At 43.2% G+C, this 60,948-nt stretch overlaps 1 long non-coding RNA gene across 1 annotated transcript; it reads right to left on the reverse strand.

Moving 5' to 3' along the window:
* Positions 1–29,270: 29,270 nt before the first annotated feature.
* On the reverse strand, positions 29,271–55,384 carry LOC128137796 (uncharacterized). Its single transcript, XR_008233845.1, has 3 exons — positions 55,205–55,384; positions 31,131–31,245; positions 29,271–30,014 (listed from the first exon to the last, which is right to left on the reverse strand). It is a non-coding gene; the product is annotated as an uncharacterized LOC128137796 (long non-coding RNA).
* Between the last annotated feature and the right edge of the window lie 5,564 nt (positions 55,385–60,948).

Here is a 60,948-nt window from a genome sequence, read left to right on the forward strand (position 1 = left end):
TGTGTATGATACTCGAGGAACATCAATAGAGCACCCTAGAACTGAGTTTACAGCTATCAACCTTAGCCAACGCTACATCTAACAATTCGGGGACTCTCAAACAATCGGTTATAACATATTGGTAAAATGACTATCAAAAATTGGGCTGTATTGGATTAGATGCCAAAGAAAGAGAAGGGTATATGTAAAGTTTTGAACATGTCAATGGACAACTGCTGTGTTCACTCCAAATGTGTCAATGTGGCTTCAAGACTAAATCAACGAGAGAATACGGCAAGAGACTCGGAGGCAATTGCTTCTGCACCAGGGACCAACTGGTTGGGAAAAGTTTTGATATGTTCAGATTTTCTTTCATGGGGTGGGCGACCAGCCTTCTCTAATCTTTAATAATGCTTGTAGTTATGATTACTGTAATCTATATTGCAATAAGTTCTATCAAATGCTTAGTAGTGAAGCCTGTACTAACGGTTAAGTATACTCCTTTAAACTGTCCACACACTGGATATTCCTGTGTTCGATATTCCACTTTAGTTCTAGACCAGAAGGGAACGATGACCCACAATGAGCGTCAAACTCGCCAAACTGCACCCCCTTTTAACTTTGGAGGCAAGAGGTGACTGTACCACCACTCCAAAGAAACTAGTCGAATCATGACTGTGGTCACGGGGTGGATTGTGGCAGTACATCCCGCCCCCCCCATCCTGCCAGCAGGAAACAAAACTTCTCCAGGAAGGGAGAAGGGGAAGGAAACCCTGGAGGCTGCAGGTTGAAATTTGAACTGGCCAATCGAGATGCACCGAGGTGACCCTCCTAGCCAATAGAATTAAATGACCACAGGTCAGATTCGACAGGGGTATAAACGGGGTCCCGCTGGAGGACACGTGGGCAGTCCTCCTCGGAGCAGCGGGTCTGCAGTCGGGGACTCCCCCTCGGGCCAGGGCACTGCCCGAGGTAACTCCTCGAGGGAGAGAGCCCTCAGCTTTTAGGTGAGTGATACGCGCGTTTTGAGCCATCACTTTAAATCTTGGGAATTCTTAAGTCAGCCGTGTAGTATTAATTCTCTTTACATCATTGAGCCTGTGATTTTATAGAATGCTATTGGACTTCTAACTCACTTTTGCTGAAGAATAAATCTGAGTTGTAACACCTGTTGGATTTGGTTAGTCGTGCATCCGTAACACCCGCTAAGCAACAGCAAAATCTAACAACATTCATCTCTCTCTCCTTGTGCACCCTAGGAAAAAAAAGCAACAAGCCTGGCTGCCTATAGAAGCACACCCAAATCTAAGAGAGCTGCATCACTCTCCGCATGTAGTCACTCCAATGCAACCTTCAAAACAAATAGAGGATATGTCTAAAGTGCTGCTGGACACCTACCATGCCTTCAGCTATCACATTAGATAGTTGATGGTTTTGGAACCATAATAGTGCACATACAGTGACTGTCTCAAAACAGACCAACCAGGCTCATTCAGGCCAAATAAACCAGTAATGCTACTGGCACTGCACAGGTAGGCTGCATTGCTCCACGTTCCCTCAGGACTGGAAACTTTTCCAGCTCAGAACGTTCAGTTTCTTTTCACAGTCTTTCCTCTCCAGGTGAATGAATACCAAGGAACCAGGGGACCTGTCAATCCCCTACACATAACATTCACCTCTGCGTTTTCTTCTGTGAATGAAGCCAGGAAGCTACTGAGTCCAGAAAGTTCCATTGAGTGTTATGGCCTTCAGGATTCCAAGTTATTCACATCTATTTCTCTTGAAACCCAGGTCTTCCACTGTAATGCAGTTTTCTAGAGAGCCCAGCACTGGCTCTTTGCAAGGGACAAAATGAGTCAGGGAAGCAGCAGAAGTCGGCAGAATCTTTGCAGTCAGCAGAAATATGACCCTACATGAAAATTGCTCAGAAGCAGCTCAAGCATCCAAAAAAGAAAGGGTAAAAAAGAAAGGAAAAAAAAAGATCACAATATTTCTGGAACCGAGATTTGTCAATGAGCACAGAAACTGCCAGGTGCAGGGGAAAGCTGTTACAGTTCTGCACACTGGAACTAATCTAGCTCGTTTCCCAACTAATCAACCCACAAGAGACAGGGAATAACCTGACAAGGTTAAAATGCAAAAGCTGAGTGCTAAAAAAAACAGACCAAACTGTCAGAAAATCAGGATGGTTAAGGTATCAGAAAAGAACTACCCCTAAACAGTGGTATGCAGAATCACTCATAGTTTCTGCAGAACACTAGCAGCCTCTCTGGCTTACATGTTGATTTAAGCTTACAACTCAGTGGGGGAAAAAGCAGGGGGAGTTTAGGATGATGTAACTGTGTGGTTCTGTTTTGCATTTCAATAGGCCCCCAAAGCCTCCTGCACAGGGTTTAAGGCTGCATAGGGGAGGAGGAAAAGATGCCTTTGTCCAAATGTGCTGACTGCTTAAAGGAACAAAGCAAAACAGGAGCAGGCAGGCGGAGGAGCACACAGGAAGAATATGACATTACTGCACAGAACAGCAGGCTGTGGCTATGATAAATCAAACTTTTTCTGGAGGTAGTACAGCAAAGGAGTATTTTAAAGGCAGAAATTGAGAAATCCTTCAGATCAGGATCAGGTGCTGAAAGTTTTTTCCTTTGTAACACAGTTGGTTTAAAGAAAGAAACAAAGAGGGAAAAATCTACTTCAAAATACATCTTCTTCTGAACATTGCTGCTTCTGTGCAGCATTCTCATGCCAACAAATATAGGACTGCGTGAACAGTCCCAATCAAGCTTTGCAAAGTATGTTGATAAGAGCTATTGTATTTCTAGACCAATGTTTGAACAAAACCCACATTTTGCTGTTAAGTTTAGGGGAAAAAAATCAGCCTAAAAAGTATGCATTTGTTTTGGGGGTCTTCATTGTAGTTATATCTGATATATTATGACCTTTTAATAGTCTAAATTCTGTGGTTCAGGAGATTCAGCTTCAAATCACAGATCTGCTGCAGATGTGATTGTGTGACCTTGAGAAAGTCCACTTAACCTCTTCATCTATAGAACAGAAACAGCACTTCTGCCGTCCTTCTTCAGGGCAAGATGAGCAAAAATATTCCAATTGTGTCTATAAACAACTGCAGTCATGCTGGGGAACTAAAGTAGAAAGGGAAAGAAACAGCACTTAAGATATACAGATATGTATATAAGTATACAGATTAAGTAATGTACATATTTTTAATGTGGGTCGTGGTTTGGTTTTTTTTTTTCATTCTCCAGAGATAGGATTGTGAATGACTCTCCATGGTAAAGGTACCTTCAAAGGGATATTTTTAATACAGGTTTATCAGCAACTGACGTACAATACCATAGTCCCAGTACAAGTTTCACCTTCCAGCATTCCACATGGCCATTTTATTCAACAGCCATACATTATTGCTTCATGACAGAAGTCCTGTAAAAAACACCTGAACAATTTTTTAACTCAAGATATTCGCATGATGGCTGCTAACAGTTAAAATACAAGCATATATTTATATGATCTCAGTTGCTGAATAGAGCTCAAAATCTGGTAAAAAAGAGTCACTAAGGGAAAACAAGTGGTAGTTTATCAAAAGAAAAGAAGCAGAATTATCTTCTGCAGAGGTAACAATTCATAGCTGCAGAAACAGGACACGAGTCTCAATATAGCAGAAGATATGGGAATTTTCAAGCAGGAAAGCTACCAGCTTGTGTTTTTTCCTTGTTTCTTATCGAAGCAGGAACTGTATTTAAAAAAAATGAAAGACACATGGAATAGATCCCTAGCTCTCTCTTTTTTATTATTTCTCTGCAACTTGTAAGGGTCCTGTACTGTCACAATCTACAAGCTTAGGCAAGTGCAGGAATGACACCCAAACTCATGGCACATGGAGAGCCTCTTTCTCCCACAGGCTCACCATGCATTGTAACACAACCTGCCCGTTTTCAAAGGGAGACTTCCTGGGGGTGATTTCTCACTCAGTTCTTGGCATAATCCTGCTGTTGGCAACTGAAAAGACATGTATTTTTGATTGTTTAGGCTACCCAAGGTTTGCTGTTTATGTTTGCAAAATGCTCTGCAGAATTTTGTACTTTGGAATAATACAGGGATTCTCCATGTGACTTTGTTTTTGTTTTGTATAAAAAGATGCTGAATGATGGAAAAAAATTCCACTAAGCTTTTCATTAATAAAAGATTGAATAACTCCCTATTAACTACAGGCATCCTACTCTGATTTCTCTCTCTTTGTAGACCACCAATAGGGTACTTGTAGGCCTTGGGGAGATACATAATTTCTTGTTGACTGTTACTAGTAGTTTACTTCTGAGATGTCTGCAGTCCCAGTTAATACTACCTCACAGAGCTGCAAAAGAGGCATAAGTATCTGGCCCTTCCAATCAGCTGACTATAACCTAAATTTATACTGTTTGCAGTTTGTCATCTAGTTTCCTATTCAAACTGGGATGGGAACCAGCAAGTATCAATGGCTGTACATTTGCTGTTTATCTTATTCCATCTGCTGGGACATGCAGCTCTCTACAGAAGCATAGCAGAGGGCACAAACTTCAGGTGTACTTATGACACCTGGAGTAGTGGATACTCCTCTACTTACGAAGTCAAGACCAACAAGAATTTATGTAGTTCTTATGAAACTGTGAGTCAGCAGATCAGTGCTGCAGCTGCTGCATGCCTCTGAAATCCAAATGGGAACTGTCCTGGGTTCAGCTGGGATAGAGTTAATTTTTACAGGAACCTGGGACGTGGACGGGGGGGCATAGCCGGGACAGCCGACCTGAACTAGCCAAGGAGCTATTCCATACCATGTGACATCATGCTCGGTATATAAATGGGGAGCGGGCCGGGGGGGAGGGCTCTCGACTTTCGGTGGCGGAGCGTCGGGTTCCGGGTGGTGAGCAGTTGCACTGTGCATCACTCTTTTTGTATATTCTTTCATTAGTACCGTTGTTGTTGTAACCTTTTTTTGTGTTGTCCCAGTAAACTGCCCTTGTCTCAACCCTCGAGGTTCCAGTTTTTTTTCTTTTCTCTCCTCCGTCTCCTCCCTATCCCACCGGAGGGGGGCGGGAGGAGTGAGCGAGCGGCTGCGTGGTCCTTTGTTACCGGCTGGGCTGAAACCACGACAGGAACCAAGGCAAGCACTGGGAGACTGAGCTGAAAGACAACAAGAAAATGAGGTGAATGGCTGTTATGATGAAAAACAAAGTAAATGCTAATGCTTTGTAAACTGTTAGAAACAGATGATTCACTTACAGTTCCTACTTGGAAAGTAAATCAAAGGAGGATGGCATGCGAACAGCAAAAACCCCATCCAGTAGGCACAGCAAGAGAAAATGAAATGCACTTTTCTACCATTTGTCACGTACTCAGTATTTTACAGTGGTAACCATGTTCCCAGCTCAGCTTGTGCTTCATGTTTGAATGCTGAATTGGTACAGATAGAGCTCGCCTGTGCTCCTCTTTCTGCTGTTGTCCTGCCCTTTCCAAAATAGTGGCAAAAGACAGCCACTTCAGAAACTACTGAAGAAGAATTTCAGAGGTAGCCACTTTCCACTAGCTTGTACAAGGTGCCCAGAGTGGTATATGTAATATAAAACAGATTCTGTCATGAAAGGCTTTCAGCCTAAAATGTCAAAAAGGGTGGGAGAAAGGAAGTGTCACTGTTGTCATTTAGCAGACAAAAAGCTGGTCCTGGAGTCCTATATTCTGAACCCCAGAGCCTGTAGGTTCTGCATCAATACTCCTCACCAGTGCACCTGAAAGGCTGCCAGAAAAGGAGTAAGTATTATGAGTCACATCTGTTACTAATGCTGGAAATAAGGCACATCTTTACACACATCTCACTGACTTTTTTCTGCTCACAAGCCTGCCGTGCAACAACATAGCAAACATCTAGCACCACCATTGGGGTAGTGTGCCTTCTTCTAAATTGATATCCAAAGTGCCATCCAATACTGATGGTGCCCAGGCTTGTTTTCCCTTCTGCTACAATGAATGCAGAAGCCACTCCAATATTCTTCACTGTGCTCAGACCAGGGCACAAGTATTCTCAAACCAAATACTAGCACTTCTCATAAATAGCTTTCAAATTCTACTCTCTCATCAGTGCTGCAGGAAATTCTCCACAGGGATCTGAAAAACCCTCCTATTGTATGAAAACAGAGCACATGCACAAGCGTGCACACATATGCAAACCAGAAGACCAGGTTTTAGGTAGCGTATTCAGCTGGTGAATATAATCAGAAGATCACAGACAAACAAGTACCTTCATAAATCTATTGAACTGGTATTCTCGTAAAGAGTCTATGAGTCCTCATGATCCAAAGGGGCTAAGATACTTCAGTGGTATTAAGCAGATTATGTAAACTACAGAGGTCAGTGTACCTTTATCTCAAAATGGCTAACCTACAAAATTACCCGCACCTAGGGAAATACTCTACACAATTTCACATGCAGGACTTAGACCGCATCAGCTCCTACTTTGAGTTCAGAAAGCAGCCAGGCCAGCTGGTCAAGGATTGCCTAATGAGCCCCAGGCTTTTTACACACTTTATATCTATTATTTCCCTTATCTCAAAGTTGGAGGAGATCAAGGAAGTTTCAGTTTTGTTTGTACTTCTCAGAATCACTAATTTCTCCTCAGGACATCATAGAACTAATTCATTAAAACAGGGCAGTGGCATGATCCATATTTGGGAGTCTTTCATTTCAGCATCTGATGGCAGAGATAAATAGGACTCCTCTGCTCTCATGGGGACTTGGGGCCCTTCAGGCGAGGCCTGCGATGTGGTACCAATCTGAACCATAAGGCTGCACAAGCCAGTAGCATGGAAACGGATGGGGACATAGCAGGTTGGAATGCATAACGTACCTGAAAAAGTGGCCTAAAAATTAAAGTACATTTACTTTTCACCACTGTGACAGAGATCAGGAAAAATCAGACCTGCCCTGGTTTAGTCTAGAGACAGGCCACCGTCTCTTTCATAGGCACTTCCATACTGTAGGAGTCAGAGATGAACTCAGAAATCAGGTACCCTTGAGCCATTACAATGAGCAGACTGCAAGAAGTCACAAGCCCCATAGTTACATGGAGCCTTCCACAACCAAAATACCTAACTCCCTATTACGAGGTGCTTACACTTAGCAGCAACAATGGCACTGCTGCAGCTACAGAAATTCATCATGGCATAGAGCAGGCTGCCTGATAGCTAGTGGCACGGTCTGCACAGCAGTCATATAAGCAACCTGCAAAGCCCCTCTGATGAATTATCCCCTAAGTCACAGATAAAAAGTCTGAGCAAGGCACAGCAGAACACCAGCCCTTATTGTTGAGGAAAAATGCATCTGCAGCAGTTTTGATACTCCCTTCTAGGTCTAGCTGTACTAGATACAGACAGTACACATAAGAAGAAGGTCGATTCAGAGACAAACATTTAAAAGCAACAAAGTGATATAAGAAAACATAAAGAAAAACTTATTTACTTGGAGGGTGATCAAACACTGGAACAGGTTGCGCAGAGATGTTGTGAAGTCTCCATCTCTGAAGATGCTCAAAACCAAACTGGACACAGCCATGAGCAACCTGCTCTAGTTTACCCTTATTTTAGCAGGAGGGTTGGACTAGGCAATCTCTAGATGTGCCTTCCAACCTCAACTCCTCTGTGATTCTTCGAAATGAGCATGTTTTATTGTCACAAGCCAAGGTGGAGAGGATATTAGGCACAAGTTTCAATCTGCAACATCATACAGATTTTAGGCAACCCTGAAATCATTAAGAAGCTATGCAGGTGCTAGTTTACACAAGGGGACTGTGCAGTTCTCATAGCAACTCAAGATGAAGAAGGCACAAGGGTAGCTTTAAAGCTGCTCAGAGGTTCTCCTCCACGTCCCCTAGGTGGTGATTCCCTGCCACAAGAATCTCTACTCTATGCACTTTCTTTAAATACTGAATTTAAGCCCAATTTAAAAGTGCATTGAGGTAAGATTTTGTGCTATCACGAAGACTGCTTTCAGATCATTCTGACTGCCTTGGACAAGACCCTCACCTCAGTAATATGAATAGCAGCCAAGGGTACATAATTTCCACTGAGAGGTCATATAGGACATTCTAGCTGAAATTCTTCTGCTGTCTAGCAATAAGAGCTGTGTCTCTCCTGTACTCTGTGACTGATCGATAGAGCGCTCAGCACCTGTAATCTGTGTGCTCTTACTGCAGCACTAAAAGGATTTCCCTGGCTTTATTTTCCTGTAATTCTATGCCCAGAGGCAATTCAATTCCTGCCTGGTACGGCACAAGATGACTCACCCTTCTCTTTAAAGAATCCCATTACCAACAAGCAGTGACTCATCAGGACCAGATTAGCAATGCTAAGGTTTTGTGACTCTGGTAATTTCTTAGGGTTCATCCTCTGAATACCTGAAATTCTGCATGCTTACAAAGAGTGGGTATTTGGAAAAGTGTGTTTGTGTCTGCTGAACCAGTGGTTTTCACTTTACAGTAAGCATGCGCTTGCACTCTCCTATGTGTTACCCAGTTCCTCATAAACACACTTGAACTAATGGTTCCCCAGGACAGACAAACATTTGGCAGACAGCTGTGTGGAGCTCTCTGGAGATGGCAAAATTAATTTTGGCACAATTAAAGGTCTTAAAACAGTGTGCTTCTTCACTTGGTCTGGCTGAAAAGCAGTGGGAAGGTAATTCCTTTCTGCAGTATAGCTTTCTGGTAAATTTGGTACACTGATAATCCTGGCAAAAAATATTTGTTATATTGGAAGGTGTTCCACTGGCAATTTTTAAATCTCACATTTCAAGATCAAAGTCATCAACTTCACTGCTTGCTTTCCATGCCCTCAACTTATCAGTAAGACATTTCATGCCGCATTACTGCAGCAAATGTAGCATAAGCAATTTGGACTTAATTTCAAGGGGAACAAGTAGAATAATCAGATGTCAGGCCCAAGTGGGGTAGCTCTCACTGTTTGCAGAGCTGGGACCACACGTGACAACTGACAGGGTACTGTATATCCGGCAGCAGCAGTATGGGGGATGGCATGGACCTCGCCAGATTTCCCTCCTGCCAGGCATGGCATGAGGAAGAGACCATGAAGCTCTCAGTACACATGGCTTCAGCTACTGCTCCTTCTCAGCAGCTAAAAGCCAGCAAAGCTGAGCCCTGCCCACACCATCTACATATCTGTCAAAAGAAAACTGGGCTCTTCATCTAAAACAACACTTGACTCTCTTCAGCTCCAAATCCTTACTGTGTACCACAGTAATAAATCTGCTGAGCAGACAGCTTTCAGAAGCTAAAGAGAGGTCATTTGGTGACTAGCTGCCTGTTGCACGTTCATGTTTTTTCCCCAGAGCAGGTCTGAGTGGCAGGTTTCACCAAAGCAGAGCCAGGATTTGACTGGTTGCTGACACAGAACACTGAAGTGATTAATGCGAAGTGACCTTTAGCTTTATTGTTAGCAACAGAGCACCAAGACATAGAGAGCTAGGAAAGAGATGTGGTGTTTTTATTTTCACAGGTAATATGGTTATGGACTACTGAATGGTGTTTAACATGATTTTTTGGATCATTAGCTCATATTGTGTAGAAACTATAATCAGAGACAGCCAGATAATTCTGGAATGGACTTGCGTGAGTTAAGATACAAAATGTGACTTTATTAATGCCCTCTGGATCCAAGACTTAAGTCCTAGTACCTTAATAGTTTCTCAGCACTGAGGACTCTTGGATTAATGCTGCTAGCAACACTGAATATTTAAACATGTCAGAATGACATAAAGAGTCCATCCACTCTTTTTTAAAGAGAAACAGATTAAAAAATGATGAAAATAACACAATTTCCCCAACAAGCATGTAAAATGAGAGTTTAGTTCCAGCTTGATTTCTAAGTGGAGGTCCCCAGCAAGACCAAAGAACACATTGAAGCAGACCTTTGCTGCATTCCCCTTCTTTAAATGCAAAAGGGCCCCTATGCTACAATTTCTCATCATATCCCTCTGGTTTTGATAAATTGCATTTGTACACTGTTTGACCTGCTGTCCAAAATTGCTTTGCTTATTATATTAAGATGATGAGAAAACTAAATTAAAATCTCTCTCCAATTTCATCCTTTTGCTGAACAGCTTCCTGCCATTATGCAAGCCCACAGGTTAAGCAATATTTTTAGGGCCATTTGTCTGCTTTACTGATGGTGGTTGAACAGAGCATAACTCACACATGAACTCCCAGCACTATTTTTTTTCTCCTCCAAAGGAAAGAGAGCAATGATTGGATCAAAACACTAGGAACACTTGCACATAAACTCTGGTCTAAGTGCTGTCAGTGGTAGAAGTTCAGAGAGCCAAGTATAAAATAACAAGTTCTGAAAAGCCTAAACAATAAATTTTCTATCTTCCTTCTCAGAAAAAAAAAAATAATCCCACAACAACATTTAGGGGCTATGAGTGTTCTCTTATTAATGAAAGTGACTGAATTAAATTAGGGCCATTTTGCACCACATCAGCTGCAGCAGCCTAGAAGAGACACTGAACCATTTGTGTCAGACACAAAGAGCACCCAGCAATGTTGCTTGTTTGGCTGCCGTTATCTTTCACTGCACCAGGCAGGACATCTCTCCAATACTCTGAGGCCCCATCATCACCAAGAACAATGTTTAGCCAGTACAAATAGGACACTGAAAGCCAAGTTGAAACTGGAAAAAAGACTTTTTTTTTTTTTTGCATATATTAAAGTGTAAATCATTAAGACTTAAGGTCCTCCCTGTCAGAATTAAACTTGCTTCATAACTTTAAAGTTGCAACCAAACAACTGGATCTTTGTATTTTCTCAGTCATTGCTGGTACAATTCTTACTGCTCTGGCTTGCAGAAAATTTAATTTTTGAACCAGGATCCCACAGAATGAAAGAACATATCCTGTCCCCAAAACCTTAAAATAAGATGATACAAAACAGCTATGCACAGTGGCAGTCAAGTAATGAAAAAGAAAACACAGATTTCCATGGCAGATGGCTTAAAAAACACCTGCAGCTTAATCCAGAAATCAAGTTTTATGTGCAACTTAGCAAAGGTGAACATTCAAGTAGAGCTGTTCAAAGGAAAATTGAGAAAGATTTGAAGACACTGTCAAGGTATACTTTCTCCATCCTAGTGCAAAAGGAGCCAGGAGAAAGCTGGTGGCTAGACTGAAAAATCTAGCTATGCAGGCTGGTGCTGTTGATGAAATGGAGGCCAACATTCACCTTCCAATATTTAATAAATAGGAATATGCCTTGATAGGTCTTGAGGAGTGTGTAAATACTCAATATTTATACTACAGGGAAAGGGCATTCAGCCCAGGCAGATGAATAGAGGTATGACATAATCAAAGCTTGGGACTGAGGATCTGATATTTGAAGCAGAGTCAAAAATTTGCAGCAGTATCTGGAACATTTCCTCCAAAAAATCTCCAAAATACCACTGTAATACACCAACAATTATCTGCCTTGCATTTCTCCTGCTATGCCCAATACAGAGGGGTCTTTCCCTGCTAAAGAGCTCAGGGAGCTGAATTTCACAACTTGTCAAGATGCTACTAGCTTAACGCAGGCTGTGTCAGGTGTCATGCAGTAACAGGGCCAGAGCTCATCACTACCTGAGTTTTATCCACTTGACAACTGAGATTTTTGATTGCATAAGCCTCATTTCATATTAACATGTAAACCCTGAAAGAACTGAACTCTATTAATAAATTTATAAGCTTAGCAAGAGAAGAAACTGTGTTAAAAATAGCTTGGGAAAGCTGGCTTCACCCAGGCTGCCAGAGCTTTAAGACAGCAGAGCTGAAGTCCTATCTATGAAGTCTTCAGGGGCAGCAAATGGGATTAAAATCATAGAGCTAATGCTAGTAGGGTCAAGTCACAGTGTGACATGTAATTGAAAAGATCTGTTGGTGAATCTGGCAGTGCTTTTAAGGCCCTTGAGTGCCCTTAAGCTGTTTGTATTAGTCAAACCTGGTGCACATACACCTGTCATAACACAATTGTTCCATCTTGTCTTGCTGGTTCCTAAACTCAAGTGGGTTGGAAAGACTAATGATCACACACAACATCATGCATTACAAACCACTGTTCACCTATACCTCTGAAACACTCACTCATGCCTCACTGAAGTCAGTAAAAATAAGCACTTTTATTATTTGCTTGGGATAACTCATTAATTTTCAGTGCATAACAAATGTCAACCACCAGGTGATTAAAGACCTCCTCGTAATTCATGATTGTCCACCATCCAAAAGATTACAATGGGAGTTTGAGCTTGTTTCTGCCAGGTAGGAGGATGCAATATCTTGGTGTCTAGACCATAGAAGCTTTACCATGGCCTTTCTTGGGAGAAACAGAACTTGCTCTCAGATATCACGCTTGTTCCCCAGCAGCTCTTGTTCTATTAAAACAAACTGAGCAGGGTACTACATGTATTCCTTAGTGGGTTTCTCAGCTTTTTTGAATTTAAGAGAAAATGATGACATAACTGTAGGTCTACAAATCACTTGTGCCTTTCAAATTGTCAGTCTTAGAGACTAAGACTTTTCCTTCAGTGGTAGATGCTTGCTAGTAATTGAAAAATCTGTACTAGGTTTTTTATTTTTAATTGCCAGTATTCTTTCTGACTTCACTTGCTTTTCCTCTTACAGGTCCTGGGTTTTCTTTCAAGGCTCCTATCTTGCTTCCTTTTCTAATGATGCTTTGAAAAAGAAAAGACCTGCCTATGGAATCTGGAGATTATTAATTATGATTTATTTCCTTTTGTCATAGATAACCCGGTGGTGTCATGACAGCACAGAGCTTTCTGTAATTTACAATGTTCCCTCACTTCAGGCCATTTGCACAGTAAAGGAATCACATTTCATTTAAGCCTTAGCAACTGGCATGACAATTTTCATTAAAATACATTTATGTTTCTATCTCTTATTCCAGAAACATGGTATTCTTATCGGTAACGGTTCTGCCATATTAATTAATTTCAGCAATTTTATTGGAGAACAGGAAGCTGAATAGCCAAAGGAAGGGACTAATGTAATTACTATAACTTGGATTGATGCAAGTGTGCATCTTAAGTGTTTTCAGCCAAACCAGCTCAAATTTAACAGTGAAATTCACTCTGCTGTCATTGGCTATTTCTTCAAAATGATCAGAAATGGCTGGAAATTTATTCAGGTTCACTAAAGAATGGTTACTCTCTAATAAAGGGTAGCAATTAAAAAAGGCTGAAAAGACCATAATTTTTGCAGTTTGCTGATAAAATTATAGCTTGCTACCAGGGCATGGATTTAGCTATGTTAGAGAACTATAGAACATGTTATAGAAAACTGTCAACAGGACAGTGTGGTTTTGACTCCTCTCGAAAACCATGAAAACATTATGACAGTGCAACATCAAACAAATTGCATAGCTGAATGTTAAAGCATGCAGAACTCGTTATATGAGCTGGCCAGTGCTCTTGAAAGGTTATCAGCAGTGCTTACATCTCCTCTACAGATTTTTGGGACCCCTTTTCCATTTTACACCACTATAATAGAAAATGGACTGACATGAGTCAGGCACATTTGCTGAGGGGCTCTGCACTGCAGAGAGGTTCATGACACTCATAAAACAACAACAGAGGCAGCACAGATATCCCCAAAAAAGCTACTGAGGCCCAGGAGTTGACAGGTATATATTTCTTCTCCTGGCTAGATGTGGACATTTTGCATGGAACAGGGACCTAGACTGCAGCTCTGCCCCTGGCACCCACTGAAAAGATGTTCCAGGTGAAAGAAAAAAACCCGACTGACTTCATTTCAGTACCCCTTATTCTTTCAGGCAGATTTACCCAACCATAACCGGAATATGGCAGTCTCCTTAGTACTTTGGGACACCACACTGTAAAGACAACACATTAGCCCAGTGTTAAGGAAGTCAGATTTTGTTTTACACCATTCACAAGTCTCTTATCTCCTCCAGAATATCCTCGCTCTGTGGTAAAGAAGGATTGAGCAATGTCCCTGGCACTTCTGACATTGCTACCCAACCAGGTAACTCCAGGGTGGAGAGAGTAAGATGAGCAGAAAGGCCTGGACATTGAAGAAGGAAGAATAAAGGTCTACACCCTGAAGCAGAACTGAAGATCTATCATCTTTCAGCTTGGTAGATACAATTCTTCCTGCGCTTGGAAAGAGGTAGTCATTACACAGGGGTTCCAAGTCTTCTCACCCTACCTGCAAGCTCCCTTCTCAGCAAAACAGTAGTTCTGTCTGCATCCTTACTTCCACCCAAAGTTAACAAACTGAAGGTTAAGCAGAATTCTGTACAAGAGAGGGAAAGGAATGAAAGAAAGATTCTTGATACATCATGGGTCCTGGCTCAAAACTGTTCATCACAGCATCAAACCTAGCTACAAGACAAAACCAGCTATTCCAGGGCTGCAACCAGGACAGCTGAGAATTGCAAAAATGATGTTTCTCTGCACTGAGTCTGGGCAGAACTCACCAGAAAGGGAAGCTACACTACAAGGAATTGCGACTGACCAATAAACCCGTATAATGGGAGAAGGCTCAGAGGAGATGGGTATGGGTGATGTGGCTATGAAGCTCAGAGAATAACATGGGGTGTGATTGACCATGGCTGTTGGAAAGAAAGTTGACTTTATCTCAACACAAAGGGGACTCGAGGGTGGCCTTTGTTTTAGATAAACAGCTATGTCACCAGGATAAAAACTGAACAACTAACAAAAGAATTTCAAAAAAAGCAACAGGCTTGAGCTGGCTTCAACCCATGCATGCCTTCCTGATGAGAATGGGGACACCCAGCATCATGATGGTGAGCATTTTATAGAGACTGGTAATGGGAATCACATTGGTATTGTGATAGAACTGTGTATTGCAATTACTATATTTTGCTAAGTATAACTTACATTTTTTGTGTGTTTTCAGCCTATTTTGTATCAGTCTACTAAATAAAAAATCCTGTGTAATGTAACTATCTTCAGATAAGTAAATCTGATGTTAAACATTACACCCTCCATGCAGGGACTATCTAAAAGAACCTGGTCAGATTGTACAGGACTCTGACATCAATCTGAGTCATAGCCAGTGTATCCCAAGACCTGAGATACCAGACATGAAGGACAGAATAGTGGAAAGATAAAAACTTTCCTCAAGGTGTTTAAAAAACATATAAGACACTGAAATAAAAAAATTGCCCTCTTAGTCATCTCCTTGCTGAGAAACAGGCAGAGAGCAAAGACAGATGGAATGATACTGTAGCACCAACCAAACAGACAGAAGTGGTCACTAAGGCAAAGCAGGTAGAAAATTAAAGAATGTGTGCTTGTGTCTTTCAGATTTCTGGTGTCATTTTCAGAGGCAATAACCATTCTTCCTTGCTGTGCAAGAGATGAATTAAAACCTAAGACTAGCATGAACTGTTTTCCTAGCACTAGGGAAAGAATTTACAAAGGAAAGATGGAGAAGAAAAGAGGTTTTACAGATTTCACCAGGGTTAAAGTGTTACATAAAGTCAATAAACAGCGTTCATTTGAGAGAACCACTTTCCTTGCATGGGTGGGTAGCAGACCATTAGTGTGGGCATCCCAACAAAAGATTGTACTAGGTTTGCTTAATTTAATCATTGGAAAAAAATACACTGAAAAAAAATTGCAGCATCATGAAAAGCAAAGGGAATGCATCTGCACAAATTGATAAAACAATAGCAGCATCCATAGCTGTTCTGCCAGTAAATATAAAGCATGTATCACTTTAAACAGTGAAATAGCATAATCTTGTGATCTGGAACTGAAATATGGAACAGGAAACAACCAATATTGCTGCGGGCTTTGCAGCAGGAATTGGAAGAAGGGAATGGTATCTACATAGGTAATAGAGAAGCGCAATCAAAAGAGATGTGGAAGATAGAATGAAAGCTAAGAGAAGAGCAAAGCTGCAAGAACACCATAAATATTGACCATTTTCTTGCTGCCAGATAGGGGTCCTTTAGGCCTGACTTTTCATCCATAGCCTCACAATTAGATGAAGTAGAATGAGGATCCAGGATGCTCAAGGTAGGAAATGGGCAATGTGACTTTTGCAGTTCCTCCCTGCCCTGTTTTTTCACCAGATTAATCTCGGAGGTCAGGAGGGCTCTTCCAGGGAAAAGGCTCCAAAACCACCCTTAACTGTTGCAGAAACTAGCAGCTGGGATTATGGGAGCCAGTCCATGGCTCTCTTACCCTCTCTGACCTGTGGAACAAGAGCAGTGCTTTAACACACCTAGAACCTTTTTGCTAATGAATCAGTGACACAGTAATTGTTCCTCATTCCTCCATTCTTCTTGCAGCACCATATATACACCAGATTTGGCAGGAAAGTGCTGAACATGTTGGGGGATGGACAGACAAGGAGGTTCTGCAGAGGACACAGGAATACAGCCACTGTGATAAATGATTTAGTCCCAAACAGGATTTTAATTAAAGTTTACAATTTATTAAATGAATAAAGGCAAGCAAACAGCACTGGGCACGCTGGCAGCCTCTCCACTACCAAGACGTGCATTGTGAAAAACAACACAGCTTCTTTTATAGTCTAGCATTAGTTACATATAATAGGCGTGTTCTCCCTAACAAACTTTCCACCTCCTGGCTGCGCAGGTGCAGTAGTTCTTTTTGTATCTTTTCGAACTCCCCGCAGCAACCGAGGGGTCCTCCAGGCAATGCATCTCCGACCAGGCTCCCCACTGCCCAGACACAACAGCAGACATCTTGTGTAACAGCCGACACCCTGCACAGCACCAGCTCTGGCTACCAAAACCCAAACAAGTTCAACAGCAAGACATAACAGACACTTCTCTTTTAACAAATGCATATAACAAATTGCTTATACACAGTTATCTCAATACACCCCATGCTCACACATACCACGGGTCATCCCATTCACAACATTGTTCAACACCATGACAAGTGCCTCAGTTGTCCCTTAAGATCTCTTGCTTAACACTGTGTAGTTAATCAGCTCAAAACCAGTTTTGAGCTAGCAGAAAAAGAACTATATACATGCTGTTTCCACTTGGTCTGCAGTTATACAAAGACCAACAAAGTGGTTAAAGATTATAAATTCAGCGAGGGTCACATTTTACTATGCGACTCTAGCATTGTTTTATATTAACACGAATCAGGTGAACACATTTCACAGCCACAAACAGTCACTGCTGGCAGAAGGACTAAAGGAAATATGCTTGAAGTGTGTGTGCACGGCCGGGAGCCCCTGCCCTAGGCAGGAGTGCTAGTTTGCCATTCATAGATGCCCTGGGCCCAGTGTCGTGCCCAGTACCCTGACATGACTGCAGTTAGCCATGGAAGCAGGTGGCTCTACACTTCCCTCCTGTGCAGCAGCAGAGCGTAACAGGAACATTTCTGCTCTAGTGAGGAGAAGCTCTCAGGCTGCATCAACAGATGCTGTTGGTCGTCTTCTGTTTAGTGTACAAGCAGGAGGCTTGCTATCCCCAAATCCTGCAACGTGGTTTCAGCCTGCAGGAATGTCACTCAGATTTGCTAAACAGGTAGTTGAAACAGACGAACAGCCAAAAAAAAAGCCAACTTGCAGATCCTTTGTATCAGATCCATGCTTTTGACTGGGCTTACTGCCATAATATGACCTTGATTTTGAACACAAAGGATAATTCTCCAACAGGTGCCCAGTCTTGCCAGGGTTATTGCATAATCATCTTCTGGTGCACACACACAAATGGGGACACTACAGCACTTATGAAAGCTGCAGTGACTTATCTTGTCATGATAGAGCTCTGCAGCCCAGCGAGACTTCAATATGATTACCTACAGACTTCACACTGAGAGATACCCCATGAGTCAGTGTGCTGGGAAAGTGCTTGGAAACACCTGCTACAGATTGCATTATCCCTCATTGAATGAAATGCACCAGGCAGACAAGAGTAATAATCCTGCTGGGAAGGGAGTGTTAATGACCACCAAAAAGAGAGGGAATCTCATGCAGGATCACAGATCTTGCTTAAGTGCAAGTCAACTTGGCTTTGTAAACATCAGTTTCCACTGGTGAGCTTCCCTGCTTGCAAAACCTGCAATGCTCTGGGTCTACCTTAATTTCAGAAAAGTTGCTTGGGGAGGGTTTTTTCATTGTTTTTAAGATATCCTAGGAAGAAACAGCTTTTGAATTTCTACCTTTACTGCTTGGCTTTCTTACTGATGATTTATTGTTTAATAAGCCACCTCCAGACTTGAATGGTAAAAACTTCCGAGAGTAATTTCTGGATGTGCTTGGCCTCAGGGCTGGTTTATTGCAAAGCAGGAGGTGTTTGTGCTGGAGCAGTACTGCTGTGTCTGGGAGGGAGTATGCACAGGAATCACCACAGAGTGTCACCTTGAAATCTTTCCTGTTCCTTAACAGTAGCTACGTGATTGCTGGATGTAATTGAACAAGGAAGCTAATGCAAAGTGAGAGGAGCCAGACAGAGCATGTGTGTCTGTTTGTGCTGTTAATTATGAATGTGGGTGAGTGCTGCACTTCCTTATGACACTGCAGAATTAACACTCAGCTCCTCCCTCCCACTCTGTGTGACAGCAGACAAATCTGAGTAACTGCCCTCTGAAATGGCCTGGAAATAAAGTGCCCACCAAGCACTGAGGAAACATTTAAGTCTATTCACACTGACATTAGGAACAGGCAGACATGAAAAAACATTGGGGTTTTTCTTCCCCTTCTACAGCATGGGGGCCAAGCAGTGTACTAGATGGATGGCACAATTTTAAAAATACTTCAGTTAAACAGAAGGCCCCATGAAATCCACAATATAGTATAGTCTAATTTTACAATGCTGACATTTCTTTTCCCTGCTTTCATTCCTGTTTTGAGACATAGAAACATTCTGCTTCTATTAATATGACAGGTTATTTAAGCTATGAGTTGTACTCTATCCAATAAAAATAGAATATAGCTGACACAGAGGAAGGGCTAATCAAGAAGAAAACTGTGGAGGAGAAGTTCTTCACATCAGATGTTTCGGGAAGATGAGACCATTCTCAGATCCAGAAAACTTCTGCATGCTGTCAGACTCTGCTTGGCCCTCAATGGCCTGAAAACTGCTTTCCAGCCTATCTTAGATTTCTGATGTTTGTCTCTGTACGAATGCCTGTCTGCATGCAGCATAACCCAACAAATAAATAAATAATTTTCATCAGAGTGGCCACATGGTATCATTTGGTTGTACAGAGACAGGGAAGAGAGAGCAGCAGGCAGGAGCGTCCATGGGTCTTACGCACTTCAGGAAGCTGTGCTCATTCTCTCACATCGGCCAGGAGTAGGCAGACAGTCATGTTCTTCTCCTGCAGCAGCTACAGGAAAACAGGTAAATTCAGGTCATCTGCATCTCTGAGTACACTGTTTTCTGTCCATCACAACTCTAGACTGACTGAATTTGTCCCATCCGTGGACAGAGCTGAGGTCCTGATGATAAAGGCATTGGCTAACCTCACTGAAATCCACTCTGGCCACATCAGGAAGAGGTACTGGAACCACCTGCTTTAACTAACAGAGAAATTTCATTTTAAAACGGCTTTATTTTAGGATACAGTCTTCTCTGATCATCTCTTTTTACAGCTTGGGATCTTTTGACTCTCTCAGGGAGCAGCTGATGGAAAGCCAATTGCTAAAGAGAACAGCAGCAGAGTGCAGGTACCGGAGCTGCCAGGCTGTTACTTCTCAGGCAGAAACTTGGAGATATCTTCCCTCAGTAGTTCACACCTAACTACAGCAAGACTATCTTATTTCACCCCAGACACTCCTTGGGCCAAAAAAAGAACAGACTGCATATCTCTAGAAAAAGGCACACTGCTAAGAGACGTTAGGAGCATCTGCTGGAGCCCACCCCAATGCCTTGGGGACCTGGGCTCTTGCCCAGGCTGAGGGACATGGCTGCTGCTTTCCCATTTGAAGGCTCAAGCAGTAAGCATGTATCCCAGAGACACACACAGGACATTGACACGGCCAGTCACACGCACTACCACAGACAAGGTGCTGCCTTCAACAGCACCCACATACTGGACTCACATAAACACAAGCACAGACAGTCAGGTCTTCTCCTCCTCATGGGCTGACTCGTCCCACAGGCACCTCACACTCGCAAGTCCTCCCAGATACCAGCACAGACACTCTGTCCTCCTGATACCCAGCCTGGACCTGAGGCCCCCCTGCTTGCCAGCTGGTCCAGCTTGAAGATTGCCAATGAATTACACACACACACAAACACATATACATTCATACACAGCAGTTTTGGGGAAGATACAGACACTTGCCCTCTCCAGCAGCTGGCAGCAGGCACGCAGGCTGTGACCCATGGTCCTGCTCCAGCCACTGGCACTGAGCCCCTCAGTCACACTGGTCCCGCCACTGGCTGGTTTTCAGGATACAGGAGCTGACCTGGCTGAGAGTGGAGGGCCCTGGCACAGCCTCCTCTGGGTCCTCCTGTGGCTCTTTTCATTCCCTGCAGGTGGGAACAGGGGCAGAGAGGGGGCTGCCAGGACCCCCACAAAGGTCAGCGGCTGTGCTGATGGGGAAGTCATCTCTGCTGGATCCAGCAGGACTTCTGGAGAGGGCTGGGCTGGGGGCAGGAAACCCCCTTGGGAGGCTTTGGGGCTGGGGGCAGCACACAGTGGGCCTCCCACCTGCTCCATCACATGGGAATGTCTATGAGTTGGTGTGTGAACATCGCTGTGCAGCTTCAGAGGGAGACCTGCAGCAGCTGGCTCAGCAGATTTTTGTCCAGCTTAAAGGGGCACAGCATGGATGTGATGGTGTACTCCACCATGACTGCCTCTGAATGCTCAGCCCCAGAGACCTGCCTCAGCTTCCTGCACAGCCAGGGCAGCAGGGTCCAGAGGAGAGATGGGTATACATGTAAAAGGGATGCCCAGACATGGGGATGGAAGCTGCCCACTGGATCCCCTGGCATGAGCCCCACAACTGATGGCATCTGTGGGTGGCTGGGTGGCCAGAAGCTCCCCCTGCTTGGTGGAAGACAGCTGGTGACTCCACAGATGGTTCTGAAGACATGCTCTTCAAAGCCATTGTCCACTTGCACCAAGTGCAGGATGAAGGTCTCCTTCCTCTTGCGGGGGGGGCACTTGGACTTTCTCTCAGCACGCCACAAGATGCAGGTGTAGCAGAATTGTTGGAGACATGACATCATGTCACTGGCCCTCTCCCAGCCATCCAGGCAGATGGGACAGAGGTTGTCAAGTGCCATGGCCATGCTCTCCACATGCTGCGGTGAGCTGGGGAGAGGTGGGAATGCTGAGCTTCTCCTTCTCACCAGTGCTGCAGCAGTGAGTATCATGCTAGAATAGGCCAGGCCTCACAATGCTCAAATCAGGGAAAGGAGTCCAGCATGTCCATAGTGCCAGGCTACATGGCGCTTTAATCAGGGAACCTGGCTACCCAGGGCTTGGCCTCCTGCATCAACACTCGTCCTGTTCTGCTTATGGAGGTTGTGGTTATACAGCAAAAGAAAACACCAGCAGGCCCTTGGCTCTCTTCTTTTTGGTTTTTTTGCAAGCTTTTCTGCCCTGTTCTGCGTTGCTCTTCCCAGTGCTGGTCACAGATGGAGGTGTCTTCCTCAGAGAGGAGGGGAAGCAGACAGCCTTGAACAGCCTGACTCAATCTCTCTCTGCCTGGACAGGGCAGTGCCCTAAGGGGTACTTTCCTGTCCCCCCTCAGAGGCCTATGTCCTGCTGTCTCCTGAGCACAGTGTGGCCCAGCAGGACATTGTGGGGGATGTGGCCATGCCATCCTCGGCCAGGCAGAGGTTACCTGGCAAAGCAGCCCACCCTTCACCTTGTGGGGCTGCCAGGTGAGGTGTGACACATAGGACCAGTTCAGGGTGCTCTCCCACCACCATGGGCTAAACAACAGACTTCCAAGTCCCCTTCCTCCTCTTTGGCTGGTGGGTATATAAGCTTAGTTAGTGAAAGCACACAGGCGTGTGCACACACACTACTTTCTAGATTCACAAGCACATGCACATTCGCAGATCCCTCAAGTACCGGCATGGACCTCCTGTTCTCTTGCTACCCATGCCAGGGTCCTGGCCCTCTGCAACCTTCATCACTGTGAGGGTCTTTATAAACGTTTGGCAGGGCTCAGCCAAGCATGGTGACAGAGTGTGTTCTTGGTTTAAGTCCTTTACAAGGACCCAGTCTCTAGGTCTCAGGTCATGGCATGGTGCATCAGTCGGTACAGGAAGCAAGTCTTGGACCTGAGAAGATGCTAGTTTGACAATATTGGATAGCTCAACACGATAGCCTACTAGATAGAGAAAATAGTAAGGGATTCACAGTGTCCCTGGGGAAGTCTGGTCTGAGTGTACTGCTGCTCTTGGTGGGTGAAGGTAAACAAAAACTGAGTCAGAGTGTATGGGGATAACCCTTAGTCTTCCTGTTCCCTCCATTATTTCTCTCTTAATTATTTTGTATTACTTGGGTTCCTTATGATTAACAGCTTCCTCTAAAGTCTTCAGATTATAATCCTCCAAATCTGGATCTGTTTGTAACCTTGTACCACCTGGAGTATTAGGTGGGTTGTCCAGCATCCCTGGAGGATTGGGATACGAGGGTAGGACTGGTGCAGTAGCACTAGTTACTAAGCTTATGTACAGAGATCTAAATGCTACAGCTGAAGTTTTAGAAGGATTCTTACTTTCATTTTTGCCTACTCTTTTCAATTTGTTCTTTCATTTTTGCATTATTATCCTCTAAGCTAGCTATAATAGATTTCTGGCAGTGTTGGTTCACCTCCTTGTCCAATTAAAATCAAGCATGCATTTTTTGCAGTTTATTATCATCAAGGTAAGTTAATTTAGCCAGGTCAAGGGTTCCCTCATCTGGAAATTGCAGTTCTGGCTTGGCACAATTACAACCATTCCCCTGGTGGGCAAGTTGGACCCCTTGCCTGCTCCAGTCGTGAGCCACAGTTCTGGCACATGGAACCTAATGGACTTTTAGGATCCAGACAGGAGGAATCTTGACCCATTTTCCCAAATAATTTTCAACTTTTCTCAGTGAGGAAGAACAAAGCTAAGGCCTATTCATGGCAAAGAGATAGAAAGAGAAGTTCAGGCATCACTGAGAAAGACTTTCGACCTGATCACCTCAAAGCAAAAAGCTTTCTGAACCTACTCTCATTCGGCTTTTGGACTCTTACAGTACTGAGTGAGCATGAAGCTAAGGCCAGTACACAGCAAAGGCATAGAAGGAGAGGTTTGGATGTCCTGAGAATACCGAGATCCGACTTTATCCCCTCAAAACCTGGGCCCACACAAGAGATGAATCGTCATCACCCATGGAGATGACTCCAGAGCTCAATCTGAGCTTTCAGCAGTCTCAAACACAGCCTACATTCATTTGGCTAAACAAAGGCCTTTTCAAGCATTCATCCCTTTAATTTTCCCCCAGACTTTATTACAAGAACAAACTAAAATAACATAGGATTTGCTTACTGCTGATGTGACAGCCATCCAGGAGACATGGTAGGGAAGAAGACCACACACAAGAGAGATTTTGAAATTAGGTTATCTTACCTCTTGTGGTGGCACAGATTTGGGTCACCCTTGCAGTTCCAGTCTGGCTGCTTCTGCCAGTGTGCAGCAATCCTACTTCTGCCACCAAACTGCTGGGGAATTATTATTCTACCCCTTGAGGCAAATTAAACACATGTTTGTACTTATATAAAGAAAGATTTAATGAACAATGTGTTGGACACAGTCCTACCACCATTAAGTGGTTCTGCAAGGAGTCTGCAAAGATGTAACACAAGCTGATTCCTAATACACACTTACACCAGCACCTGTCATATGAGCATTGGCACCAGGCTCCCTAGCCTGATGTTTGGTTCATACCCCGGCCCAGCAGTGTTTACCAAAAGTGGCCCCTGAGCACTCACATTCCATAATTGTAACAGGACAACGCTGCAGTATCTCTTACCTAATCAGCCAGTTTAAGCCCTTCTGCAGATAGTCCTTCTTGCCTTCCATGCCAGATCATTCCTTAATCACGAATTACCATTGCTGAGCAGTTACAATTTGAACTTCCCCCTCAGCATGCTCAGTCACAGACATTTCGAGGAGACCAGCAAGATCATGTTTATTCAGCAAAACGGGTGTCTCAGTAAAGCCTGTCAAGTTCAGATTCAAGTCTGCACCCTCGTCAATGTATCTCACACACAACTCAACATCCCAGTGTAGTCAGGCTGAATCCCAGAGAGTATTCCCAGACACCAACTTAAAGTACCTTTAGGGCTAGATCCAGCCTCCAAAGCCATCAATCAACCCTCCTCTGTTTAAGATCTCAAAGAAGGAAGGGAGAAGATGAACAAAATTTTGTTGGGAATGCAGCATGTGTGTTTTAAGATGCTTCATGGAATCCTCCTACTCTTCTTTCATGTCTTAAGAATAAGCTACAGGCAACAATTGATGCATCAGCTTTAATTCTAGTGCAGCTAATTTGCAAAGTGTGTCTAACACCTGCAGGCAATTCCCAGGTGCTATATTTAGACAAGGATTTCCGACAATTATTAGAAGTTAGACTGGTATACCTTGAGCAGAGACCTCACCCATACTGCCCAGGATGGAAGAACTACACTGAAACTTAACTATAACTATTCTGCAATAAAGAACCTAAGCTGAGTTGTGTGCTTTTCTAGCTTACCACCCATCCTGAGTTTAACTGAACAGGAGCTATACCCAAGTGTCCTGGTTTTAGCTGGGATAGAGTTAACTGTCTTCCTAGTAGTTGGTACAGTGCTATGTTTTGAGTTCAGTATGCGAAGAATGTTGATAACACTGATGTTTTCAGTTGTTGTTTAGTAGTGTTTAGTCTAAAGTCAAGGATTTTTCAGCTTCTCAAGCCCAGCCAGTGAGAAAACTGGAGGGGCACAAGAAGTTGGCACAGGACACGGCCAGGGCAGCTAAACCAAAGAGGCCAACGGTATATTCCATACCATGTGACGTCCCATCTAGTATAGGAACTGGGAAGTTGGGGTGGGGAATCGCCACTCGGGGACTAGCTGGGTGTCAATCGGCAGGTGGTGAGCAATTGCACGGCACATCATTTGTACATTCCAATCCTTTTATTATTACTATTGTCATTTTATTAGTGTTATCATTATCATTATTAGTTTCTTCTTTTCTGTTCTATTAAACCATTCTTGTCTCAACCCATGAGTTTTACTTCTTTTCCCGATTTTCTCCCCCATACCACTGGGGGGGGGTGTGATTGAGCAGCTGTATGGTACTTAGTTGCTGGCTGGGGTTAAACCATGACACCAAGACACACATTTTGATAAATGTTATCATGAAAAATCAGTAGAGATTTGAAAGGGTTAAGTGTTTTATACAGTCTTCGTGTACGCAAGTTTAGAAAAAAGAAAATTTAACATCATAATATCTTAAACAATTTTTCCCTAGTAGCTACATGTCAACCCTGAAGAGAACTAGGAGAGAACTGATTGTTTTAATACTGCTGGAACTGCACAGAAGGGAACTCATAATTGGAAAAGTTTAGTTCTCTTTCTCTTGCACTACATTTAAAATAAAAAAAATTAAGATCCAAGTTTAGATTAAAAAAAACTCTTAGTCTTAAAAACATGTTTTTCACATCCAAAATGCAAAAGAATTCAACATCATAGAGTGAAACTGGAATATGGCTACCACAAATGCCAAGAAAGTGTATTTTGTGTCTTCAGAGTGATGACCCTCACTTGGAAACCCTTCTCTGGTCTTTTAAGAAATAATAAAGAATAAACAAATGTACTCAGGTGAATTACACAGCACCAGAATGATAATCTAAATATATCCTTCTAAGGTCTTATCCATACAGTACATTTTAAGCATAGCTGAATACAGCAAAACAAGGCTATTAGATGGACAGATTATTTTTTGCTGTTTTGTAGTTAACAAAAATATGAACAACCTGAATGGGCCAGGACACCAGTACAGGTGTCCTGTCTATTCTGAGCCCTCTTTCTGCTTAGTGCTAAACCACACATACTGCCAAACCATCTGGTACACTGTCATTGACCACTGCAACTTCACCTGATAAAATTTCATGAACACAGGTCAGGTGCAGGTGTATTTATTTTGTATGTATTTGTTGCTCTTCTGCATGCCAGTACAAATAGGAACAAAAGCATATGTGCCTTAAGGATCCAGTCTGTTTTTAAAAGTGATGGGGTGGACTCTGTGCTGCCTTCAAGCCGATACCCAAAATATAGGACTAAAAAAGGAGCTGGCTGTGACAATTAACAGGTCCTTGATAGGCCTGAGTCTGAATAAAAGGGATGTGTTGCATGTTGGGAAAGCAACACGTCTCAAGTCCCTGAACCTCAAGGAGGTCTGGGGAACAAAGTCTTTCCCGTTATAGATCAGGTTTGAGACCATATGAGGAACCTGAACGTACAGAAGTCTGTGGGACCCATTAAGATCAATCCAAGGGTCCTGAGGGAAGTGGCTAAGTAGTTGTGAAGAAACTCTCCATTATATTTGAAAAGTCATAGCAGTCATCTGATGTCCCCAGTGGCAGAAGAAAAGGGAATATCACACCTATTTTTAAAAAGGGTAATAAGAAGGACCCTGGGAACTACCAGCCAGTCAGCTTCACCTCAGTGCCCAGTAAGATCATGGAACAGATCCTCCTGGAAGGTATCTCAAAGCATATGGAAGACAGGCAGGTGATCAGAGACAGCCAACATGCCTTCAAAAGAGCAACCGTGCCTGACTAATCCAGTGGCCTTCTACAATAGAGTGACTCCACCAGTGGACAGAGGAAGAGCTACAGATGTCATCTACCTGGACATCTATAGAACATTTGACATGGTCCTCCACAACATTCTTTCTTCTAAATTGGAGAAATATGGGTTTGATGGCTGGACTATTCAATGGATAACGAATTGGCTGGATGGCCACATCCAAAGAGTTGCAGTCAACAGCTCAATGTCCAAATGGAGATGAGTAACAAGTAGGGTCCCTCAGGGGTCTGCACTGGGACTGGGACTGGTGAATATCTTTATTAATAGCATAGACGGTGGTATTGACTGTACCCTTAGTAAGTTTATGGATGTTTGAAGAGTGGACTAATGTGAACTTCATCAAGTTCAACAAGGCCAAGAGCAAGGTCCTGCACCTAGAGGCAATCCCCACTGTCATTACAGACTGGGGGATGAATGGACTGAGAGCAGCCCTGCAGCAAAGGACTTTGGGCTACTGGTAGATGAAAAATTAGATGTGAGCCAGCAATGTGCACTTGCAGCCCAGAAAACCGATTGTAACCTGGGCTGCCTAAAAAGAAGCATAGCCAGCAGATCAAGGGAGGTGATTCTCCCCATCTTCTCTGGTCTCATGGCACCCCACCTGGAGTACTGTGTCGGTCTGTGTTCCCCAGCACAAGAAAGACATGGACCTGTTAGAGTGAGTCCAGAGGAGGGCCACAAAAATGATCAGAGGGATGGAACACCTCTCTTATGAGGAAAGGCTGAGAGAGTTGAGGTTGTTCAGCCTGGAGAAGAAAAGGCTCTGGGGAGACCTTATTGTGGCCTTTGAATGTATAAAAGTGGGCTTGTAAGAAAGATGGAGAGAGACTTCTTACCAGGACCTGTAGTGACAGGACAAGGGACAATAGTTTGAAACTATAAAAGGGTAGATACAGATTGGATATACAGAAGAAAATTTTTATGATGAGGGTGGTGAAACACTGGAACAGGTTGTCCAGAGAAGTTGTGGATACCCCATCACTGGAAGTTTTCAAGGTCAGGTTGGATAGGGCTTTGAGCAATCCAATCTAGCAAAAAGTGTCCCTGCCTACAGGAATGGAGTAGGACTGGATGATCTTTGAAGGTCCCTTCCAACCCAACCATTCTATGATTTGGGAGGTGGTGGGAAGTGCTCAGGGACCAGCTGCCAGTGAGATGGGTGATCCTGATTCAAGGGCTTCCTCTTCTGCCTCCTGCCATAGGAATCAAGCCCTTTACCTTCACCACTGAGTTCAGCTGGCAGCATCCCCTTGTAGTTTTTCACCCAAATGCCACTGGGTAGAGTTTTGTCTTTCAAAAACTGCATAGGGTGTCCCTCTGCAGGACTTGATCAGGACTTCAGAAGACAAGCATTGTGATCTACCATTCTGTCTACTTGAAAGCCAGTTCTGCCATTTGAATCATAGAATCATAGAATCATTTAGGTTGGAAAAGACCTTCAAGATCATCGAGTCCAACCATCAACCATGCCTACTAAACCATGAAAGAAATCATCAGCCACGGCTGGTGGCCAGATCCACATCAAAGCAGGCTCTGTGTACTGAGAACAGAGTACTCAAGGCTCTGGATTTCAGCACTGTCATCTCCTGTTGGAAAACCCTTCTCTCATTCTGCAGCATCCCCAGTCCAGGGGCTTGGAGGGAGTAGACACAGGGGAAGAAAAATATACTGTTTCCATTGCCACATTAACACACAGCAGCACCCTCACTGTAGGAAGATCTGTAAGCAATACTGTAGCATCAGTAAAAAGACAAAACCAGACCATAGCCCATCACAATGGCAGATACTTTCCTAAGCTTCTGACTGAAAACTGCCTCATCTTCACCTGAAACTTAGAGCCAAAGATATGCTTAGCAGCCTGTTCACTCACAGAGAGACCAAAGAAATCATGTAGAAAGATTTCAGGCTTGTATAAATCAAACACACATGGGGTTTTCTGTCTTACAGTTCTGTTTGTCCTGGGCCTTAGAACCAAGAGCACCTGGTGTGAGTAATGACATTTTCAGGACGTAAGAACTTGAAGATAAAATAATTGCAACTGCCCTGACTGTCCTCCCAAGTTGTTCAAATAAACCCTTCAAATCAGCATGGCAACTTCACTAACAGAAGCTGAGATTGTCTGTGGTTATGGATAAATGTACCTTGATTTGTCTTCCACTCGTGAACCCTCTGAAAGTAACTGTACCAGGACTCAGCCTTGAAGGAAGACAAAGGTATTAGGTGAGTGAGTAAGCAACTTAACAGCATTGCATTCCCAGAAAGGCTTGTGGATTTTCATCTAGTTTAATTTACAGTAGATCTTCCCTAACCCTAGACCTAACCCTAGAGTTAGTAGATCTAGCCTAACCCTAACCCTACAGTAGATCTTTTTTTCACGGGATCTTCCTTCCCATGGAAAACTTTGGTGTGATGCAAATATAGTTTCTGCATGTGGTACTGTCAGTTGGGGAAGCCAAAACAGGAAGTTGACTTTCAGGTCACCATTTATCCCTACTGAGCTCAACTTTGCAGCTTTAGGAAGTGTTCCCTATGTGCCCCCTGTTTTAGGAAAGCACCTCAGTTTCTCTTCTGAGCACAGAAGCAAGTCAGACACACATATGGTCAGAGCAAAACAGACATATTTTCCTGTTTTGCTGTGCCAGTCTGGCTCAGAGCCACTCAGCATCTTCCATGATTAGCTTCACCCACATGATTTTCTTGTCCTCATATCCCCTTTTTCCCTTCTTGCCATGTTCTTTTTAACATCTTCATCTTCTTCCAAATAAGCAGTCCACCATGTTGACTTATTCCCTAGTGGTCCTGGGTTTGCTGTACCATTACTTGATACTTTTGATGTGGTTGTCTTCACAACATTCATTGTTGGTCAGCAGGTTCTTTAAACTAGTACTGCCCTTTTTGGTGTTTCTCATTCCTACCACTTTTCATATTTCTGTCGTCTTAGTGTAAGTAAGTCAGGGCTGGCTATCTGCATGCACAGATACATTGGTATGTCACCCACACAGACCTTCCAGCACCTTATACTTCCACTCTTCTCCCTGAACCTTGCTCTTCAGCAGAACAATTACCCTCATGTTGCACCATGGCTGAGTCATCCTGCGCAGAGGTCCATGGATGTGGCTATGCCTCTTGCAGGGCTGTACTCAGCCTATTCATAGGGTGTTAAACTGGGGGAAGGAGAACGAGGAGTTAAAACACTGTAGTGTTTAGGCTGTAGTAGCTCAGTCCCAATACTACCTAAGAAGAAAGGTGGAAACATTTCAGAGAACTCCAGGAATGCTTGGATTTTGCCACAAATTTTATTCCTTATTTTGTTATTACTTTCACTGTGGTGAAGAACAAGGGTAAAATTAAAATATTGAGAATTTCCAAAAGCTGGAAATACCATTTGAAGGACTATATACTCAGAGACTGGTGGATATGGTTCTGTGTAAACAAAGCCTCTGTATTTATCGTATGTGCATGCTATTTTCATAGGGTGCCTGTCCATCCTCCTTTGCACTTACCTGAGTCCACTAGCTATAGTGAGCCCCTGATGACCCAGCCATTCCCAGCCTCCCAATGCCTGCTGCAAAGTGTAGACAGTGCAGGGACTGTTATCACAGACAGACTTGGTAACTGAGCAAAGGGTGCACAGGAAACCTGTGGTGATGCAAAGGGCTGAATGCAGGTCACCTGTGTTCCCCTGCACCCATGCAGAGCACCCCACAGAAATTTTCTCAGTCTGCCTTTAGGAGCAGCCAGCCATTTCCAAGAAGAGTGTAAGAGAAGCAGCTTCCTATTCTGGCTGTTTACTTTCACTTTCAGACTGGAGAGCAGGACATGCTGGTTAACATGGAATTGAGACCTGAGACAAAGACCTGTCTCCAGGCTCTCCAGCACCTCATGCCCAGTGCCGTCAGAGCAGAGGTATTTCCAGCACAAGGCTGACCCAGCATTGTTGTTCTGTCTCCTGTGTAACTCTCTATCACAACATTGCCATTGCTAGTAAATAGGCTATAAGCTTTGTAAGTAATTTGCAAGACCTGTGGATTAAGGCTTGTCAGGTTTGCCCTCTCTGAACTCTCCTTGAACCGCCTGTAGCTTTGTTTTGCTTCTCTTAACTGTGACAGCAATTTCTCCAACTGACCAGGTGTCTGCACCTGATTTGTTTCACTTTTGCTCCTCTTTCTTTGTGTGGTACAACCATAGTTTTGTACAGACAGCAATGACAAGCGGTTACTCTATGTGGAATGAGGTGTATACAACAGTAACATGATGACAAAGTGCTGACAAATACAGACCTGGTAGGACAGCAGAGGCCTTGAGAAGTCGAGACACAGGATGTGGCACAGAGGAGCACAGCTGCAAACAACTTGCCCATGGTCAGCCAAAGTGCAGACCTGGAGCTGGACAAAACTGGGTTTAGGAGAACAAAGAGATAATGTATTGAGATGGCACCGGGTATAGCAAATTTGGAGGTTACATGGAGCTGCAGACCAGTGGAGAAAGAGAAGAGGGTCTTAGCAAACACATAAAAGTGATCCCAAGTGGACCCTAGAGGGACAAAGAAGAAATCATCAACATGGACATCATATTCTTCCTGGCAAAGGACTCCACATGCTGACAGCTCGCGATACCATCCCCCACTACCACCGCCAGCATGAAACCAATAGAACACAGGGGAGCAGTGGAAGGGTGAGCACAGCACCCAGGAAAGCGGTGAAATGAAGGAGAGTGTGCGTGTGTTACGATTTCATAGCAGTACTCTAGCTGCATTGCTATTCCTTCATTTTTGTAACAATTAGAGCTGGATTAATACTGATTAGACTCTTAATATTTCAGTTATACTAACAATAGATTCCTGGCTTTACTTCTTCCTTGATATTCTTCCTCCTTGACCATAAGCAACATTTTTGGTGTTAGAACTGACAATAGGAAAATCAGAAGGTCTGTGTTTCCTGCCCACACACAATACATTACAAGAGTCTGTGCTCCATTAACCTTTTTTTCAGCAGTGGGGAAACACAGGAGGTCTGGTTTTTCTGTCCTACTAGTCCCACTACTATCAATTCAGCAGCAATTCTAGCTGTCTGGATTGATCTTCACCCCAGAAGAGCAACATACATGGAGATAATTCTGTTACCCATTTTATGTTTTTCTTAGAGGTGTTTTTTGTAAAACAGCAAAAAGTTGGGGGAAAAAAACCCCAACAAACCAAACCAGAGAAAGGGCTTTGCAATACCAAAGAAGTAACTGCTTAGTTATCTTCATGATCTGCAAAGAGAAATCATCTTTTTTTTTCAGTTTGTGAATTATTTTCATTGTATGCACCAGAAAATCTGTCCATAGGTTTTGAGATCCTTGTTGAGTGGCAATGGATGTTCTCAGAGAGGAAGCACCGATGCAAGATGCACTTTAAGGTTAGAGTCACAACTCACAAGAATGGCTTCAAGCTTCTTTTCCCTCTGTTCTTCCACTTCCCTGAACTGCTCATAGCCCTGTAGTGAACTTCAACTGTACACAGAACAATCTGCTTGCCCACATGTGTCACCAAATAGATAGCAGTCCCTTTTGCCCTGTCAGAAAGAGTCCTCTGTGAAATGTGCTGTCAGGGAAAGTTTCCCCAAAGCCCTGAGAATAAAAATGTCCCTTCTCAATCTGACTTCAAAAATGCTTGCAGATGGCTGAGTTTCTCCATCTTCCTTCCCTCCCTCCCACATCTAGCTCAGAAGAGTCCTGCCTGCATGAATCCAAAGCACACTGTGAAATGTTCTTCAACTTGCCATTTGTGTTGCTGCCAGGAGGAAGCCAAAACCAGTGAGGTCAGAATGCCAAAGGGCTTTCTACCAGCTGTGTGAGCCTCCATCAGCCTAGTGCAGCTATTTACAAATCCCAGTGTTTCCTCACTACCCATCAGTGCTTAGAACGGTTGCGCTTTTTCACTGTGCCTCCAGGGGACTTCCAAGCAAAGCATAAGATTGAAATAAGTTTAATAGTCAATGCAGAGTCATTCTAGCAGGAGAGGGAAGGGGTTTGTTTCTCCTAGTCCTCCTGCAACTCTGATAGGTCTTCCCAACAAGGAAATAGGTTGACAGTGGGGAAGAATAAGTAAGCTAATACTCCCAAGTCAGGCCATAGTGCTCACATTCTCAATGGTAGGTTATCAGCTCTGGGTGCAGAGGTGAGATAAGGAGAGGGAGAGGAGTGAGATCTTCCTACACTGTTATAAATTTCAGAAACTCCATCTTCTCCCAAAAGTCACTAAGCATCAGGGTCTCCATAAGGGACAGCACACCCTAGGCTGGTAATAACGCAACTGCCAAAAAAAAAAAAAAAAAAATTCCCCCCAAACCACAACTTTTGTTTTGACTCTTTTGTTTTGTCCTGCTCTCTGCACTGCACTGCTAGCTTTCTGACTGTCAGCAGAGAATAGAAGAGTTTTTTGAGCTTGGCCAAAAGCATGATGAGAATAAATTTACATGAGAAGCACACTGTTTATAGACTTACAGGAATGATTATCCTTCATATGCCTTTTGCTACACAGTCATACACACACAGAACAGTACTGAGACAGCATAGTTAAAGTACTATAGGAACAACAGAGGGCAATGGAAATTCTTCTCCAAAGTGGTAGTGACATTTGCTTAGGATATGATCAAAATTTCCCCCTAGGGTTTTCAATTTCATCTCATGAGATAAAGTCATACTTTGGCACCAATTTGTCCATTCAGTTCCTCCTTCAAGAAAATTACAAGAAAATGCTGCCATGCCTTAGTTCATGAATTCCTGTATAAATCTCAGTGGGTTTCATTTACATCATCTCACATCCCACTAGGCCATTTGTGGTGTGCGCTGTAGTTACGTAACTTTCATGTCACATCTTGTAGCATCACAGACACTCATGGTGCAGCATGAAGTAATGTCACACCATCGGTGATGCTGCTGCTAATAAATCAAGCTGCTGTCTGGGCAACAAACAAAGCAGGCAGTCTGCTTCTGTGGACAAATCTGACAGATAAATCATTCTGTCTGGATGATATCACAGACTTCCCACACAGCACAAATGATCTACAGAAAAGATTTTCGTGGATGTAAAATTACTCTGCCCCTCATTCCATGTTTCCTTATTTGTCTGATGCTACCTTCCCTCTGCCCGTGGTACACTTACATATATATACTCTGTCTATTTATTTATTTAGGCTCTGCCTACAGCAGTGATGACCAAACAGATGGAAATTGCTCAAGATGACGAGGTTAGAATAAACAAAAGCCAAACACAGGTTGTCAGTCTAGTGGATCATGCTATGCATTCTGTAAGGAAATTCAGTGCCTGCACAGCTCTGTGACATGCACCAGGACCTACAAGAGGATAGTTTCCCCTAATGCAAACTAAATCACAGCTAAAATTGAGGCAAAATCAAAACAAAGGAAGGGTTTGGTGGAGAAAATTTTAAAAAAGAAGGAGCCAGTCCAGCAGCCCAGCCTGACCCTCACATCATGTGGCTGGGCAGTGCCATCTTCCACCAGAACTGGCAGCATCCTAGCAGTTATACAAGCAGGCAAACAAACAAATAAATGCAAGGGTTCATGTTTGAAAATAAATATCCCCGGGGCTACATATTTGGCTATCTCTAGGTACCTTAAACATTAGCCAAGTTCCAGAGATGCTGTTATATCAACAACTCCTGTTATATTCAGGTAGCTTTTTCACCCTCTCCCTCCATGTATATGTATATGTATATATATGTGTGTGTGTGTGTGTATGAAGGCTTATGTATCAGCCTTCCTACCTAAAGTTTGTTGTTTACTTTGCATTTAAATGTAGATGTGCTACCAGTGAAACTTTCACTGTGACATGGTTTTGTCCTGCAGAAACTTGCTCAAGGTCCTTTGAAAGGGTTGCTGCAGCTCACTGAGGTAGACACTGTGGAAATGATGAATGGCAGATTGTTGGAAAGGCAATAGAAGCCTAACAACTGCCAGCAGCAGACAGTACGCCCTGTCTCACCATAAAAATCACATCACTCATGAGAATTTTCTCTTGAAGTAACCATGTGAAAACACTGATATATCATCCCTCCCCCAAACCTGTTGTTTACAAATAAAAGTAAAAAGCCATTCTGAGGTGACTGTCAGTATTGTCTTACAGACAACACTACTGATGTGAGTGTGCTACGCCGATGTGCCACTGAGGTTGTGGGGTGTTAGGACAAGCAGTTTTCTTTCCTGTCAGATTGGCTGCTCAGCACAGGGTCCCTGACTCCCTGCAGTAATGCCATTTATTGGAGCCATGGATAGGCTTCTTTACTCCAGCCTGTGGAGATGCATGGAGTGATTCATAGCTTGAAAAGTAATGGTAGGGTCCAGCTTTCCAAGTACAGTGCCACATGGCAGAAGCAGGTTCTAAAATAACAATAAAGTACCCACTTTACTACTTACACATCCTACTCTCTTCACCCAGTGATGAAGATCATTAACCAGGCTGGCATTGAGAGTTGATTAGCAGAGATACTTCAAACAAGCCATATTAAATCCATATATATGTGTGTGGGGGGGTGTATGTATAAATATATAAATTTGTATTTGTATTTGTGTTCAGGAAGAATGGATTAAAACTGCAATAAACAGCAATGATGTACCCTTGCACATTCTTCTCTTAATTATGTGCCAAGATTAATTTTTAATCTTTCCAGGCTTTATTGGACTTTTTATATTGCAAATGCAAAGGGACACAACAGACACCCTGTAGGGCAAATAAAACCACCATGTGCAGCAGGGCTCTCATGTTATTCTAGGGCATAATCAAGAGGTTTACTGATCTTGATTGTACCATTTTGTAGAATGTAGTGTGAGAAAGAAACATGAAAACTCTTAGCAGGACAAGCTGTTCGTGCCACTTCTCATTACTCAGGCTGAAATACAGTCTTGCATCAGTACAAAAATACCTGTATGTCTCAGGCAATACCTGTGTCAGAGCATCATTTATGTATTTAGGAGGGGATAAGGACAGAGGAATTGAAAAAATGTAGGGGGAAGAGACTAGCAGGAAGAATTGTTACCATCTTCAAAATTTTGACCTGCTATCATGACAAAGGTATTTTCAGCAAAAAAGGAAAGGGAGAAATTTTCACTGTGGTGGTGCTTTGTCTCACAGGTGCCCCCTTGTGTTCTTCGAGATGTGTGATTTTAAAAACCACAGACAAAACTCCCAGCCACACTTGTGCTTTTCCGAGACTTTTCTTGATATGCTCCACACACAGGTACCCAGCTGTTTGGAAAACTTTACAGGGGTTATCAAAGAGTCAAAGTTTATTCTCTGTGATTTGGCCATCTGTTCATTGAAGAAACACTTCCAGCACATGGAGCCTGCCCACTACTGCAGTGTCAGCCTTCATTGCTGCTTCTGTCTGCTCTATGCAGACTCTTCCATGTGCTCACTTCCTACTCCAATACTCTGGTGGAAAACAGCAGCTATAGATAGGAGACAGGATGCAGCAATCGTTGGAATAGTAGCAGGAAATGCATACTATGTAGGACCAACCTCTGTCCTCCAGGTGCAAGGTGATAAAAGGAAAGAGCTGAGAGTAAGAGAGCACAGGGCCATCAAGCCATAGGAGTGAAAAGGAAAAGGACAGTACAGATCTTGACACTCTAGCCAGAGACCTGCGACTGTGAAACAAACAGGAAGAGATGGGACTTTGCTGACATCAGAAGGTTGCCGCAGCATACCATGTTGCTTGAGATTGACTGTCCTTGCTGTTCTCTGGTAAAAAGATTGCAGCAGATCCCTTTTTTCAACCTAATGTTAGCACTCAGCCTGATATTCCCTCTCCCCAGCCTCTGTATCTCCTCTGCACCAATACCACTATTTCTGTGGGACAGCTACAGCTGTTTGCCTACAAAGGGCATCTACATCTTTATTCCTGACCTCCGTAGCTACACAAGCAGTAGGACAAACTATACAAGCACTGATGTTCCTGTGTATGTGTATATTACAGCTCACTTCCCCTTTTACTAAAGAATACCTCTGCTCAATGTTGCTTCCTCCAAGGATCCAGAACAACCTCCTGTATCTTGACAGTCCGTGTCCAAATATGGGACTCTTCAAACTTTCCTGATGACTTTGCTCCACAGTCTTCAAGCTGGGCTCTAACCCTGAACCAACAGTACTTGCCAAAACTACACTTACCAGGAAAAAGTCAAGGCAGAGGTGCAACAGAGCAGAGAAGACCACAGTGATGCACACAAAAAGGACAATTGCTGCTGGCTGGAGGTGCAGAAGTCAGAGCACACACCATCGCTCTCTGCAGCCAAAGCAATACCTTTGGCAAGGTCACTTCTCTCTTCTCTGTCTTGCTTGTCCTAACACTAGCTGGCCCAGTCTATTTATCTATACTGGGACTATACCAGTTCTTATAAAGTCTCCACACCACAGTAAAATAGTAAAATAAGATTCTGAGTGTATCACAGGATAAGAGTGCAGATGCAATAACCATGTGCTGAAAACTGAATTGAGTGCACCCATCATTCCTATTAACTGCAGCTTCCAGAGCTCCTCCCAACTTTAAATCTAGCATCTAAGAAAAAACAGACTCCAAGGAGTGGGAGGCTCAGGCCCCTGGCATGTATAAGTTCCCACAAGAACTAAACATAATTTTCTGCCAGACACTGATTGCCCTTGACCTTTTTGAGAGCAGGGACAGGAGCCTGGCACTCATCTGCACCGCAACGCGAATCAGTTCAGCTCCCACTGAACAAATCCAGCACCATCTTCTTCCAGCTCTGTCCTGAGATGTCTCTGCCCAAGAGACATGCAAAAGAAAGAGTTTAATCCAATTCACCCACAAAGGCCAATACGGAGGAGCTCTTTACACTTTACAATGCTCCCTCAGAAGCATGAGAGGGAAACTTTGCAATCAAGCATTCAGTAAAGAAAATTTAGCTATGAACAGCTTTTATCAGTGATTGTACCTTGGCTGCAGCACAAACAAAAGCTTTTTCTGTTATTGTCTCAGGTCACACCTGAACACAGCTGGCACCATGCCAAAACAGGGACAGAGCCAGTCTGTTTCTGCAGTCCCACATTGTCAACATAGAGAGGAAGGAACAGCAGAGAAGCTCTCCAGAGAACACAACACAGCACGTCTTTTGTTCTTGTACCAGTCACATATCGCTTCCCAGAAGAAATAGGTCAGATCGAACTGTGAGTGAATGCACTCCATCTTGAACTGTAATTATGCAGAAAAACATTAAGACACAAGAGAGTAAACTGGAAACACCATTATAAATCTATTTTTATCAGCAAGGCCTGCCTTATCTCCTATACTAGTTCAGCCTTGCTCAGATTTCAAGCCTTCTTCAGAGCTCTTTCCACAATTCAATCACATCCTAGTCAAGCAATGGTGATTGCAGGCCTTGCCTGGCTGTTGTTGCGCTTAAGAGAATAAATTTTGATTCACACATGTAGTTTCTACAAGTACAGACTCATAGATGGTTAATATATTGTTTTATAAAGGTTACCTGTTAAGCATTCATTATAACATGTATCAGTATTTTTAAAATGTCTGACAAACAATTCATGAACAGAATTTAAATAGAATGTCCTTCCAGAAGACCCAAGAAATGCCCACCTATTTAAATACGTATAAAATATGTATGCATATCTTATTCCCCATAGCTGAATACACCTTAATTTTTGACAGATGCCTGGGAACTGAACTGCTAGCATTCATTGAGCTTATTTACCATGGAGAACAGAGTTTGAGAAACTGTCTCAAAAAGCAAACCAACAACATAGAATCATAGAATCATTTAGGTTGGAAAAGACCCTTGAGATCATTGCGTCCAACCATTAACTTAACATCATGGGATCCTCATTCAGGTTTCCTACAGTACTGTCATTTTTTCTATGCATTACTAAGATATAAATATCCAACCTTCTGTGGGAAATCTGAGAAGGGCAGTTTGTCTGATAGGTGCATGTACCACAGAAGAGAAAGGACTGTGACTGAGAAAAATAACATAAAGATAGGAACACTGTCTGGCTAAAATTAACCACCTTGAAAAGGAGACTATTCCTTTGTTAGCATCAACAAACACCAGGGTCTCACTATGGCTGGTGTTGCACAGTCTTAATGCCAGAGAGCCTGCACTCTGGAGTAGGGAGAGAAAACAGAGCAGGTGGCACAAGCTCAGCTGAAGCTGGAGTTACACAAAAGTCTTTGGCAGAATCAAAATCTCTGAAGCCCCATTCCAGTGTTCTGGTCAGCTTGAAAAGTGACTGGCGTATTCTCCGTCTCTAAGGGTCCTCTGGTTCATACCAGCTCATGTCCTCAGAAACTAGTAAGGACAAAACACAAAGGCTGTGATGCAAGACTGCAAATAGAGGACCAACATCCTAGTGTTTTATGCATGGGTGAAGCACCAGAACAGATGCAGAAATGAAACTAATTCAACTCACATAGGTTTAACCACAGTTAGGTTCATCTGACCTAACCCCATATTCTAATTCAGACAGTCATTTATAGTTCCTCTCATGGAGAGAACTGATTATTTTTAGAGACCAAATCATGTGGTCAGGTTTTAGACATCCACCTTAGGATGGTGTATTGGTTTTGTGTGGCAAGGTTTTGGTAGTGGGGGGGGTTACAGGGGTGGCTTCAGTGAGAAGCTGCTGGAAGCTTCCCCTGTGTCTGATAGAGTCAATACCAGCCGGCTCTAAGATGGACCCGCCACCGGCCAAGGCCGAGCCAATCAGCGATAGTGGTAGCGCCTCTGTGATAACATATTTAAGAAGAAAAAAAAGTTGCTGGGACACAGAAACAGCAGCCGGAGAGAGGAGTGAGAACATGTAAGAGAAACAACCCTGCAGACACCAAGGTCAGTGAAGAAGGAGGGGGAGGAGATGCTCCAGGCACCACAGCAGAGATTCCCCTGCAGCCCGTAGGGAAGACCATGGTGAGGCAGGCTGTCCCCCTGCAGCCCATGGAGGTCCATGGTGGAGCAGATATCCACCCGCAGCCCATGGAGGACCCCATGCCGGAGCAGGTGGATGCCCAAAGGAGGCTGTGAACTCATGGGAAGCACGTGCTGGAGCAGGCTCCTGGTAGGACCTGCGGATCCGTGAAGAGAGAAGCCCATGCTGGAGCAGGTTTTCTGGCAGGACTTGTGACCCCGTGGGTGACCCATGCTGGAGCAGTGTGCTCCTGAAGGACTGCATGCCGTGGAAGGGACCCACGCTGGAGCAGTTCATGAAGAACTGCCTCCCATGGGAAGGACCCACGTTGGAGAAGTTCGTGGAGGACTGACTCCAGTGGGAGGGACCCCATGCTGGAGCAGGGGAAGAGTGTGATGAGTCCTGCCCCTGAAGAGGATGAAGCAGCAGAGATAATGTGTGATGAACTGACCATAAACCCCATTCCCCGTCCCTCTGTGCCGCTGGGAGGGCTAGGTAGAGAATCCGGGAGTGAAACTGTGCCTGGGAAGACAGGAGGGGTGGAGGGAAGGTGTTTTGAGATTTGGTTTTATTTCTCATTACCTGCTCTGGCTGATTGGTAATAAATTGAGTTAATTTTCCCCAAGCTGAGTCTGTTTTGCCCGTGACAGTAATTGGTGAGTGATCTCTCCTGTCCTTATCTCAACCCACGAGCCCTTTGATATATTTTCTCTCCCCTGTCCAGCTGAGGAGGGGGAGTGATAGAATGGCTTTGGTGGGCACCTGGCGTCCAGCCAGGGTCAACCTGCCACAGATGGTAACAATTCTGTCCTCAGAGTGCCTTTTTCTCACTGGCCACTAGGAGTCTGGGTGAAGACACATACATCCAGTCAGACAAGATCTGTCCAGGATATCTCACACTGCTAAGACTGTGGGAATTGGTAGTTTGCAGCACCCACTATGGCACGGGAAGGGACCTGCTTTAACTGGGGACACTAAGGAGGTCTCTGAGAATTAAGCCATTTATTTCTGACAAGACACTATTTTTATATGGCAGTAATGACTCACCTATGCTCCTGCATTTGGGAGCAATGGCATGGCTGCTTTCAGGGTTGAGGAGGGAAGTGGAGAGAAAGATCTGAGCTGTTCTCAAGCCCATTTGTATTTTTCAATAGTCGTATGGATGGAAGCAGCTGAAATGGGATGATGCAGAAATATAACACTAATGGATGTGTTAATGAGCTTTATTAATGGGGGATAATTATAATAAAAAAGTGAAATTTAGCAAATCTGCACAGTGTATGGGAGAGCTTCAGGTGCAGATGAATGTGTCAACAACTCTGAGATGAGGCCAGGAAAAAACATGCTGCAGAAATACATCACTGCAAATGGAGGTTGGCTGCTGGTTGATGTAACTGCCAAAACTTCTCTAAGAAAGAAACATCTCCAGAATGGAGACATTTTGCACAAACTGGGAAGACATCTTTCCATATTTCTGTTTCATTGTATAAGTGTCTGCAGCCACTGTTTGGAAGAAGATGACCAACTAACAGACCTCCAGGCTAATCTGGAATGGACTCTTTATCAGAATCTTGGCCTTCCAGGTGCAGTGTTTTTACAGGTTTTTTTCAGGGTGTTGTGTCTGATGACAGATAGAAACCCTGCTGCCTCCTTTCCAGACTTCTGAATGAACCTTTTTTATAAACCTATCAAATCAGGAGCTCTGCCAAGAGATTGGAATACAGCAAGCTCAACACTGCATGTAGGAAATGGAAAACATCCAGGCTGTCATCTTGCCTGTAGTCAAGACAATAGTAAACATGCCTTAGAGCACAGTGAAGACAAGAGTACTTCTAAAGTGGAAGAAAGAATAAGGCACAATTTGTGCTTTTATCATAGACACTTCATGTCTTTCCTTAATCACTTATTTTCTAGACAAAGGAAATGCACTACTGTTCCTTTGACTGGATTTCAATGAAGCATTGATCAGCTGCCAGATATAAAACTTTTACTTAGGATGGAGAGAACAAGAATTAGCAAAAGAAGCTAGAGTTCAGGAGACAACTGGCAAAATAAAGACCAGAGCAAATAGCACCAAAAGAATTGAGCTTGAGGGGTACTAAAGACCTAAAGCAATTTCAGGGAAATTACATCCACCCCACTGCTGCTGCTGTGTGACACAAGGTTTTCAGTGTTAACAAGTTTGTTCCATGGCTGGGAAAACACAATGAGGGGAGGATAAGTTTCTTGGGTTTCTCATGTCTAATCAAGGGCTGAGTGTAAAATATTTTTACTGTTTGTAGTGACTCAAATTTGAGTCTCTTCGTCTAACCAAGACAGACATTTTATTAAAACTTTAAAGCAATTTTTCCTTGAGACCTCTGTCCTTTTATAAACTTGGCTGAAATTAGCTGACAGGTTCAAAACTCTATAGTTTTTCTGCACACCAACACATATTGCATAGTCTTTTCACTCTGGAAAACCTGGTTTAAAATATTAATCTATATATAAATAATGTATTAAATTATTTCTAATGTAGCACATTTAATTATAGTTAAATATTAATTATAACACTAAAAAGAAGCAGACTAAAAAGAGCATCTGAAGCACTGAAACTGTAAAGCATTAAACAAGATTGTCCCAAAGTGATGTTCTGCAGCGCTACTAGATGTTCAGAACTCTCATATATTAACCCCCTCAGCTTGCAAGCCTTTTGTTTCATGCTAAGTTTGGGAACTCCCTTCACCGGAGGACAGTGGAAAAGAAGACCAGATGAGCTGGCCCAGAGGTGCTGTCTGCTGTTGTTGCTTACAATATTGAATCTGTCTTCCTTGAAGGTAGAACGAGACAAACACATGAAGGAAAGAGGAAAGCCGAAGTACAGTAGAAAATACAGCTTTGGTAGCCTAGCACCAAGTGTCTAACTTTGCAGATCCCCTGTGCCCTGTGTGGAGGGCACAACCAGCACCTGTGCAAAGTCTCAAGTTCTGCATAAGATTACTATCCTCAAATGCAGTTCTAAAGATAATTAACTACAAACTTACCTAGGAACAAGCTGTGTTGATTGCACAGCCTCTGTCAAGCAGAGGACAGATATTAAACAGTGTTTTGCTAGAAGCAGCAAACCCTCTGTACCTGTATTCTGTGGGAGATACAGAAGAGCTTTTGTCCAAGAGGTGCCTAATCACATGGCTGCAAAACTAAGCCCATATCAGTATGGTCTGCAGCAGGGTACATCATCTACAGCTTAGGTACCATTGAGAGTAAACAGGGAAAATGGAGGTAGAGAGAAAGGTAGTGAAGCCAGGCAGCCCAAAGTAATTTCTCACTCCCAGGTTACTAGTCCAGGGTATCTACCCTACTGCATTCTCTGTAGTCAGAAATGATTATTCTAGGGCCAGGAAAAAAAAAGGAGGGGGAAAAAAATAAAAAGAAAACCCTGGTTGTCTTTCTTCTGCTGAAAGATCAGACTCCTAAGAACAAATTCTGTAACCCTGGAGATTCAGCAGTTTCCCTGATTCAGTCAGATAACCAGAGGACCTCATTATCCAGGTGAGGAGAAAAGTACTCTACTCAACTAAAACGTTTCATCAGTTTGGTAAAATATTTTGGTAAGGATGAAACTGCACTGTATCATGGGAATCAAATGGTTCAGGAAGTTCCTGTCTTGCTTTTGAAACAGCTGACAACATGCTCTGATACAGACGAAGTAGGCATCTTGTAGGGCTTTCATTTCTTTGTAGAACTTAATTTCTCTTCCTAGTCTACTCTCCTACTCTCTTGATAGAGTATTCTCTCTCATCTCGCAATCCCTCTCCTGTCCTGTTCCTTTTCAGAAGAAGAACCAGTTTTTAATCCAGCTCAGTGGAATCCTCTTGTTAGTAGGAACTTTTAGGGACTTGCATAAAGCCAATTATTAATAAATAATAATTATGCACACAGCACAGAACCACGGTGGCATGGTTCACATTAGCATTTCCTGTCTTTCAAGTGCCTACCCATGCAACATTTATACCCTTTTAAAACAGGTTTTCTGGGGGAGTTTGAAATTGTTTGTGAAGCACTTCGTGCATGAAAAGCCTCTGTTTAAATGACACATATTTATTATTAATAGTAATATTGCAGGTGCAGCAGCAGACAAGCACAATTACCTTTTTGAGGATCACAGATGCTTCCCACCAATAAGAACAAAAAAGCTTTTCAAGCTCTAGCTCCAACAGAAACACACATAACCCCTTTGGTAGCAAATTCTTGGCTTAACACTAAATAAGTATGAGGAAGCCAGAGTGGCATGGGAAACAGTCATGCAGGGAGGAGATGCTGGCTAGTGTCTTGTACATTTCGGTCACTCAGTGATCCATGATAAAGAAAGTCTCCTAGCACTTAAATGAGAAGCAGACTTTCTAGGTCCCCGTGCACTGTGAAATAGAAGGGACTCTAGGATGTATGTTATTTCAGCTGGCACAAGTAAAAGCAGCAAAAAAAGCAGCAGCAACAGACTCTAGCACAAGCTAACAAGCAGCATGTCGGTCCCCTGCCTGCTAATCCAGTCAACATCTCCCCTTCTTCCCTTCATCCCAGGAAGCAACATGTGAGAGGCACCTATACTAGAGGCATGACAACAAGGTCTCCCTCCTCTTATCCTGCTCAACACGGAAAAATGTGTAACCCCCTTCACTTTCATCCTGTCCTTCCCCACAGCCCCAGCCAGCTGCTGAAGACAAGCAGACAGAGCAGAGCCCGGATATCTGTACACCTCCTCACCCCATGCTGGTCCAGTGAAGGGCAAAGTTGGCTTCTGTTCCGCTTCCTGGTCCTTGTATCACACCCAAGCAACCTTAGGAAAAATAACGCAAAAGCCGCAAATGTTGTCAGTGCTTGACTGCTAGGCAAGGCAGTGACATAAATCCCTCCCCTGAAGAATCTGAAAGAAAACAAGCAGGGACCACCATGTGCTACACAGCCACTGGAGCAGCAGGCCAGCTGAGAGGTTATGGCTCACGGCTAGGACTGGACCATGGGATCACTCAGCTAGCCATGTTACTGGTCAGCTTGCACCAGCTAGCCTTCTCCCCTTCCAGAGTGCTAGTGATCAAATCTTTGACTTAACGGCTTCATTTAGCAAGCCACAGCTAGACAAGCTTTGAGACTTGAGGGTAGTTTGTTTCATCAAGTCCCATTTTAGTTTCAAGCCCTGTTCTGTCCTGGCATACTACCCTCCTTCAGAAATTGCTCCCACAAAAGCTCTCATCCGAGACTCCAGTTACAGAGAGGATGCTGGTAGTTCCTGAAGACAATGGAGTGAATACCGAACAGTGTTCGTTCCTGGGTTACTGATTAGTTACCTACACCTGTGCTTGTCTAAATTAGTCTTCAAATTAGAAGCAGATATTCACACTTTCCTGCCTTTCTCTCCAGTGGGTATCTAAATTCAGACTCATGGTCAGATGCCTCCTCCTCTCTGTGTTGGTAAAGATGCCAATGTGACTGCTGGCTGATTGATGGCAAGTTGCATAGTGCATCCATACCTGCCTCAAGCCAAAAATCACCAGCAGTATTTGCTATGGCTCCAGACTGTTCTGGGACTGCCAAGTTAAAAACTAAGGCTGCCAAGTTAAAAACTGACTGACATCTGTAAAAAAAAATGCATGACAAAACTCCTTCCAGGACTTTGGATAACAACTTCTGTTGGTGCCCTGGTAGGAAAAGCTAGCCAACAACCACACTTGAGGAGAATGGCACTCAGAGAAGGAATGTGGACCAAGTTGTGCATCATCTCCCACGTGCTCCCCACTCTGAAGCTCCATGGGGATGCAGGGAAGTGAAAAAACTGCAGGTCCAACACTGTTCCCACAAGCCAGAGTGGTGCAGGAAGTGCTGTAATAAGCTGGCAGAAGATACATGAGGGAAACAATCATATATCACTACAGCCATTAATGGGAGAAACACAATATTAGAAGTCTGAACCACAAAGAGTCCAACCCCAAGCCTACAGAAGTCAGCCAGATTTTTTCTAATAAGTTCCACACACTGTAATTTGAAAGAATAAACCATTCTGATCACTGTTTTGCTAACAGAGTTAGCTATAGCTAACTATGTAACAGCTATATAGTTACATACAAATAGCTAACCCAGTAATAGCTATATAGCTACTACTTATGCTCATAAGCTCTGATGTATTCTCTGTATAGGTGGACTTACGTGATGAAGCTTCTTCCCCATTTTGAAAACAAAACCTGTATTTATCTTACCCAAGAATGCTAACTCAGATCATCTTCATTGTGAACACTGTTGCATAAATTTCATCAGCATGAAGAGATTTAGCATACAGAGGGCAGTGTTAAAGAGCAGTGAATTAAGTCAGGCGGCATTATTTCTCAAAAGAAGCAGGCTGTAGGTCAGACATCTTCTAACATTTTATTAATGAGCTGGAAGATGAGGGTCAACAGCGTGCAAGCTAAGTTCACAGAAACACTAAATTTGGAAGTGTTATTACCATCCCTGGAGACTCAGAAGTGGTATGAAACAGACAGAAGAATGAAATGTATTGTTCACTTGGAAAATACCACATTCCTGCATCTGAGAAAAAGATCCAGCTCTTCTGTGGGGAGAGGATAGTTTGTCTTCTTTACAAACTGAGCTTTGGTGGGGTTTGAACATAATTATCATGCTTAAATTGCACCTTGAGAAACACGGAGGGGTTATGTCTTTGGTTTGGGTTTTTTATTTTGCTTTGTTTTGCTTTTAAAGCTGTAACTAACCTTTCTTACAAAGGCCAAAAGCCAGGAGCTCACATTCCTTGTTAGCGGGGGAACAATCCAGGGCTCAGTGAATTCTGCCTTACATTGAAAAGAAGAGCAGCACAAAGATGAAAAAGCAATTTTAAACTTTAAATTTTCCATTTTGTGTCACTGTAAACACTTGGCCTCCCTGTCATCCCTGGGGTAATTTTTATGACACCTGTTTACTAAACAAGTCAGAAGTATCATAAGGGCCCTCTTTCACAAAAAATCTGAAAAGCAAGATCAGGTGAGTTTTTGCCCTTCTGCTCCACAGGAGATTTCCATCTTCCCTGGACTCACCCTGAGAGATTGCATTTTGGTTTGACAGGTATTCTGCCCTAGTGTGACTCCCCACCTGACACTGTCCACTGGCACCTGGAGCCGTTAAATCCTGCACTACTGTGGGTCACACGTTCATGTAAGCTGAGTGGCCTGGCAGGGAACAAGCTAGAGCAATCTTTGCTTGTGTTGTCAATAGTTAGCTGGGCCATTCTTTAAAGTATAAGCAAACTGAAAGGAATCAGGTGACAGTGACCCTCTGTTACCTCTTGGAGTCCCATCCTCCCACTCCATACCAAGATGAAAAACGTAGCAGCAGAATATATAGATGGTGGATGTGATTCTCAAAAGCCTGTCCAGAAAGCAGAGAGTTGTCCTGAACTAGCTGTTAAAATTACCCTAAGCAGCACTCAGCAATATGGGCCTGACTGAAAAATACTGTTGATCCAGGACAGAGACAAAAAGAGATTGTGCAGGCATCAGACATCTGAGGCAATGCTCTCTGCAAAAACCTGTGCTTGATTTTCTCCCCTTCCTTCTATCAGGAGAGGATCAATTTGCAGAACTCTCTGCAGACAGAGATCTTGCTTGGTCTCTTTGGAGAAATAAGCTCACCACTTAGAAGGGGTGAGCCAGCTCTCTTTTCTGAGAGCAAAAAAGCTAAATGCAGGTTTTCATTATTCAGTTCAGCCCTGTACTATCTTCAGGCTCAGAACAGATTTCAGAAAAAAAGGCAGAGTTCATCTTCCCCAGCTCTTGCTTATCTCCTCTTCTCTGTTCAAAACTGCCTCTTTGTTACCCAAAACAGGGCCCTGTCATTTTCAAGGCTTTAGTACCCCTCATGTTCTAGGTACAGAATTGTCACTTGCCATCAGCACTGTATATTGAGTGACTTGCTCCGTAGCTGTTTGTGCCTGTCACCTTCCTGAGAAGACTGAACCCTGCACACCCATCCCAAGTTGTCTACAGTCACAATTTCCCCCTTCCTCTAAATGTAGGTTGAGGAATAGGTACATTAAAAGAAAGGGCTTGCCCAGGTCAGCACTAAGTCAGAAAAAAGCACTTGAGTCCTGACTCCCAGCCCCTCCCCTCAGCTGCTTGTATCCAAAGTGCTCATATTACAGGTCCAAAGTGAATACAGAGTTCAATTAGTGAGCATTAAATAGTTTAATGCAGACCACCTCCCTTTTGATTCACAGCCTACAGAGTTGTTCTGTGTTCTTTGAAGTTTTGTTTTCCCATCACTTTCTTAAAGGCATTGAGAAACTTTCACCTGCCCTCACATTTTTCGCTCCGTTCGTTATTTTTCCATTCATCCAGAGCCTTTATTTTTGCATATCTGTTTGCATTCAGGACCACTTCACTGTCACATTTCCATAATATCCATATATCCATATCATTATTAAAACCACATACAGCTCCCTGGGAAACTGTACCATTTATTCCAGGAAAGGAAACGATCAGCACAAAAGTATTATTAGTCCCACTGTATTTTCAGTCATAGTGGATTTATGATTTATGATGGCCTCTTTAGAGTTTGGTGTGCTGTTTGTTCCACAGCATGATCAACCTGAAGTTAGCAAAGGGAAATATGAGTAAAGATTTAGAAAAGCAGAACTGTTCAATGGAATCTACATTTCAATCAAAATAAACTGTCTTTGCAGAACACTGAATTAAACAAAGGAAGTCTAATATGATTCTTATCTCATCTCCTCTCCCTGCAATAAATTTATTTGGTTTACCTTTTTTCCTTTCTCATTTGTTTCCTAAGAAGTAACATTTATAATGGAGATTAGTGGGACTGAAAGGGTGTTGGATGCAGATATCAAAATAAATTGAAGCAAGTCAAGCTACTAAAATTCTGATCAGGACTGGTCCCTGCCTAATCAAAATTATCCGCACTAGAGTCATTAAAATGGGATAATCAAAACACCTTCCATCCATGCATAAGAAATGTCCTGTGTTCTAGGAGAGGTTTCTTCCACAAGCTGTTATACCCAATCAGGGATAATTCTGGTTTAAATGGAAAAACATTTTATTAAGGTTACCCAAGCTGCCCTGGGTGTACTGTCAGGCTTGACATTTCTCCCAACGTACCCATGTTACAGGACTGCAGCTGCAAATATAGAAGATGAGTACCCAAAGGGGAAGAAAGAATGACTCTGTAGGCAAGAGCACCCAACCAAACAATGTTGATCTGGGTGTTTGTGTCCAGAAGGTGGTAAAGAAGATCTATTCTCCAGCATCAGTTAATGCATCATCTTTTAGCATTGTAATGTTTCCTGACCTCTCACAAGTGAAATTCATGCAAATCTTGGGAACACAAGTCCTTTGACACCATAGCAGCTTGCCTAGACTGCGAATGGTAACCCCCAGGGGGTCATATTTTAAAACTAATGATGCCTGCCTCCTCTAAAGGCTGGCTGTAGTTTCTTACTGGGATACACTTGCCCACTGCACACAAACCCTGGTCTCCCCCGGGCATGCCCTGACCTGGAAGCTACATCCATGATGTCAATTCCAGTTTGGTCCCTTGAAGCTGTGGTCCTCCCTGTCATCTCTTCTCCACCCAGAGTGCCCTGAAGGCAGAGAGACAGCACCTAGACCAGAAACAGAAACTTCCTCTCCATGCCTCACAGGCACGAGGCTTGATGAGGGAATGGGCAAAGTGGGGATGCTGAAGAAACGTGCAAACCTACACAAACTTTTCTGGAGGAAGAGGAGGAAGAGGAAAGGAAAATGGAGAAAATAATTAAAAGAAAAGAATCAAAGTCAGCAGCAGAGACCTTAACCTTCACTGAGCCAAGTGCTCAACAGGTAACTCTGCATGCCCAGGAAACACATCCACCCTACCACATCAGGGAAACCATCTCCCAAGGCAAACCACAGTCATGGCATATTGGTCACACCTTTAAGTCCTCCAGAAATCTTATTGAGTTCAACAATAACTGTTGGCAACTCCAAACCTTAGAGAGATAAGCTGCTGATGATAAGCACAAGTCTTTCCCTGTATGTGAGCTTTGGCACAAGAATAAGCACAACAAGCACTTTATGGCAGTCACATAGCTCAAAGTGGGAATGGGAAAGGAGGTTAAGTCACTGCTTAATTTAATTTATTTCTGCAGTATGTCAGTGAAATTTCAATTTCTTTGTTTTGTTACCAACAGTCAGCCTCAGTGAGCAAAATATAGGATTTTTCAATCACTCACTATAAAACACAAAGAACTATTTAAAGGCACTTGAAAATAAATTATTGGGAGAATTAGATCTGCACTGTCAGTTTTCAGACTGGCTTCTCAAATCAACAAACGAGGCTAGAGACCTGTGTTTCATCTCATCATTATTCAAAGGAGTTCAAATCAAATGAAGCTATCAGAAATTAAAGTGGGTTCCCTATATTAAAATTATCAGTCAAGTGTTAAATTTTAGAGCTTGATTATATTGTATAATCATTTCAGGTTGCCTGACTAATGCAATATAAAGTCACAGAACTGGTGAAATGCCAAGAATAACACATTATCTGAGAGCAGGTTCCAGGCTCTGAATGCAAAATAGGTGTAACCAAGAGCTGTAGTTGTGGATCTGTCATTTGGTGGAGCGGTTTCCACAGGTCATACAGTAATTTGGAGCAAACCTCCTTTTCAACAACAGATACATATGCAAATTCCTTCAAATCCTACCAATTCTTCATCTGATTAAAGCCAAGAGATTTGAGGTCCTGTCTGATTTTCTCTGGTGCACTTTTCCACTGATTTATTTATATACTACTTCTCCTCTGGTCTTCAGGTTGGCAGTTCAACAAATCAGGCAGCGCTGCTAATAACAAGATGACTTGGATACATCAGTCAACCAGGTGGTAAGGTGAAAACAAATACCTACTTTCTTCTTATTCCCAAATATGCAGCTTTTCCAGAGAGTCTTACACACCACTTGCTCTCTGAATTTACTGTTAATTTCAAAAATATAAAAGCATTTATTTTATTAACCCAAGAGAGGAGGTGTACAATTGCATCAACACTTGATTAACATTCAAAAATAAAATTGGTCACTGTAGAGGTCTATTTTCCCCTTTCCAGCCCAATTTGTTTTTCACAGCTCTGCCAGTGGCATTGCCTCAGCTATAAAGTCAAGAATTATGTATGAAGAAAACTTCCTGATGTAATGCTGTAATGAGACCACAATGATCAAGGCAGACATAATGCGTAGTCTGAAACTAATTAGGACAATGGGATAATTATATTCTGGAGAGACCCAGAGTGATTTTTCAGTTCTAACTACAAAACTATCCAGAGGCAAATGCAAAATATCTTTCTTGAGAAACACCCACAGCATTCAGGAAGACCATGCAGTGACCAACTCTTTTGCAAACAAAAATCATTGCAAGTGTAGAGCCATTCAGCTGAAACGGTCGGGTGGGCACAGCAGACTGAATTAACTAGGGCATGTCTGAAACCTTCACCACATCCATTCTCGTGAGCTAGCTCTGATACAGCATAAGTGTTACTACCTCTGCTTGTTCAGAGCATTACAGTGCACTGTGTTTCAGGAACATAGGAGAGAGGAACAAGGCTAGATACACAACAGACATTGAATATATTCAGCTTTCCACAGGCCTGTCCTACTATTCCCAGGAATCCTCCATCTTCGCCAAGCTTGAGGTAGACAAGTGTTTCTCCTTTGGTTTGTGACACAGGTTTCTCTCATTAACCCATTCTGCTGTTCAACTGCGAGCTTTGCATGTGCTTTGCAAAAGCCCTTTGTCCCATGGTGACATTTACTCCCTGTCACTTGGGATACACAATGTCAGGATCCACAGAGTGCTTTAGCCAAAAATGGACAACTACCCTGTGAAGAACACTGCTATGGGATACACATGCCTTTCACATTAGTCAACCTCAAGAGAAAGAGTACTTACACTGTGGGTTAAACTCATCGGAGACTGAATCTTATGCAAAATATTGACCTTAATGCTGCTTGACCCATTACTCAGGAATTTCATCATCCTCTTTGACTGCCTGTGAGACAACCTGGTTCTGCCAAGCAGGAGACAGATGGTGGCTTAGGGGAACACCTCTACTGAAATTTAGGAAAGAGAGTAATGCGGCCTTGTATTTGTTAGAGCCCTGCAGTGACCACACTTACTCCTCCCTTGAAGGCCCTTGCTTGTGCATTCAAACCTCATTACGAACAGAGCATTTCCATGCACCTCTCCCCCCACCCTCCTTCATCAGCCAGATTCATTTGTATTCTTCCCTCATAGAACTAATGCAGCTAGTTCGGTTGCAAATCCAAGCTCATCTGCCTCTATAACTCTCTGGAGAATACTGAGAGGGTAGTAAGGTCAGCAGAGAAGAAGAGAATCTGTCAAAGGTAAACTTAGGCAGAAAGCTGGAAGTACAGACCACTGTAGTCAGGCAGAAATACCCCAGGCCATGCTTCAAAGTCTCCTCACGGGCTCTCAATTTGGCCCTGAAATTCAGATCATGAAGGGTGGCAGAAAAAATCCTATGAATAGCAGTGTAGCTAGAATCTTTTGTCTTCCAACTGCACATTCATTCATTTTCACACACCTTATTGTGTACAAGGACCCTCTGGGAAGCAAGCCATTTTGTGTGGATATTTGTAACCTGTGGCAGACTTTCCACACAGTACATGTCTGGTAGTCAATAATGTCACCTGGAGCACCCCAGCACCCTTGAGAGCTACACTCCACCACTGCTCTGCACACGCTGACACACAGTGCTGTGGTAAACTTATGAGCAGAAGATATTATTCTGCCATTATTTCATGCTGCTGTTCCCTGATGTTCCTAGTCTCACTGGCAAATTACACAGTGTTGGTAAGCGACCCAGCTGACGTGGTCAGTTTCTTTACCCATGAAGCAGGTGCAGTACTTTTCAGCTTTGTGTTATGACTGTAGTGGGCAGAAAACAAGGCCATGGTTTGACCATCTAGTTTCTCAAAGATGCTTTATTCACCTTGGGACATATTAAGTTTTCAAAGCATTAAATATGCATCTACATGTAAGAATCCCCAGAAAAGGAGTTAGGGCTATGTTTCTGGAGCAAGGTTCCCACAGCACCTTAACCCTGAATTTCAGGATCTTATTCTACCACTTGCACATCACATTAAGATATTGAATGTATCTCTCAGACTGTCCTGACCTTTTCTGTCAGTTCTTGTGTGTCCAGTCATTTCTAATAGATGCATATGGTAGCATTTTTACTCCTGCTGTCCCACTCTTTCTCTCCTCTGTGTGTGTACATCTCTCCTCTGTCTATGCACATCTCTAGACCTTAAAGGAGCAGGAGTGTCCTTGCCTCTAACATGGGTACAGCACTTAATACCCTACAGAAATTGGCATGAATAAATCCACATTAGTTAGCAGGAAAAAACCCAGCAATGTTAGCTGAAAAGGCAGGATCACACGGTTTGCTGCTGCATGTTTAGAGAGGTAGAACAAATTTCATGTTAAGACTGAAGAAGTACCTGTGCAACCAGTTCTTAGTTAATTTCATAGGCTGGTAAAGTCAAGTAGCTTATTGAAGTAGCTGTTCCTGCTGAACCTTTAGGTTCCTGTTTCATCAATGTTCAGCTTTGTTTGTCCTGGTACCTTCCCTAAATTCCGACAGGCACAAGAGTCTCTGATGCTGGAACAGAAAAACAAAGTGAATTCAGATCATGTTCTCCAACATTTTATATTGTTGGACAACTGTATTAAAAGAAGCCCCGAAACAGGCATTGTTGGGACCTGCTGTCTCACTCTGCCAAAAATCTAGCCAGTTACAGCATAATGTTAAAGTAGTTCATATGCAGTAAAGACCTATGTCCCATTAGCAAACCAAACCTTCACCTTTTTTCTTCTGAACGGGAAACTAGGCAAAGCATACTTATGTCTCTTGTACCTGTGGGACTTTGAATTAATAAAATGAAATTTCACTAACAATCCTAATTAACACAGTTTACTGGCCATTCTGGCATTAGGCAATATATAAAAATCTCCTGTTTGAATTTCTAGCATCGTATGACTGATTTACATCCCACTAAACATAGAACACACTGGAACTGGAAATACCTGAAATAACCTGGAAATTTTAGTTTCTAAGCTCCTCTCTCTGACCAGCCCTGGGCTCAAATGTATTCGGGTAGGAAGCTGTGGGCTTCTTCTATACATTAAGCTGGGAAAATGAGTACGCATATCAATTGTATGTTGCCAGACTCCTGGATATATTCAGGGCAAAACTTCAAGAAAACCTCAATTACACCAGAAAATTTTGGTCCTATGTTTTGTTCTGTAGTTGAAACACAATATCAAATTAAAGTACAGACAATTTCAGCTGGAAGAGAGATTTTTGAAGAGCATGGTTTTAGAGGACTCAGCTCTGCTTTCTTGTAGCAGACTGTCAATGGAGTGCAAGGATTAATCAAATAACTCTCCTGGCTTTGAGAAGTACATGCAGAATTTGTAAGTTTGTATCAGCTATATCATGCAGACACTATTGCACATAATTTTTTTCGTGTAGTCTAAGAAAGCAACAGAAGGCAACAGGTTACACTTAAAACATGATTGGAAAATGAAATAACAAATTGATTATAGCTGATAATAACATTCCTTGATGATTTTTATTTCTATTGCATTTAGTCAGCAGTAAAGTTGACACTGTGCACTAGAGATCAGAGGCAGAGAAACAGCAAGCATTGAAGTCATGCAATGTAAACTGAAAACAGAACTTATTTTAGTTTCCAGACTCTAATACTTATTTAAACATTTATTTAGAAAAAAATCAAAGCAAAACCAAGAAAAAAAAACCCAAACAAACAAACAAATAAAACTACAAGCGCATTGCCACTGAAACTCTTTGGTGGGTGCAGAATTTTACAAGTAAATCTATCCATTTGGAAAACTAGGGTATTAACCTTAGCACTTAAATGGAGTCAAGCACATGTGAAAATGGGAAACTAAGTTGTAAGAGTACGTGGAAGGAGAGAGTATCATCTGCTCCTTTAAGCATACCTGATCAAGGACATTTTCAATGCAAAGCATGATAATAAGAAAAGGGGAAGCCATAAACAAGAACATCCAGAGACACAAATTTGACCAACAAATTATAAGGGAGACAGAAACAAGAACCAAACCTGGTCAGTCACAAATTGATAAAGGTATGTGGAATGTGGCAATGGTTATTTCAGTGAGATAAACTGACTGAGAATCTTGTCAAATGGGATGATGAGGAAAAGGGGGAAGCAAGAAGTGAAATGTACAGAGACACAAACCTAATGGAGACAAAGACAAGAAACAGACCTGGTCAGTCACACTAACTGATGGGCTACCAAGGAACTGCAGGCAGACAAGGACTTTGCAATGGATAAGGATGCAAACCTGAGGGTCCAGGATGTTGGAGGGGTCAGTGGGACTATGCCAGCTGAGGAGGCAATGTGCAGGGGAAGAGGGAGCAGGGAGGAACAAAGAGGCGGGGTAGAGAGACAAGGGTACAAAAGGGGCCAGTCACCTGTAAACTGTGGCTGGTCAGTACGCTTGTCTGGCGGAGCCCTGCGCCTGATCACCAGGGTCTGTCCTCTCTGTTCTTAACTACCTCTCTGCATAATCTCACTTTCTACCCCGAGCATGTGAGTACTGCAAGGACTCAGTGCCAGCTGCTGGGGGACTGGCATGAGAGGAGTGGGTGCCAGCTGCTGGAGTTGAGCTGGGGATGTGGATGCCCCTGGCCTGTGGTGTTGGCTACTGGAGGGAGTGGGGGGTCTCAGTGCTAGTGACTGGAGTGAGGGGGGGGGTCTTTAACCTCCAGCCACTGGGGCAGGAATGGGGTGTGTGTCCCCAAAACCAGCTGCTGGGGGGATCAGAGTGAATGAGAGGCTCAGCACTAGTGGCTGGAATGGGACCGCGGGTCACAGCCTGTGTGCCTGGTGCCAGCTGCTGAAGTCCGTTTAATCTGATTACTATTTGGTTAGAATGGATCTGGCAAAAAAGCAGGGCAGTGGAGATTTTTACGTGAGAAAATAAAACTTGGTAATTGTCTGACCATCTTTAAGTCTGAAGGACAGCCTAAAATCTAAAGGAACCATGAGACAAGAAGATGTCTGGGAGATGTACTCAATGGAGAAGGACTTTCTCAGCCATGCAAAGAAAGTACAAACCCCAGGACAAAAGAAGGGCTAAGGACAGGTGAATTTTACTGAGTGGGCTATGGATGCTTTCAGGGTGGATTCAGCCGGGCTGCATCTGGTGATGCTGGCAAGAGGAAAAGGGAATGGGAAAAGTAAAAAATCAAAGATGCATCATAGAATCACATTGCAAGTCTATCTACCACCCAACATCCAATTTTGACAGCAGAGTCTGGGTAACAACAGCCACCACGTGAAAGGCATGGAGACTGGCCAGCCTCTAAGCATTAGCTGATCAATGGGAAAGAAACAAAAAATCAAATCCATAACCAAACAAAATGATTTCTCAGGTGTATGATCATGGGTGAGGAGGCTTGCACTGAAAGAAAAGGCACTGCTTCCACAACACACAGCTAAAACCAATGGCAGAAGCTTCCCAGATAGCAGGCAATGATGCAAGGTGTTCTGTATAGCATGGAGAATACAGGACTTCATGCAGAGAGAGAAGATGACTGATGTGGCCTTGGGAATCCATCCTTCCTTCCAGTCTATCTCAGCTAAAAGTACATCACTTTTCTCCATCCAACAATGATGTATCAGGTAGTATCTGGGGTATCAGTTACTCCTATAGCCTTTCCTGACTGTACACTCCTGTAGGACCAGATTTAGGCTGGAGATTACTTGGTAGAATCAGCTTTTAAGATTCATATTTCCTCCTGTCTTGCTGCCCTCTCTCATCTGCTACAAAGCCCAAGCTTGGTTTTTCTTCCTATTTCCAGTGACTTAGATCCAGAATCACCTCCTTTTAGCTTGCCATCTCTACCCCCTCTCTAAGCCATTTCTTACATCTTTTACATACCCTCCTCAGGCCAGAATTAAGCTAGAAGCCATAATGTACGTGCAGGGGAGAAATCCATGTACTAAAATCTCAGTCCTTGAAATTGGATACATTTCCTCAGGGCCCAGATATGTCTGAAGAAGCTGTGGTAAAATTCAGGTACCTTGGGCCACAGTAAGGTCCAGGGCCAGTGTGTCTTGAGGTGCTTTCTGAAAAGAAAACAGTTGGCAGTGCAGAGCTGCTCTCCACTTCATGACTGAGGACTGAGTCCTTCTATCTCCATCGGCTCCACAACAGCTCTTCCCATTCACCCTCCAGACACCCAGAAACGTTGGTAAGAGGGAACTGCTCCAAATGACACCCCAGAAACTTTGGCAATTTAAAGGCTCCAAATTCTATTGTCTAGTTAAATAGACCCAGAACTATTAAAACTCTAGAGGACTTCACACATGGGGCAACAGCCAGGAGGTGTCCTGCCACGCTCCTCCTGTCCAGTGCCTTCCTGGGGACTCTGCTCAGTGTTCAAGACAGTTTCTGGGGGTTGGTGGCTATGACTTTGTCCCTGCTGTCTGGAGAAGACAACTACCCCAATAACCTGGTATGTCTGTGCCAGGTAACCCCACCATAGTGCATAATCAGAAAGCCAAGGAATATCAGTATGAAACTTCCTGGGACTGGGGCCCTGATTCACTTCAAGAGTCATAACACTGAGCAGGTCACATACACAGACCTGTAACATTTCTGACTGCAGTCCCTTACTTGAGTCACTTCACATCCAAAAAAAGGTTCTTATCTGAGAACAATAATAAATTTCTCTTTGCCAGGATGCCTCAGGGAAAAAGAAAAAAGAAGTCCATTTATTCCATGAAAATCTTCTCTGTTGGACCTTTTAAATTCAAGTTGTCGAAGTCTAAACTGGGAATAATTCTACAGTTTTTATCTTCTTTCATCTTTGATTTTGGTTTCTTTCATCTTTGATGTACTGTGAGACTGGTGTACACCAAGACAAGTCCAAAAAGTCTGCTGCATTGATGGTAAAGATTGCCATCTGTACGGTATGTTCACTGCCAGCAAAATAATAACAAACAGTAAGTGGCATCATCTGAGGTGCTAAAATGGATCATTGTTAGAGACATCTCCAATTACCATTTTAATTAATTTTGTGGAAGGAAGGCATCAACTTTTTCTTATATTCACAGATGATATTTCTGACCACCAGGTGAACAGCCCTTCCTCTCCAGGCTGGTGGGACCAAGGCAGGAATGAACACACAGTGCAGGGGAATGCCTGCCAAGGAACAGATGAGGTCTTCCTCTGAAAGAGGCGGGATAGGGGGAGAGGTGACTTCCAGAAGCATCAGGAGCACCAACACCCAGCCGTTAGCAGCTAACACCTGGGACCCACAAAGCCTGAAACAAAGAAACCTGTGGTTAGGAGACTGCTCAAAGTTTTCACATAATGCAGCACAGTGCACAGTCAGTGCAGTGACAGGGGTAACCACAGTACATCTCTACACAGCTCCAATGGGACTCCTCCAAGGACATGCACTCCATTTTATCTCATTGCTGACAGTCAGTGACGGAAAAGCCAGAAGGATCCATTCAGAGTTGAAAGTAATGAACTGTGACAAGGTTACAGCACAAGTGAACAAGGACTACAGTGCTCTACAATACATATCTAAAGTCCTAATTACCTCATAGGAAGGAGAAAGTATTCAGAGCAGCACAAAAAAATGGAAAAAAAGGACAGAAAGGATCCAGGAAAAGATTCAGGATGTTATAAGGAACTTCGCCTTGTCAGTACTAAGTCTGGGAGTCAATTTTAATTAGAAGTGGGAAAGACTGCACAGAGACATCAGACAAACCAGTATACTGGACCCTGGAAATTCAGCAGAATTAACTGTTGTGCCTTAAGCAAGCAGAGAACTAGAAGAGAAACTCATCATATCTTACATGTACAGTCCTTGTCATGCCTGAGCCTTTGCTGTCTGTTAGATCACCAAGAGAAATCCATGGACCTTTAGCAGGTAGTAGCCATGCTTCCCTTTAGCAGGAAGCTACTCAATGTAGCAAATGCTTCCCCCCCCAAAATCTTTCCTCAACTTTGGAGAGCTTTTCCAATGAAGGGTGAGCTGACCTCTTAGATAACAATATTTTCTGGAGCTTGCAGGGAGTTTGTCATCAAACTTTTTTTTTTTTTTGACACAATTCAAGCACGAACACAGCAGGAACCAACTTGAGTTACACAGCATTGCCAAGACCACCTCAGAATGAGAAGACCAGATCACATAAGTCCTTCAATAACCTTTTTGGCATCAGCAAGAAAAAGGTACTTTAAAATAAAATCATAAAAACCCTAAATACCTAAAATGTTTATTATAATAAATAAATAAATATATACATACCAAATTGTTTTAATAACAACAAATGCCTAAATACCTAAATATCTCTGAAAGCATAACTGAAATTAGACTCTCAGCCCACTAGACACTGTCTACTTGCAACTCTTATTTCAGCACCCCAGAGTGGAAAGTGGGGGTCTCTGTCTCTCCCATATGTCACCTAAACTGCAGTGTTTGTGTCGTGTAACTGAGTTGCTTGCTGCCTCCAGGTGACCTAAGGGTATGGAACCAAAACTACAATAGTACACACAGGAATGCCAAAGCAAGTTTCCAATAACCTGAAAAAGCAGTCACCTACTCCATTATGTGAATTTGCAAGAAGCCTCCTTTAACTGACGTATTGCACATAACAGGCATTTGACCCCAGACACTGTCAGGTGTAAGGAAATCCTATAGACAGACATGACTGGAATTGCTAATCTGCAGCCATAGCAACTAGCATGTTCCCACTGAAACACAACAGGCTTGGGACTGGTCCCAGCAGGAAAGGATGGCATTCTTCAAAAAACTCCCCTCATACTTCGGCTGGCAACCACATGAGAACTTCTGACACATACTCAGCTTTATTTAAAAGGCAAAGACATGTTTCTGACCAATTAGGATTTTTTCTTTTTTTTTTTTTTTTACTGCATAGTCAGCAGGTCTTAGTGGATCTTCTCTTCAAGAGAGAGAGGTCTCCTCTGAAAGACATCTACACAACAAGTAAAAAAAACACCAAACCCTCTGATAAGGATCCCTTTGTCAACCCTGGTAGCTTAGCAAAGGATAGAGGCCAGTGAGTTGACTGCTACCTCCCAACTCATTGGAAAAGATCCTTAACTCAGGCAGGAGAGACTCCTGATCTGGAATCACAGCACACTCTGCTCCAACTGTGCCAGGAGTCCCATTATAGGACTTTATACCACATGCTAGGAAGGGTTCAGATAGCTGTACCAAGAAAAATCTGTGCTGCAGAAGATATAGGGAGGCTCCAGATCATCTGCAAGGTGGAGGAAGCGCATACACCTACCTGGTGTCAGTCAGTCAGAGTGAGGGTGCTGGAGGGGGAAGAGAAGACCCATGACAGGACTAGAAAAACCACAGTAGCCTCCCACCTTGAGGACTAACAGCTTGGGGTCTACCTCTAGCTTACCATTTCCATCACCACATCCTCCTGACAGAAACTATCAGATCAGGTGACCCTAAAATGCTCAGCAACACACCTGAAGCCAGCTGAACCAGAGAAAAAAATGTCTTTTTTTAGAAAAGAGCTTTCTTCGATACCCCCCCCCTGACTATTTAGAAATCTACTTTGTAATTTCAGCTGGACAAAGTGCTGTGAACCACAGCATGTTGCCGACTAATTTCTGAGGAGAGTGGAAAACAGACTTAGCTAACTTAGTGCTAGCTAAGCAATTAGGAAATCCTCAGTCTCTTTGCCAGTCAAAGTACAGAGCTCTTGACTCAAGACATAGTGGACAGTATTCCTTAAGTACACTTTGTTTTTTAAGAAGATAAGGAACAAACTACAGGTTGGAAATAGAATGTATTGTGGCTGCCCTCAGCATTTTTATTTAGATCATGATCCAAACAAAAAGGGAAAGACTTTTCCTTAATGCAAACTGTCCCCTGAACAGATGGACAAGAGGAGTTCTTTCCTCTTCCTAAACTTTTCAAAGGCTGTGGTTTTGTTTGACGCAAGCAGCAACAAGAGAATAGCACCATCAGAAACCACTTCATAAAGCCCAAGGCTACTTTAGAGGCATCCTTCTCTTGGCAAAGG

Source organism: Harpia harpyja, chromosome Z (assembly GCF_026419915.1).
Source record: "Harpia harpyja isolate bHarHar1 chromosome Z, bHarHar1 primary haplotype, whole genome shotgun sequence".
Lineage (NCBI taxonomy): Eukaryota > Metazoa > Chordata > Aves > Accipitriformes > Accipitridae > Harpia > Harpia harpyja.